The 72,089-nt window shown below is 40.0% G+C and overlaps 1 long non-coding RNA gene across 1 annotated transcript; it reads left to right on the top strand.

The window, feature by feature from the left end:
* The first annotated feature begins 60,219 nt into the window (after positions 1-60,219).
* LOC131905027 (uncharacterized) lies at positions 60,220-69,581 on the top strand. The gene is made up of 4 exons (XR_009377833.1): positions 60,220-60,430; positions 62,169-62,219; positions 66,874-67,044; positions 69,285-69,581. It is a non-coding gene; the product is annotated as an uncharacterized LOC131905027 (long non-coding RNA).
* Positions 69,582-72,089: the final 2,508 nt, after the last annotated feature.

Raw genomic sequence — 72,089 nt, 5'->3', positions numbered from 1 at the left:
GTTGATACCAAGGGAGGAGGGAAGACTTAGAGGAATTTCTGTTTCTTAGAGCAACCCCATGGAGTCAACTACTGATATCCAGCCCACCAACATAGTTGGTCCATCTGGGAAAGTAGCTTCCACAGTTGAGGTAAAGTTTATGTCCCAGCTAATATACACAGAAGAAACATTCTTTACTAGAGAGCTGGATTCCTTGAGACCTACCCTCAGAATTATTAACTATAAAAGAAATAAAGCAACATTGCTGTTCCCACAGGGATTCTTATTGATGGGAGACTATTTCAATGTGGACCTCCCAGGATGATAACCTGTGCCTAGACAATCATCTGGGAAGCTTCCCCAGTGGCTTTTCTCTTCCTCAGGAGTGCTATTATCTTTCCGCTGTTCTGCTTTACTCCTACGAAGCAGTTTACTTTTCAGCCTTGTCACTTTTGGAACTTAGGAAGAAGCATAACTGTCCATTCATTCCCATTTTCTGTCATATGCCAGTGGGAACTATATAAAGAGCATTCCAGAATCTTGCTACTATCAAGAACCTTTTGAGGATCTTGATGAGTTCATTGATTCTGTTTTCAACTTGTTAGTACTAGTTGAGAGCTTTCCACAGAAGCCTTTAAAAGGGCAGGATGCACCAACCTGGATTGGCTTGTCTCTTCCTGCTTTGAGCCCATGCAGATGCTGGGGAGTGGGTCTCCCCCTGTTTTTTTCCTCTTCACTTCATTGCTCCTATTCGCTGACTTCTAAAACAAGGCTGTGTTCTGGAAAAACCCCGGGGATTTTATATTTCAGCTAATAGTAATATATTTTCCCATAATTTATAGCTCTATAGACTATTTTCAGAGTCCTGTGGCATATTTGTGGTTCTGGAAACTCTGCCTAGATAAACGCTCTACAGAAAACAATCCCCTGAGTTGAATCTAGTTGCTCAAGCCTTTACTCTGGTTCAACTCCAACTGTTGGAGTTGGTTCCAAAGCAGATAAAAACTTCCATGACCAGATACTGAGAGGATTCAAGGTGTGCCTGCAACATGGAAGCCACTAGGAATAGGCATGCAGAGAGGGTGACTGTCTGGGATGATCATGGGGTGTGGGGGATTGAGCAGAAGGGACTGCTCCTGTCCTAGGTATTGAGCTACATACTGTGTGAATGTTCACTTCCCATCCTTCTTGCTGAAGCCCTGTGACATTTCCCTTAGGTACTCTACATCCACTGCATCCTCTCCCCTAGAGAGGTTGGCTTCTTGAGTGCTCTTCTTTGTCCCCTTCCTTGATAAGGTTCCCATCTTTCTGACTTTCTCCTAATTCCTTTGCTTAGCTCCTTTTCTTTCTGCTGCTCTTCATACTCTCTTCTTGCTGGGATGTGTATCTTCTGCTTTTCCCTACAGATCCCTTAGAAGTTGAAAGAAGGACATATCTTTACTGTGCCCAATGACTCTTATTTATTGTCACTGCCTCTAAGACAATCACACCTGTTCCTTGTTGTGTCTACATACTGAACCACTTTTCTAAGTCTATGGCCCCTAGAGTTCTTTTTGTAATTAAAAGTAGCCTAATATGAAGTAGAAGCTGGAGAAGGCAGACAACAGGGAAGAGGTTAAATCTCTTCGGCTGGTCTTGATAATAATGGAGTGAAGTCATAAAGATGGCCAAGCCTGCATTCTTTAGCACCACCTAAATAAAGTATGTAGAATTGTTGCCCAGCAACTCTCCGCCATCCAGGAACTGTTGCTTTAAATATTTTCCCCCTTTAAGTTGGCCTTAATATTATGAGAGGATTATTTTTTTTCCAATATAAAGATTTAGCATCAATATTGTAAGAGGAGAAGCAGCCAGATGTGATGAAGCCCTACTAGCTATTAGGACTTCTGCTGACAATTTAAGCATCAGAAGAATTTCAGCTTTGATTTTGTCATCCATGCCTAGATTTATGTAGCATTCTTTATCAGTCAGAGGACTATATTGTATGAGCTAATGATAATACTTTTATATAGAATATAAAGGTTAGACCTGAGACTTGATTTCTCAGAGTTGCCTCTTATGCCTAAGAACAGAGGACAGTACCCCAGATACTTAACTTTAGGGCTTCTTCCCATTTGTTGGCCATGTTTCTCTTCTGCAGATAAGCACATTCTATCTTCTCTCTTGGAGGCAAGAGGAATGATCCAGACTCATTTCTTAAAGACTCTTCTTCAGACTGAGATGTACATTTTACACAAACCTTCCCAAATTAAAGACAGTGGGGGTGGTGGGGAGAATCCCTTGGAACCAGAACCAGAATGAGTGGCCTTCACCAATGAATAGATTACCGGATGTCTAAGACATGGGAGGAATCACTTCTACAGCATCTTGTCACTAGAATCCTCTTCTTTTGCTCTCAACACTGGCATCTTTGTCTGTCCACCCCCATTAGAGAGCTGTTGCCTGGGATTTAGTTAAGGAGGACACACTCCAAGAACTTTACAGATCCTTATACTGAGAAGTACTGTGGGTTGGGGATGGAATTGTTTTAGTCTCACTATGGTTGGTTTGAACATTGGATGTGGAAAAGTTCCTGTTCTTTGGTGGCTGAAGTTGGTAAAAACTAGTTAGAAAGATCTCCACTCTCTTGTTTCCACTTAGGAACTGCCATGAGGAGTCTCACACAGCCCCTTCTATGGCATTAGCCTCCTATCATTCTGGTCATAGTTATGTCCCCATTTTTTTTCTGATCTAGCTGGTCTACCCTTGTTAGAATGGGTTCCAGAGCAAGCAAAACCTTCCCTGACTAGGTACTGAGAGGATCCAAGGCTTGTTTGCAGTATGGAAGGCCACTAAGAGCAGGCAGGAGAGCAGAGAGGGTAGGTTTCTGAGCTGATCAGCCAGTCTAGGCCTCCTTGGCCATGCAGGCCAGGTCACTGATTTTATATTTGCTCTCCATGCTTGCCTCTTACTTGTGAAGCCCAACTTCTTTTAGGGAAGTTTGACATGGAACCTTCCTCTTTTCAGGGAGAGAAATCTGCCATAGTCTCCAGGCTATGTGGCTTGACGTGTCGTACTTTGTACCACCAATCTTATCTGGGTTCAACTGACCCATGATGCACCAATGTCTTCTCTCTTTGGAATATGACTAGGAAGGATTTGCAGAGGCCATACCTGAGAAGCAACATTGCACTCAGGAAAAACAAATTTCCTTTTTTTTTTTTTTTTTAATGGCCTAGAGTTTTCCCTATATTCTTTCTCCTTAGGGATCCAGGACCAAAATTTACCATTTCTATTCTGAGTTGCTAAGGAAAGGAAAGACCAATTTGGGTTTTTAAATATAGCAGCTCAAATGTAGCAAATGCTTCCTGTTTACAGGGAACTATGTTGAGTTATGACTTGGAGATCTCCACACTGGTTTCTCTTCACTTTATAGGCTGTAGGAAGACCTTGCTATCATTCCTTTCCTTTCTTGCCCCTCTAGCATAAAGTAGGAGGCATCTTTTCACATAAGCATATGGTCACTATATTCCTCATCTTGATCTTCACCAGCTTTCTTTTTCATAATGTTTTATGTGGGCCAAGTATAAGATTCCCAAATCGGAGACATGAGGTTTCCAATCAGTCAGGGGAGGAGCTGGCTTTCTGCTTTCTTTTGACACATTTTTTTTAAGGAGTGTTTTTTATCGAGCTAGTAAAAACAAATTTCTAAAGAAAAGGACTCTCACTCTCTGAGGAGGTTCTGCCCACCTAACAGTTGCTTATCTTCTTTTTATCAATAACTTAATCCTTTTTCTTTAATATTGTTAAAAGTAAGAAGAAAAATACTTGTAGAAAAGGACATTTTTGGTTTATTTATGAAATGCTTCCTTATTGAGCTGATTTGAATATATTGTCTAGAGGCATAAATGAACTCTAGATATTTAGGATCCATGACAAATAAAAATTGTCAGCTGGATCTTAAGGGAGATGGACCTTTCCTACTTAGAACTGATCCAAACAGGAAATTCCACTGAACCTTCTGACTGCTATGTCTCCCTAGGATGCAAAAACAAGCATTCTAAAGAAATTGTAGAGGGTTCCTTGATGGTCTGGAAGGCCCCTCTTCTTGGTTTCAATGAGAGCAGCCTTCTTAGCTGTTGAGACAAGGGACAACCCATAGACTTGAGTAAGGATGTGCTTATCCTCATTTTCGTGATAGGAACTGCATATCATTTTACCTCTTTTTATGATAGGTGTACTGTGGATTTGGAATTGTTTTAATCACAGTATTGTTGGTCTGGCTATTTGGTATGGGGGAGGTTCTTCCCCCTTGGTGACTGGAGTGGGAAACTGTAAGTCATCAAATCTGCTACCTCATAGAATAACTATCTTATGAATTACCCTGAGAAGGCTCACAAAGAAATCACTGCACAGAACTGGCCTTCTTGGTCACGTTGAGGTCTTGATCTTGTCCTTCTTTCTGATCTATCTGTTCTGCCCTTGATGTTACAGAATAGGCAAAGGCTCTATTCTTCAGATACTAAGAGAGTTCCAGGTGTGTCTGAAACATGGAAGGCTGTGAGGACAGCTAGGCATGCAGAAGGGGGTCACTACCCTTGGGGACCCACCAGGCCTATCTTGTCTGTCTACCTGGGTCAGGTCAATGTCTTTTTCTTCCTTGTAGGGTCCACTGATTTTTAGGAAGGTTTAATGGAAACTTCCCTAGGGAGAAAAACCTATGGTAATTTCCTCGTAAAGTGGCTTGGTACAGTCTAGTTCATATCACTCTTCATCATCTGGATTCAACTGACCTATGACGTATTACTATATCTTTCTCCCCCAGAATATAACTAGAAAGGACTCAAAGAGACAGTACCTGAATAGCAGCAACAGTCAGAGAAATGAATTTTTCTTCGGTTGTAGATTTGAATTCTGGGTATATTTTGAATTCCATAGAGGGCCAAGATACTTTCTTCCACTCTCCTGGTTTTGGAGTCATGGAATGGTTAATCTCTGAATACCACTTGCATCCAGAAAAATTTCATGCTTTTTGAGTCTCTATCATGAGAAATGTAGGTAATTTCTGTTCATAGAATTTACTCCTGGTGATGTTACTCCCATACTTGAGAAATGTAGAGGTGGCACATTCTCATCTATACCCTATCTTAAGCCTTCAAAAGTGGGATCTTATGATCTCAAAGCCTGGAACACCACCCTCAGCAGGCCTGTCATTAATATTTTATAATTTCAGTAGTACCACAGCAGGACTCAGATGTGTCCTCCAATGTGCTTTATCCTGACCTTAACACTATCTCCCCCCCACTCTTATCTTATTCAACCATCAATTTTAGGTAAACTTGTTTTATTTGAATTCAGTCTTGTCTGGCCCTGGGAAGCGTGCCCCAACTGCCCCTCCATCATTTGCTTCTTCATTACCAACCATAGTTTGTTCTTTCTCCCATGCAATGAAAATCTCTGCTCTTTTCACTGGGACTCTTCCAGGCATTGTTTCCACATTGGAGTCTTCCGTGAGATTCCCCTCTCCCAAAAGAACACTGAGTGACCCTGTGAACACTTTACTTGAATCTCATATTCATCATCCTCTGAATTATTCCCATAAAAAAATAAAAACTTGTTTCAAACAGGAAACATGGAACTTTGCACTGAGCAGCACCACAGTGCCTATCATTGACTTGAATTCCCCAGTGTGTACTCCTTGATAAAGAGAAAGCATTACTTGGGTTCTCTACTCCTGTTCAGGGCATCTTATCACTGAAGACTGGTTTATGTTTATTTTTTTGCAAAATGAACGACTGAGCTTTGGACATTGTTTATCTCCCTGTTTGCTTTTTCAGCATCCATGGGAAGCAATTGACTCCTAGGAAGCAGAAGTTGCACATCAGTCTACAGCAGTGTGCTGACAGTCAAATCAGGCACAGGTTTCTGACATGTTCAGTGTTGCAAAAGAAATCTTCGAAGAGCAAGGACTGGATGCTTTGTCAGTTTTATATATCTGCAGGCATACTTGGAGTCTTTCTGAAGGGTCATCTTCCTTATGGGCCACAGCAAGTTTCTGTATGGCACTATCCATTCCACTGGGGATGCCAAAATATCCCAATTCACCTTTTCCTTGGAAAGCTTGATCCAGCCCTCTGGCGCAGCAGGGGGGCACCTCTTTTTGGCCACTGGTGGAGCTTATCCCACACCATCTTTTTTTCTGAGGCATTTCTTTTGGTAGGGCTCTTGGCAGCAGCATGAATGGCTCTTGGGGAGTCTCCTCATGTGAAGGTGCACGTGTCCCTGTAGTTGGTGTGTTCTTTCAGATGATATTTGATAATGACTCATTTCCAGTTGGGACGATTTGCACTCTTTGGGATGATATGCAAGTTTTGTCATCTCGATAGGAATAAACAAGAGGACACATTTAAACTCTTATTTGATTCTGAAACTTACCAGTGCTTATGTATTATTCCCTGTCCTCACCAGAGGGACCTGAGAACTGCGTGGCTTTAAAGGAACACATTTACTTCCTATGTTGTAGGTGGTTAAGTCCTTTATACCAATGAGAAATCTCTATAGAGAACACCCTGGGGTTCTGGGCCATTGCTGAATGTATACATGATTACCTTCCTGGTGCAGCTGAGATCTTTGGTTTTTTTCTCTCCACTGTTTCTTAGTTCCTTTAAGCCACATTCTGCATTAGAGTTTAAATACTCTTTCTCATTTGCTTAGCCTTGCCAGGATCTCAGAGTCACCTTGCTGTGTTCAGGGACCCCCATCCTTCCTGCCACCTTTCTTCAGTAACAGTGTTTTTACTTTTTTTGATCTGCATTGCACCAAACAATAACAATGTAAATATTTTAAGAGCAAACCTAACAAGCCTAGAAGATATTTTTGCATTTTTATTCCTTTTCTTGCCTCATTCATAAATGAATGCTGTATTTATGTAGTTTACGTATTTGAAAATAAATTTTGTTGCCCATTGTAGCTGGAATCAGTGGGGACTGAGCTAAGAATATATAAATATTGATGATCAGATCATGGGACTTCTCTGTTTATGTTTGCCAACAAGAGGCTTATTTTTAACAGGTGAAGTAGGGTTAAGTGACTCCCCTGTCAACTCTCTGCCTTCGTCCCTCAGTATGGCCACTCTGGTTTTCAGGCGGGTATAATCACAAAAGACAGAACAAACAATTGTCTTATGCTTTTTGAAACATTCTTCCCACACCCTGGAAGAATGAGTCTTCTAAGGGCTGAGGAGTCTTCTCATGAGCCCCATAAACCCTTTCTAGTAACACCCTTAGGGAAAATGTCACACATAGCATACTCCACAGTAGTCCAGATGACGGAGGCTAAGAAGCAAATGCAATCACACTTACTTTAAAGCATCTGATTCTGGCTGGGAGGTAAGCGTGCCAGTGGGAGAGCAAACAAGAAACTGTCCCACCATCAAAGACATAGAAGGTAGACTAGTAGACTTTAAATATTCAATATTAAATAATATTGAATAATAAAGGCAGGGTTTATAATGAGAGCTCCTGGGACACAGTTTGCTCCTTTTCAATTTCTTCTTGATGTTCATGGACCTAGCCATATCTCTCATCTCACTAGCACACTCCTGGATCATCTTGGGCAAAACCATGACTAGTTTTACATACTTTGTTCTCACTATCCTCTAGTCTGTTTCTTTTTCTTTCTTTCTTTCTTTTTTTTTGGGGGGGGGTTTTGAGACAGTGTTTCTCCATGTAGTTTTGGTGCCTGTCCTGGATCTCGCTCTCTAGACCAGACCTCGAACTCACAGAGAGCCACCTGGCTCTGCTGAGTCCTGGGATGAAAGGTGTGCACCACCGCTGCCCAGCTTGGTCTGTTTCTTAATATAGAGAAACAGTGTTTCATTTTGTTTTATATTTAAGCATATATGTACAAATATATATTATATATAATAAGCATATATATGATATATAAGCACACACACACACACACACACATATATATATATATATATATATATATATATATATATATATAGCATTCTAATAACAAGAAGATTAGGAAGTAGAGATAAAAAGGACAGAGACAATGGAGTCACTGTCACTGTTAATGTCTATGCAGATGCCCTTCTAAACTCTTTTCTCCTCAAAGAAGCTCCATATCCCCCTGAGTTTTGGTACATACATACTGTCTTGTAATAATGTGGTCACACTCACATGCCTAATATTCCTCTCTTTACAGAAAGTATTTAGGAACCATCACCTAAATACTGGGTATTCAATATCTTGCTCTGTCAATTGTCTATTCAATCTGAGCCACTTCCTATTTTGAGTAAAATCAAGTGTTATTTAATTCTGAAGAGTATGAGTCTAATCCTAGAGTGAAATTAATGCCTATCAATATGGTCACTGAATTTCATTAATTATGCATTATAAGCCTTTCTGGGATTTACTCAACATCTCACTGGCATGCCTTACCTTATGCCTTCACTAAATCTTACCTTGTTTTTAGTTCCCACCCTAAGTGATCAATCTTTTATGCCCCATCAAAACTATTTTTGTAAAATGCAAATATGTTCCATTACTTCTTTTCTTGAAATCTTTAATGAATTTCGTACTGCTGACAGGATAAACTCCTGGATGGCAAAATCTTTAATGAGGGAATCCCTGCATAATCCTCATATGTTATTCCGCCACTTCCCTTTCCATGAATTTTCCTTCTGTACTCATCACACAATGTCTCCATACTTTTATACTTTCTGTTTTCTTTCATTTTCAATTCTTTGCTTTTTTATCCTTGCCAAACTTCCAAGTGTCCCTCTGCTTCTGAGAATTCTAATTGATCCGTCACATATCTCCTGGGAAAGCTATTTTGGAGACGGTTCTTTTGGAAGTTGGAGAGACTTACAAAGTGATAGATACGTCAAGCAGGAGGCACTTGTAAAGTTACAGTTATCACTGCAAAATGGGGAAGGCATTTCACACAGAGCATGGACCCACACCACTGGGACAAGGATAGCCAATGACTACCACTCTTCCTCTTTTGTCAGGGTCAAGTCAAATTCTTCAGTAGATGTCATGGTTTCTTTTAAGAAAGCCATTTTTTTTTGTTCCAAAAATTATCTTAAGGGTCACACAGAGATGAGATACTATAATGGAACGAGGTATATTTAAAAAATAGGTAGGACAAAGGGAAAACGAAAGTAACTTGAAGCTATGGAATGATTATTGGCCTTCACATTGTCTGTCTTGCAGAGGAGAGCTACATATTTAGCTCTAAGCATTATTATTCTACTAGGAAAAGTAATTTTTACCATAGCTCTGTGATTAAGGAAAAATCCAGTCATTCAGGAGTCTCCTGAATCCCATGAGAAATTTTCCCTTTTCATTTTATTTAATATATAAATTGATTCAGACTTATTTGTAGCCACTGATCCCTTAATTCTTTGACATTGGTCCATAATACTGGTACCAACTCCTCTCGAAATCTTTCATACTAAAGACATCTAGATCAAAGGCAATGTTAAGCCCACACCAGGAATCAAGTCAACTACACTAAATCTTCAGTAAGTGGGATAGAATCTCTTGGTCCAATAGTCAGTCTATTTTAAGGGTTGGAAACAATCATTAGAGAGATTTCTGACATCCCCAGATACCTGAGGGTGTCACCATATGACAAAAGGTGGCTCAGTGTATTGTTAGCCAGCTTTGTCTTCTTAAACAATGAGGTTTCAATATCCACTGCAGACAGACATGGGGATCCATCCACGTACTGTCAGAATGTTCAAACTGTAGTAGGTAGTTATCTGGGTTTATCTTGAGACTAATTCTCTTGCTGTAGTAACTTTCCCTCCGTAACTAAAGCTCTCCATTGATTAAGGCAACACAAAGGATCCAACTTGGATCCAACTCAAGCTCTCCAGCTGATCCTGTGGATAGCTGGTCCTGCTCTGTAGTTCAACAGAAGGTTAGTGCCCCACATTGAGCACCAAATGTAACCGAATTGCTAAATGGTCTTATTAGTAAAAAACCTGGAGCCAGATAATGGGGTTAAAGCTGAAAGCTCAGAGGAATAGAGCAAGCCAGCCACAAGTTCTTACTGCTATGAAATCCTCAGCCTCAAGAGTGAGAGTTGCTGTTTCCTCATGCCTTATATGCCTTTCTGTGTCCTGCCATATTACTTCCTGGGATTAAAGGCATGTGTCCTTCACAAGCAAAGACATGAGATCTCAAGTGCTGAGATCACTACGCCTGACTCTGTTGCCAGTGTGGCCTTGAACTCACAGAGATCCAGATGAATCTTTGCCTCCTGAGTGATAGGGTTAAAAGTGTGTGCCACCACTGCCTGACCTCTATGTCTAGTTTAGTGGCTGGCTTTGTCCTCTGATCCCCAGGCAAGCTTTATTGAGATATACAAAATATCACCACAATAGTGAGCTTGAGGTTGTGAGGTTTACATCATGAGGGTTTTGAATCTCTTCTGTACTTGGAGACTGTTGGCCCTGGTACTGTCTCATGAGCTGATAACTACAACAGAAAGCAAGTCATAACTGAGTATCAGAATGGATATCTCCAATTAAATGAAGTTAGGTACCATAGCCGGCAAAGAGATAAAATCTTATTCTTCTTCTCTGCTTGACCAATCAAGTATTATTCCTTTGGCACTTTGACAGAGAAGAAACTGCCATAAAGTTTATCAAAGAGTACAAGAATACCAAACTGGATCCAATGTGGATCATTTCCTTCTCTAATTCTGACCTGTGGCTAATGTGCATCTAAGGGACCTAGCCAAAGTCTCTCAATAGAGTCAACTTTAGATGGCTCTTGAGGAGAGTTCGAGTCTGATCCCCTGAATGATCCATGGTTGAATCCATGTCTGCTTGAGATCTGGGTAGCTGATACAAGGATAGCTAGTTTGTTCCTCCAAGAGGTGCTTCTATTTGGCCTGTCCTCACAATATGTCTAGGCCTCTTCTCTAAGTACTGTCTGAAACTTGTATTAACATGACTATGCATCTGCTAGTTACAGGTACCTGGGCCTTAAAGGAAGAAAAGCTGGAACTATTTGTTTGTTTTTTTTTTTTTTTGTTTTTTGTTTTTTTTTTTTTGGTTTTTTACAGTCTTTTGAGTATTGATGGTTAAGTGGATATCTTGTGTTCTTTAATTTCTGAGGCTCAGAGTTTAGTTATTCTGGACCTGTATTCTGTCCTGCCTTAAAATTCTTTAAATGGTATTCCCCTACTGTTCTTTCCAACCTGAGTCCTCTTTACTAGGACATCATTTCTGTAATACTTTTTTTTAAGGAGGCATGAACTTCAGAGACAAATTTGGAGTGGATTTTATATGTTCAATAACCTATTGTATTCCAGTGACCAAAGATGGCAAGCATAATGGGGTGTATATGGAAATAAAGTGATATTGAAAGACACACACACACACACACACACACACACACACACACTCCTTTTATTTGCTAGTATCATTGTATAGTTTTTCCACAGCATGGACAAAGACAGAAAAAAGATCCAAAGGCAGTTTGGAGTTTGGGTCCATTTCTGGAACATTTCCTCTTGGGCATATGTGTATCTTTTATGATTATAAAAGACATCAAGTATCTCTGACATCCCAGACTCAGGATGTGAATCTACTGTACTTCAAGGTATATGGACTGATTCCCTCTGGTGGGTGACCTAGATATTGGTCAAACGACCTTACTGGAGTTTCCTGCTAGTGCTTCTCCCTTGCTTGCTCATTTTGGGGACCTGTGGGTAGGCATCTTGGGAGAGTTTTTTCTTATGTCTGATATCTTTATTTCCCGCCAGGAAGACAGGCCTTTCTAATTAGAGTGGTAACTATGGTTCTTATGAGAAGTCCTTGTTGAAGCTTTGCTTCTCTCCAGAGTAGGATTGTTCTTTCCATTTTCAGAACCAGGGGATGGTCTTAATGGAGATATTTCAATTCTGGCAGGATTGCTGTGGCTGTTGGATATTGGTGGGAGTATTTGGGGACTGGGATGGGAGGCTGGAGACAATCATCCCCTATTTCAAAGTATCTCCTGCTTAGGCAGATCTCTTTTGGCTCAAGCACGTAGCGGCGGCACTTACTGAAAACCTTCAGGATCTAGTTTCTTGGAAGTTGCTCTACTGGTCTTGATCCTTGCCCTTGGCCTTTGTCCTGGCCATCCCAAACTGTTCTCCTACACAGTGAAGCTATGACTCATCTTGTGTGTGCTTGGGGGACTGGACTATAAGTTGGAGGACAGAGGTCCTCAGGGACCTTTCATGTAGTTCATTCTTGGGGAGTTGACAATATTGGAAGCTCTGGCTCTGGGCTTCTCTCAGGCTACAGTATTGATTTATTAAGGGGGGGGGGTTCTCTGCTTGCCTATTTAATGGCTTGTACTCTTTATTCATCCATCAGTCTGTGATCTGTACATTGCTCCTGGGAAATCAGAGGGTCATTACCATAATCTCTTCAATAGCAGTCAGTTCTAATATAAACTCTCTGAAGCTCTGAATGTCCCTTTTCTATCTTGGCTCTGAGCTGTGGTCACCTTGCAGAGTCTTTTTTTTTTCTCCTTCCTTCAGGATCCCTGAGAAGAGAATAAAATCAATGCACATTGCTTCAGTGCTTTTTATACTTCAGGCTTTCTGAAGGGGACTTCCCAGGCACCTCTGGCAATTCCTTTTATGAAGTGATATGTCCATATTTGGAGAATGAGAGATATTGCCCTCCTTGTGTTGGTACCAACTTGCTGGTTTGAAGCTGTCTATGATCCTTTGCTAGAGTTAATCTTATAGAGTTAAGGCCTTCTGTCCCCATGTATCTGAGGAGAAGGATTCAGAATTTTCACTGGAGTTGTAATATACCTGGAATTTGGAATCTGCCTGATTTCCATCTCCAACCCTGGACTCAGCCTTTTTTATTTATCATTATTATTATTTTTTGACTCTCTTCTAAACATTCTCAGCTTATTCTTAGTACTCCCTATAGAAGAGACCTTTCTTTTTTGAATTTAAAATATAATAACATTATTTCCCCCCTTTCTTTCCTCTTTCCTACACACCCCTTGCTCTCTCAAATTCATGGGCTCTATTTAATTATCATTACATACATTATATATGCACATATGTTCAGTCCATATAATCTTACTTGTATGTATGTGATTTCAGGGCTGACCGTTTGGTATTGGATAATCAATCTGTGGACTCTTCCCTGGGGAAGAATGTTTCTCCTGTTCTCAGCAGTATGTAGTTCTTGGTCTAAGGTTGAGGTCTCATGCCAATTTCCCTTTCTATGTTAACATGCATATTGGTGTCATCATTGTTCAGGTCTTGTTTAGGCAGTCATGTTGTTGAACCTAAATTGAAGCCTTTCTGACATTTCTAGGAGACACAATCTTATAGCAAACTTCCTGTTCTTCCAGCTCCTACAATTTTTCATTAAGCCTAAAATTCAGGGGCGGTTTTGTAGATGTATCAGCTGCAGCTGAGCACCACACAGTCACTTGTCTTCATTTTCATCAGTTGTGGCTTTCTATCTGGCCTCGCTTTGTTATAGTTATTTCTTTGATGAGAGGTGAGACCTATACTTCTCTATGGGTAGAAGGATAAATATTTAGAATGTAGTTAGGAATTATTCTGGTTTAGTAAACTGGCAGTTATAGATTCTCCTCCAAGATCTTATGACTTCACTATCCTCGGATGATTAAGTTTCCAGTATCAGGCATGATTACACCCTCTTGAGTAGGGTGTAAGTCCAAATTCGAGAATTGCTGGTTACTGGCGAGATCTGCACACCACTACTGTACCCTTAAGATTATTGTGCCACAGTGGTCAATGTCTTAGTTAATGGCATCATAGCTGGGTCAGATTATTGACAGCATTCCTCTCTTGGAAGCTTGCATGGTACCTTCTGGTAAGCTAGTCACAAGGGAAGAGACTTTCTGGTCAGAATCAGCTCACTTCCTCACATGAAAGGGACCTTCAGGCTCTGTGGAAATTGCAGTGAACAATTTCCATCTGAGAGAACAGAGATCCCTCCAACAGAGATTCCTTCTATTTCTGGAACTCTGAATGAGGGCATTAAACCTTTGCCTCTTTTCTCTAAGTGAAAAAATTAACTCAGAAAACCCAACTGGCATTATAAAAAGCTGGTAGTATTCGATAGACTGCTTTTAGGCCCACGACAGAGACAAAGAGCTGTGGGCTTGATCTTCAGACCTGACCGGTCAGCTTAAGTGAGAAGTGCAATTTCCTGTTATTTGTCCAGAAATCTGGAGTGAGTACCCAGCTTCTGGGAAATCAGTTGGTAATTAACACAGTCTTTTCTGTATAAATCAGTTATCACAGTTCCTTCTAGACCCCGTAGTTTTAGACTCTTTGCATTTGTAAATGCATAGAACACACAGAAATGCCCCAGTCTTTATTTTTTATTTTTACCTTTTAAAAATCATACATGTATATAACATACTTTGATCATATTTTTCTCCCCACCACGTTTTCTCATTCCCATCTCAGAGAACTCCTTATTTTCCACCAGTTCCCCTTTTCTTTCATGTCCTTGTGACACTGTGTGTGTGTGTGTGTGTGTGTGGGGTGTGGGGTGTGGGGTGTCGTGTCCCTGTCCCACTGAACTTAATTATACTTGCTGCCATAAGCACAGATGTAGGACTATTCACATAGGTGGTACTTTTGTTTTAATCTATGTATGGGCAACTTACTAGTGACCACACAACTGAAAAACAAACAAAAACATTCTCTTCCTTCACCACCAATCATCAGCTGCCAGCAGCTCCTAAAGGAGGGGTGGAGCTTCAAGGATCTCTACCCATTCATGGCAAAAAATATTGATAGATCCAATCTTGTGCAGGTCTTATGCAAATAACAGCTGCTGTGAGTTAATGGGTGTGATTGTCATGCTATGTCCATTTTTCTTACTTTTTACTTAGATTTTTTCTGCTCCTCCTTCTGCTGATGTCCCCTGAGCCTAGGAGGATGAACAATTAACACTTATTCTCAGTGTGGACCTTTTGGACCTCTTATCAGTTTACGTGGTGACTGCTGTCCATTGCCAAAAGAGGCTTCTCTGACCAAGGTTAAGAGAAACACTAATCTATGGGCATAAGCATAAGTATTTCAAAGCAATTTAATGGGCATATTTACATTGAGCGAAACAACAGTTGTAGCTACTCTCTCTAGGCCTATGCCCTACCCAGTCATGGACTTTTGACCAGATGTATGATAACAGACATGAATTACCTTGTGTGAGGTAGAAGTCAAGTTCAACCAGAAAACATTTACCTTGCTACCTCCATGAGAGTCATGCCATTATTGCACCAGGGTTCATCTTGTATGGCAGTTTGGATGTGTAGTACATTGGGCCCACAGCTGGATAAAACTCATGCCTCCCCTATCCACAGCATCATGCATAACATTTTTCAGCATTGTGGGTGTAAAGGCTCTATTTTTGAGAGGTTGGAGATAATCCATAGATTTCTTTCTATGAAATAAAGGATAAGTTTTGTTGTACACATTGCTAGAAAACATTCAAACCAACTTCTTATCTACAGTTCCCCTTTCCATGTCATAATTTCTTTTTAATTCAAAGAAATGATAGCATTTGGTATCTAGTTAACTCACCTTGACTTTACTGGTTCCAGCCTAAGTAGCCAGAAGCTCTTGTCTCTGTTACAGATGTCATGCAGGTAGGAAGAGTGTATATGCAAACCACAAAAGAGAAAGGGATTAGAGTAGGGCCATTTGTGAATTCTGTTCTTCAGTTTGATCCTCTCCCAAAGATCAAGAGTCTAGTCACTCACTGTGGATGTCTTGCTCACTCTTACTTTTTTTGCATTGTGAAATCATATATCTTCCGAGGGAAACTCAGTGTAGTCACTTTTGTCTCCATTGGTTTTCTTACCATATTAGATAAATTTATCTTTACTACACAGATACCTCCTTAAAGATCTCTTCATGCTCAGGGATAAGGGTATCCTAGAATGATCTCCTGGGGCCTAGATGCTTTTGTCTTTAAGCTGATATGTTCTTTGTTTTTGATGTTCAGACACTGGATTAGCATTGAGTGAACAAAACCATCACAGAGGTGATGTTCTCTTCTCATCTAGGCATCTGAAAACCCCAGGAACCACTGTGGTCCCAGCCATCCCTGGCTGGTCCTGTTTCAAGAGGACCTTCACTTCATATTGTCCCAAACACTCCTTTTCTTCTCTTTAAATCAAAACTCCCCCATTTGTCTGTATTTATTGTGTTTTATTAGGTATTTGCATTTAGTTGTAAGGTTTTTTGTTATTTTTTGGAAGAACAATCTAAATTTCTTTTTTAATTTCTGAAATTATAATTTAATTGCAATATTTCTCCCTTTCCTCCTTTCAAACCCTCCTATATCACCCTCCTCACTCTCCTTCAAATTCATGGCCTTCTTTTTCACTGTTACTGTATGCATATATGTATATAAATACATATTCCTAAATATAATATGCTCAGTTGGTATAATTGTATGCATATTTTCAGGGCTGACCATCCAATATTTCTGCTCCAGTATTTTCATAGTTACCTATTGCTTTTGTACAGGATTGAGGCCTCATGGTCTTTACCCTGTCCACTTTGGCATACCCATTGGCGTCATCCTTGCTCAGCTCATGTTTGACCAGTTGTGCTGGTGTGACTTTATGGGTATAGCTTCTGACATTATTGGGAGACACATCTCACAGCAGACTCCCTGATCCTCTGGCTCCTACTTTCTGTCCCCTATCCTGCAATGTTCCCAGAGTCTTAGGTGTGGGTGTGTTTTATGGATGGACCGATTGAGACTGGGTTCCGCAATTCTGCAGATTGATTGGTTGTGGTCTCCATCTTTTGCCAAGAGAAGTTTCCTTGATGGGAAATACTCTTTACCACTTTCTTTGGTTTTTATATATAGTAAAAATAAATGTCAATGCGGAGAGCACTGCTGTCACTTGACCACATTCTCTAGACTAGGGTTACTACTGGGTGCCCTACTTTGGTTTCTGTTGCTGTGATGAATACCACGACCAAAGGCAACCTGAGGAGGAAAGGGCTTATTGAGTTTACACTCCCATTGCATGGCCTATCATTGAAGGAAGTCAGGGTAGGAACTTGGAAGCAATAACTGAAACAAAAGCCACGGAGGAATGGTGCTTACAGGCTTTCTCCACGTGGCTTGCCTAGCTTGCTTTATGTACCCAGGACCATCTGTTCAGGGATGGAACTGCCCACAGTGGGTTGGCCACCTCACTTACATCAGTATTTTATCAAGTGAATACCCTCAGGCTTGTCTAAAATCTGATGGGGGTACTGTCTTAGCTGAGGTTCCTTTCCTCTTTGTAGATAATGCTAGCTGTGTCTAATTGAAAAAAGAAAAGCTAACCAGAATACTGGGTCAGAAAGTAGTAGTGTTTTAATTAAAGGTTTTAAGATAGTGTCATTATTGTTTTCTACAGAGGTGAATCTGCCATTCCCATCTCATTTTTCAGGAGTCTTGCATGTTCTAGCCACTGAGGGGATCTGAATGGAGAGACTCCATGGGTAACCTAGAACAAGATAGTTGAAAAATAGTTTCTTTTCCAAACAAGCAAGTTCAGATTTATAAAGCACAGAATCAAGGTGAATGACTGTCGCTTGTGTGCCATTCTCTTGTTCTTTCTTTTGTCTCAGAAAGCATGTGTCCTTTTACTTCTGCATCCCAGAAATGCCTATTGTTTATCTTCTGTCAGTAGCTTAATAGGAAGTAATAGTCTTAATAATTCACTTCACAGAGGCAAGCATTCCTGCCTTTATTTCTTTACTAACTTCTTTCCTAAATAAATATTCAATGACTTGTTTCTACTTAAAGTTTGTAGATTATTATAATCTCTCTCTCTGTCTCTCTCTCTCTCATGTGTGTGTGTGTGTGTTTTAATCAAAACACTAATACTACTTTCTGACCCTGTATTCTGGTTAGCTTTTCTTTTTTCAATTAGACACAGCTAGCATTATCTACAAAGAGGAAAGGAAACTCAGCTAAGTTCTCTGTGGTGTGAGATAATCTGGTCAAGAATTAAAATCTGGGTCAATTTACAAAGGTGAGATTTGATATCAGAGCATGACAGTGTGAGGTAGTAAGAGGAGAGAGATAAGAGGGCCATTTGCAAAGACATAGAGCCTGTTGCTTAACTCAAAGCACAGTGGGGTCTTCAATGAAAAAAGAGGCATAGCCAACAGCAGCTAGAGATAATGTATGCAGAGGTCTTGAGAGATCTCAGGCACAGTCATAATAAAGACAAGGGTGGATGGAAAGTCCTTCTATTGTAGGCTATGTTTACTGTCCTTTACCTACATGCCTATTTATTTGTTTGGGGATATTGGAGATTGTACCTAGGGCCTTGTACATGCTAGCATTTTATAACTGAAGCACGTTCCCAGCCTGCAGATGTTCAGTTATATAAAAAGAGAGGAAGGAATAGAGACAAAAGGAAGGAAAAAGTTGGCTTATGTAAGAAGGTCCACCCATATTCCTGCTTCCCCAAAGACTGGACATAGAGTTGGTGTTTGAGAATCAATCACTTCCTTGATCTTTCCAGGCATTCTCCCTCCATGATCTAAAAAAATATCAAAGATGCCCATCCAATTATTCTGGAAACAAAGAGTAGGCCTAGGAAATAAACACAAAGATTAAAGAGGTAGTAAACAACAGGACACTACAGAGATTCCTCATGACTGTTTTACAAGAAGAGTTTCAAAATATTAGATGAGATCTTATTTAGCCAGGAAGCCTCTGTAGATCAGGCTCAGCAGAAGAGCCACAATCAGCTACTGGAATTTCTCAAAGTTGTTTTCAACATTAATAGCACCAAACCAGTCTACAGTCTCAAAGCTGGATGCTGAGAAGCCTTTTTCAATGATATCTAACAACTTAACTGAAGAAGTCCAGGCGTGGGAGTGTTTCCAGTTGAACTTTTAATTAGGATGTTATTGGTTGTAGTATTAAGGCAACTCCATGTAGTTAAAAGGGAGGTTTATTTTGTGGGGTAACTTACAAGTAAAGGGATAGGTTGCAGGGCCTCGGAAAGGTGTAACGTAGTCCAGCAGTGTTCTCTTGAAAACTCTGCTCGGTCTACCTCCAGCATCCAGGATCCAGGAATCAAGAGAGCCAGCACATCCGGATCTCGGGTCTTAAGGACTCCTGTCTTGGCCCTGCCTTGTAGGTGTAACAGTTACTGAAGCCTCAGTGGAAATAGTACTTCCAGGTCAAAGCTGGAACAGCTACCCACTACAGGATGTAGCTTAACCTCTTGTAGGGATAGCCACCAAATTGACCTGTTGCAATTCTTATTTTTGCTACAGTGAAGATATTTAGCTGCACTTATATACACATACAATTGTTGTGATAAAAGGCCAATAGTCCAGGATATTTTGAGTAGTGGGATGTAACAAATGAAAAAAGTTACTCCTATTTTTTGAAGGGAGATGACAGTGCCTCTTGACCAAAGAAGATAACCTGGGAACAATTGTCTATAGTTGATAACACAGGGTCTTTATGAATTCTTAGTGGAAGACAATATCTGAACAGTTAAGTGCCATCTTTATGCTATGTCCTTACTACCTGCAACATTTTAGTCTTTATGGTTGTCTAACATGGCATTTTTAGCCTTAATTTTGGGAAGATTCACCAATATGCACAAGTTCCACAGATGGTAGTTGTTGATATAGATTAATCCCAGGTAGTTGGAGTAATCTTTCTTTTCCCCAATCACTGCAATGTGAAGACATTTGTGATATTAAATAAGCAAGTAGGGCAAAGAAGAAGCTATACAGTGACAGGCAAAGTTCCGAACTAGAAATGTTGTGTTTGGAGGAAGATTATCATTCTTAGTATGCTGTGGGATGGTCTGTATGTCAAATCTGTTGCTCTGATTGGTCAATAAATAAAACACTGATTGGCCAGTGGCCAGGCAGGAAGTATAGGTGGGACTAACAGAGAGGAGAATTGAGAGAACAGGAAGATGGGAAGAGACACTTGTAGCTGCCGCCATGACAAGCAGCATATGAAGATGCCGGTAAGCCACGAGCCACGTGGCAAGGTATAGATTTATAGAAATGGATTAATTTAAGCTATAAGAACAGTTAACAAGAAGCCTGCCACGGCCATACAGTTTGTAAGCAATATAAGTCTCTGTGTTTACTTGGTTGGGTCTGAGAGGCTGTGGGACTGGCGGGTGACAGAGATTTGTCCTGACTGTGGGCCAGGCAGGAAAACTCTAGCTAAAACATTTTTCAGTTTATGGTAGGCTTGTGGATGAACAGAAAGAGTTCTCTGAGAATTTGGACTGTCCCTTACATGGCTGTAGCATTTGTGCTGCTGTTCTATTCTAAGGACTTGTGATGATGTAGTGCACTCATTAGTGATAACAACCACAGTAAATATGGGACTTCCATTCTAGGCATGGTACCAAGAACTTTATATGGACTGGATCTGTCTAGTGGTTTATAAGGCTGCTGCTATTACAGATGGGAAAATAAACTCAGAAAGGTGGAATGACTTTTCCAGTGATACTTGCCTAATGGGACAGAAGTAGTCCCGCTCCAACTGTCCCAAACTATGGTATCAGTCTCCAGTGCATTTTCCTTTATTTTGCTTCTAGCCTAAGACAAAAACAAGCAGTAGTTTATGCATCTGGCTGGCAGTAGGAAGAGCTGACAGTGGTAGGTGAACAGCAAACCTCTCTCAGAGCCTTTGGAAATCCTGAGAAGCCCAGACCGAGGAGTAACACTCAGATATAATACACTATTTTTATAGAACATATTGGTTGAAGAGAAATTTTCTCAAACACTTTGATTTGATGAGAGTAGTTTGTCCTCAAACTGATGAAGCTATCTTATCTGATAGTGAAATAATTAATGTGCAGCCACTTAAATTAAGAAGAAAAGGAAAACTGAAAGCATTGTAAGAAATTGAATTTATATTTGCAGAATAGATTCCTTCAGTGTATTTATCTTTACTGAGCCCAATGTCATTATAACCAAATTATCAGAGCACACTCATCTTTTATATAAATGGATTTTCTTACCTCATTAATGGAATAAAAGTTCCATCCAATAGACAAAATGCATAAACTCCACTTTTAGTGTGTCTTAGAAGGCTAATTATATTACAAAACCCCAACTGCTGGTGCATACTCAATAAGCCTCTGAATTCAACAGGCATTCATAAAGTTTTCAGCACTAGTTCTCTTCTAGGAGAGGTGGAGACTTCATGATAAAGGGTAGTATCCAGCTACTAAATATGATCATTATCATTATTTTGCATATTTCCTAATGCTGTGTATTTACAAAGTAATTATTTCTACATGTCCAGTCAGTGAATTCTAATGAGTTTGAAATTAGTTGGTCAGGCTAAACTTCAAATTCTTCAGATGAAGACTTTACCACGAGAAAAGATACTGAGAACAATCATTTCATCTCTTCTTATCTCAGACTGGTTTATTTTTCCAGGGCACAGGGTAGAAAACATAACCTATGGGGCTTTCTGTAGAGTACTAATGCAGAAATTGAGATTAACCCTGGTTCTGGGATAAGCTAAAGAAAGTTTAAAAGCAAGATCCCAAATAACCTGTGAAGTAATTTTACCATGTCTCAGAATGAGAATATTTCTGGGTAAAAAAAAATCCAACACTGACCAAGGTAAAATTCACCATATCTTGTACCTGATGGAAATCACTAGGCATGCAAAGAAGCTGAAAAATATAACCCATATGAAGAGAAAAGCCAATCAATTGAAACTGATTAGAATTAACAAAGATGATAGAGTCAACAGACAAAGAACTCGAAACAATTATTATAACCATATTCCATATGCTTAAGAAGACAGAGGCAAGATTGGATTTGACAAGTACGGATGTGGAACACATATAAGAGACCCCAAAGTAGATAGAAAGACAGCAATAGAGGTCAAAATTAAAATTACTTTTCAGGAATATTAATGATGGGTAGCAGGAAGCTAGACTTCCATATCCTGAAAATATTTTATATCTTGGTCTGAGTGGTTTCATATGGATGTGCTCATACATTGAAAATTTGTGTTCTTTGTATAAGTTAAATAGCAAAACACTTCTTCTGCTTGATGCTGCAGGTCCACCAATATGAATAAGGAGATATTTCATCCTTTGAAAGGATCAAAGTGGACTCATGTTCTCTTGAGTCTGTAATATAATTCTGATAGAAGACAGAGATTAGCTATCATGGAATAGTTAGACGTTAACTTCAACATAGTTTAGTTTCTCATTTTAGTTATATTAGTGCTGAGGTTAATGAAGACAGGACTCAGCTGCCCATTGGTTGCCATTATGACTTTAGTTTTTGCCCATGAAAGCAGATGATGGAGACACAAGGCAAAAGCAAAAGCAAGCAAGCAAGCAAACAAATAAAAACCTCAAACTCTCAAAACAAAAGCAAACCCTCAAACAAACAAAAACAGTGTGATGTTACTTAAAGTAGAAGATGTGATGTATTTTGCTGGGGAATCCCTCTAGCAGTGTACATTTTGGACATTTGATGGGAAAGCCATGGTAGTGGCCAATGATGGAAGATCTACAATTACCAGTTGATGGTTTCTAAATGTCTTCTGAGTGTCAGCCTTAGCCTGGGAATATTGGCCGTGGTCATCACTGAGGCTGCTCACTCTGCTTTGAACATTAGGAAACACTATGGATGTGCTTTGGAAGAGGAGGCCACTAGGTTGCCACTTCTGTAGGACAAAACTGTGTAAGATTTCTGCTTTACTTGTGCCTACCAAAAGTCATCTAGCTAGGCCACAACTTAGGGTTCCAGCAATGAAAATAAGTATTTCTTTAATTGTGTCCCCCACTGGTGACTCCCTGCCTCCTTTCTGTAGGTGCCATCTTTCTGAATTATTTTGAAAATTACTTTGGGTATCTCTAGGTGATCATGATTGAGATTTTTTTCTTGAATTTGCTATTCTGTGCCCATTTGCTTTTCTTCTGTCTGGTTGTCTGATAGTAATATCATAGAAGCTGTTGTGGGTGGGTTGATTTCAGTGATTATACTTAGTGACCTCCCTGACATTTGCCTTTGTGATGCTGTTAGCTGTTCCTACTCTTGCTTTGGGCATCTTGCCCATGTATCTTTCTCTAGTCAATGGGTCTTGTATATCCCTAGAATATTTTTGTTTCTTTACTTGCTCCTCTGCTTTTTGACCCAAGGACACAGGCAGAATAGTTTCTTGGGTTAGAACTCATGGGGGTCAGTTTAAACTATTACTGGAGACCTGAACCAAAGGTCTTGGCTTCAAAAGCATCTCAGCAGACGAGGTCCAGCCACTCACTGTTGTCATCCAATTGGCAGAGAGGCAAGTGGTGGTGGAAGACAATAAATTTACTCAGTGTGACCAACTTTGCCAAGGAGCAAGGGGTCTAGGTACCGTCTCTGTGATGACAGAGTGGACGAATTAGAGCAGGACAGCAGAAGTACATTTAGCCAACCAAGCAGACTTGGTCAAACTGTGTGGTGTTAACGAGATCTCAGTTCTGATTTTTGTGGGGTCTTCCCAGTGCTTGAGGGGAGCAGTTGGTTCCGGTGTTGGGCTGGTTGTCTGCAAGTCTCAATGTTTTTGGAATTTCACATAAGCTAGGGACAAGGGAAGGACAAGGGGAGGGAGAACAAGCTAATGAAAGAAAACAGAGTCAGGGCAATGGCTGTGCTTCCTCTGGGAAAGTGAATGGCAATGTCAAAGGAGCCCCTGCTATGGTGGCACTCTGGAGATGTCCTCAAAGAACTCCAGAACTCAGATTGGAAAGCTTAAGGCAATTCTTCCACCAACATACACTCTACTGACTAAGCAAATGCTGGTTGTTAGGAAACGTTGGATTGTGTGGGCTGTTGTTATTTTTTGTTTTACACAGCATTATGTAGCAGTAGATAATCTGTATACCTGCCTATGCTATAAAATCTTTGAATCCGTTTTAATGTGGACTCTATTTGTTCAGCATTCAGACTTTTAATCTTTCAGGGTTACTTGTTTGCTGCTCTACTAGAGCCCAAGGACATTCTTCTCATTCACATTTTGATGTCCTTTTGGTCATACAACATTGAAGTTGATTTCTTCATACACTCTTCTAATATACTACTAGTCCTTCTTTCATTTGCCTTTGGTGTCAATTTCATGCTAATTTTAAAATTTCAGGAACTTGGTTACATGTAGAATTTCTGTTTAATTCTCCCTCTGTAAGGTGTTTGTTTTAAGATAGGGTCTCACCGAGTCTCCTAAAGTGGCTTTCAACTCATGTCAGTTCTTTTGCCTTAGCATCCAAGTTTCTAGCCATGGGTTATGCCAAACTTTTCTTTTTAGGGGTGTTTTATGTCTGTTTCTGTCTCATGTCTTTTACAGATTTATTCTTTTGTTTATCTTTAAAAATATAAAACACAGGGCTAGTGAGCAGTTAAGAAAGTGCTTGTTGTACAAGCATGGGGGCCTGAATTCTCTCCCCAGCAGCCACGTCAGAGCCAAGCCCTGAGGCCCTCCACTTATAATCCCAGTGCTGGGGAGGCAACAGCACTAGGATCTCTGGGGCTTGCTAGTGAAATCAGCCAGCCCCAGGTTCAGGAAGAGACCCTATCTCAAAACACAGGCAGAAAGAAATTGAGGAAGACACTTGATGCCAACCTTTGGCTTCAATACACATGGTCACCCTGACGCATAGGCAGTATCCTGGCCCCCCCATACTTCCTTCTGTAATTCCTTATTCTTATTTAGGGGGTGGGGTAGGAGTTACTAGGATGTTGGGTGTTTTGATTCAGCATGAATTACTATCTATTTTGCAGTTTATTTGCAGTTTTCTCTCTTTCTTGGTACTGATGCTGCCCTTAACAGTTTGGCATTGTTGTTTTCAATGATTTTCCTTGCTGGCTAGCTTGGGGGGGCCCAGTTGACCAAATCTTATAATGATGGCTCAGAGGTCTTACTTTATTGAAACATTAAGAATGTTAGACTTGTAGTGTATTTATAGGTTCTTAGGATTTACCCACACATCCAGGGATTTTTCTAGAAGGCCTCGGGTGTATCACTATCAAGGTATACACGGCAGGGTTAGAAAAGGGGCCAAAGGAATAGGACAGATTTAAAGAGACCCATGCACAGACTTTCTTACGGCTTATTTCTTTCACAAGGAGATGCAGCTCCCATGTTTCTTTCCCCAGCAGTGAAATAATGCAAAAGCTATGATGAATATTTCTGCCAAGGGAAACCCACTAGTCACTCAGTGCCTGTCTGAGATTCCTAGAGGTGCTTTGAAAGTTGATGACATGAAGCAGAAGAAAGCCAGCCATACTTTTAGTCCTGGAGACCCAAAGAGTTCAGTTCAGCTGTTGACCAAGTGGTTACTTGTGAGGGGTTGGAGGAGGAGCTTTCCCAGGACAGCTTCTGGTGGCCAGCAATTTTGAATCTCCTTGTAGATAAATCACTCCACTCTCAGCCTCTCTCTGCCCAAGTCCTTCCTCTTTCTGACATTTTGTTTTACCTTTCCTGTACAATAATAACCATCATCCTTTAATTTAGAATTATTTCATCCCAAGATCCTTAATTACATCTGCAAAGATTTTTTTTAACCCAAATAAATCACACTGAAAGTTTTAGGAATTTAGGAGTTGAACATGGATTTTCAGGGGTCACTATTCAATTGATTGTGGCATCAGAGGTTTTTACTGGGGGATAGCCACATGAGCAGCCCTGTGGTTTTTTAATGTGCTAAAACACCATACTCCCAGAAGAAAAGACATTGTTCACTATAAATTACATTATTTAAATAAACAATGCAGGCATGTGAACTACCTGTACTAGTTAAGGACCTGAGTGCCACATACTGGATGCCATACAAGCACTCTGCTGTGTAAGTAAGCCCTAAGGAGAGCAGTTGAGAGCTCTTTTCTGTGCATTTTACTTCCTTCACCCTTATCCAAGGCATCTTTACAACAAAATTATTATTAGGATTCCATGGTACAGGGACTAATCTGTGGTATTGACCTCAATCATATACTCAAGGATTCTGGATTTAACCAGTTGAAATGAATACTGTTAACTGTGTAAAAATCTATCTCAGGTCAGGAGCTTCCAAAATGTCTTCCCTCAAGTTAGAACTTTTGGATGGAACCCTGAGTTCTGCATGCCCCTAGTCTCTGTATCCAGAGTACAGAGCCAGGCAAGCAGCACCACTAGAAATTTTCTCATTTGAGAATAAACCCATCTCCATGGGCAGCTCTCTAACTCCATACAAACCATCCAGTATCCATGACGTTCTTATGGCCCCACTGAAGGGTATGCTAAATCTTCAACAGTCCCAGAGTCTGATTTTTTTAGTCCATTGATCAGAGCAATCTCCTCTGATTTCAGTTGGGAATCATTAATGTTAAGGTTGAAGCAGCCCAAAGCAAGCACTATTAGGCTTCAGCTAAGGGCTAGAGATGAGCAACTAGGATCTTGAGTTCAGAACTTCAAAACATCAGTGGCTTTTTTTCTACTACAGTAGCAAAATCAAGACATAGTGGTGCTAGATAATTACATTGAAAGTCAAAAGTAAGAGGCTCTGCTAAGATCTCTCATGCTCTCTGTCTTTTGAAAAGCCCTGTTCTGAGATTCCAAATTGACCCACTCTATAATATGCTGGAATATCATCAACCTTTAAGGGTCAGGAATTTGATTTGAACAAGAACTCATTAGCAGAATGAAAAATGCTTTTCAAAACTACAAGAGTGTATTTCCATTCTTTATTTTTATGTGTTCTCCCTTTCTCACAGAAGTTCCAATAGGCTAAATCCATAACAAAGCATCAGCTACGAAGATTTGTTCTGTTTTCAATACCCAAAGTGCTAAATTTCAATTGACCCACCCATGCATAGCAGAGAATAAAGAGGTTTGTAACATGTTTTTTTTTCCCTTTGAAGCTTTTCTCTCTATAGCATTTTTGAAATTATGATCTTACAATCCATTTTTTTTATCAAGTGTATGTAAAATAGGCACAAAACACAAAGCTGTTTAATTTGCCATGGCATGTTTTCCTTCATCTTTAGCAGTGAATTCAGCATTTACAGGGTTAAGATTACAGCTGCTAGGAGATGTCTGCTGGGATGCAAAGAGGTGGACATGGTACAGTTAGGCAGGGGAAGAGCTTGGACTTTTGTTTGGAGTAGAGAGCAGTTAACCAGACCATTTTTATTGTCTTTGATCCATTTAAGGTTCACTTTTGGGAAGATTTGGGCCCCTTCTATTTGAAGAAGAGCTCAAAAGGCAAAAAACGTTACCTGGACATCTTCTTTGTCTTCATCTTAGCTAGCATGGCCCAAAGTAACCAGTGAATCTAAAGATTTGAAGTCCCTTGGGATTGAATTTAACAATTCCTGTGGAATTTGGAAATTCCACAAATACGTTCACCTTTAAAAACAGATAAAAGGTCAGCTGTCAGTTTGACCATGGATGGCTCCCTAACCATCCAAGCACTAGAATTCAGATCATGTTCCTTTCTTCTGTTTTTCCAGATGATTCCTTAGCCATAGGCAGTGAGTGGCATTTGTGCTAGTGAGTCCCAAAGCCATGGTGGTTTTAGGAATTGTGAAGGCCACACACATTCGGAGGTTGTGGGTCCACTCATGGGACTAACATGGAGTTTGAATCTCAGCTGAAGTTCATTTTAGAGAAATGATATGTGACTCAACCATCAGAGGAAACACAGGTAACTTCTAGAGAAGTACACATGCTCTTTCCCTTATGCGAGGGTCTTCAAACGAGGCTCACCTGTGTGCTTTAGTAGTGAAAACTGTGGAAGTTAATAGAAGACTTTTTTTTTGGTGGTAACCTATCATGTAGGCACCCACCTTTTTGATGATTCTGCATGAAACTGTCCCTTAGACACTGCTTGTCTTGTAAGCCCCAGGCTAGCTGACAGCAGAAAGAGGGCCTGACATAAGTGTCTGCATTTTGTGCCTGTCTCCTTTATTTTGGCTGAAGGCACAGAGGTAAGGTATTGTCCTTTCATTTCTTCTTGAGTCACCTTGGGTTCTTGGAACAACAGAACCTCACAGGACACATCCCCTCCCACAGATGAGGGCAATTGTCTATAAAGGGGGAGCTTTATGCACAATGTCCTGAGAACCTTGTCCCCTCAAAGAGCCAGGATTTCCACCAACCACTGTGTGAGATTGGAATTGAGATAATGACCAAGGAGACGGCATCTAAACCAAGACTGTATAACTATATATATATATATATATATATATATATATATATATATATATATATATATAATCATTCACTTTGACCCAATTCTTCATCTACTTAAGCCTAAAGTTCATACTATTATCTCTCAACGACAAATTTAGGGCCACTCAACCTCTGTCTCTGTTCCTCTTCCCAAAATGGCCACAATGAATAACACTTTTTTTTTTGTTTTCTACTATTACTGCTCCCCTGTCCCTTGTGTGTGTTTTTGTACAAATACATATGCACAGGTGCACATGTATGCGTGTGTGTAGGCTGAAGAATGACACTGGGTGTCTTCCTCAATCATTCGCCACCTCCTCCTATTTATTATTATTATTATCATTATTATTATTATTTGAAACAAGGTCTCTCACTGAACCTGGAGCTCACTGATTCAGCAAAAATTACTGGCCAGAAAGTCCAGGGATCTTCCTGTCACCTACCCAGCATTGGGATTACAGGTGCATACCATCTCACCCAGTTTTTTAACATGAGTGCTGGGGAACTGGTCTCCTCTCTCATTCTCTGCAGGTAGCCAAGCCTAGCTTGTTAGGCCTGCCAGGGCTCAAGTTTCTACCTTCAAATCTCTGATTACATGCCAGTACCTTCTCTGTGGCTTCTTGCCACGAGGAAGGGAGCAGATGTTAACTGCAGATCAATGGGTTTATAAAAATAGAACGATGAGTTTCTTTTATTAGCATAATTTGAGGGCCAAATTTCTAGGTGCCAGTCAAGGACCAACCTTGTGAACAGAACTTAATTAAATGAAAACTGAGGCTGGAATCATGGGGAATAAAGATTTACACTAAGAGACCATAAGTGGAGATATTTGTTCACTCAAAAGACCAACAGGGGCTGTATTTGTTTCATTTCTGCTACTGTGATAAAATTCTCTGACAAAAAGTAACTTAGAGGAGAAAGGGTTTATTTTATAATTTTAAGTTATATTCCATTGTTGCATGGAAGTCAAGCAGGAGTCAGTGACATCCAGAGTCAAGAGCAAAGAGAACTGAACACATGTCTGCCTCCTGCTCAATTGACTTTCTGGGAATGGTGCTGTCCACTTTTACGCTGAGTCTTCCCACATCAACTAGCATAATCAAAACAATCTTTTACAGAAATGTCCCTAGTCCAAGCAGGTCTTGACAATCACCCTCATTGAGATATTTTTTTTTTAAGTGATTCTAAATTGTGTCAAGTTGACAAAACTAATCACTAAATACAGGAAGGTAATGAATGGTCAGTCTTCCCATGCTAAGGGCTCTGGTATGTACTGAATTCTCACATTCACCTCATCTGGCTTAGCAGACTTTAGGACAGATGTTACAGGCTGGATGTAGTAGTTTTCCACTCAGCTAAGACTCAAAGAAAGATAGAGTTAAAGCAAGAGAAGGGCTGTATTTGATTTAACAGCCGTATTAATTTTAGACCTCTCAGTCCCTTCTCTTGATGTTTGAAAATTAATTTTAGGACAAGCCTGATGACTCAGTGGGTAAAGATGCTTGCTACTGACCCCAGAGACCTGAGCTTGATGCTTTCGACCACTATTGTGGAAGGAGAAGAACTGACTTCGTCAAGTTGTCATCTGAACTCCACATGCACACTGTGGCACATGTATACCTACACATGAAAACCGAGAATTAATAACTGCAACGAGAAAATTAGTTTTGTTGGGGAATAAGGCTGAAGTTGCATTCTTCTGTATAGTCTTTCTTTTGGCCAGAGGAAGAAAGCTGTTCCTGCCTGTCTGTGAAGAGGAGCTTTGAGGAAGGTACACAAGAACTGTGCTTTTCACTGTGAAAAAGCATTGAAAAAAATTTGAATTTTGACTTACGAGGGATGAAATGTATTTGAGGAAACAGGGCCCAAAGACCAGGACAAAGAACAAGATGGGGTCTAGAAAGGGAGTTAGCCCAGAAAATCAAGACCTACAGTTTGGCTTCCACTTGAATCAGTTTGAGCCCCAGTTTTCATAGTTTTCTAGATTGCCATTAACCTTTTTCATGATGATGTTGCGGGTTGTTAGTACTTGATCAGATTCCTGGACAGAAAGAACCACACAGCACAACCTAACATTGCAGTTTCCACCTTAGTTGGATACTAGTGAACCTAGGGCCTCTCTGTTTTGAAGAACCTCTTCCAGGCCAGAGAGTTTAGTTGTCTTTGTATCATATGCATGGGGAAGGCATGGTCTTTGTTCTATTGGCTTACATATAGAGGGAGTTCTTTTATTTTGTCAGAGTGGACTGTACCCCCAGTGCTAAGTTGCAAGCCAGTAAAACCTCCTAAAATAGGAGTACTGCAATTGGTTCAGCTCATTTGGTTTTAGTGGCAGGGTTAAGAATTTGTTCTTTGAAGATTTTCTGAAAGAGTTAGTTGAATAAATGCTTGGCAACGGATTAAATTAGATACTAGGTAAACTGGTGTGTAAAGTCTTTCACACATAGCAGGAAGATATGAATGCATCCCAGTTCCACAAAAGAAATAGAATTAAGAGAGTGGATGGAGACAAGGAGAGACTAGTAGAATTCCTATCAATATAGAGTGTGAAGTCAAGTTTTTTTTTTATTTTTTCTTTTTCTTTTTTGTTTTTTCGAGACAGGGTTTCTCAGTGTAGTTTTGATGCCTGTCCTGGATTTCACTCTGCAGACCAGGCTGGCCTCGAACTCACAGAGATCCACCTGGCTCTGTCTCCCGAGTGCTGGGATTAAAGGCATGTGCCACCACCACATAGCCAAGTTTCTTTTTTACATTCAAATCTTGTTGTTTTAGTAGAGGTTAAAGTACCACTTTGGAGGTAGCTGCCAATGGAAGGCTGTAAGTTAGTGCTAGGCCTGGTGTAGAAGAGGGATAAGAAGATCTGTTGAGATCTGTTCTCCAGTATGGGTTATCATCTTTTCATAGCTTTTTTTCTCTAGATTTAGTTGACTTTATTTTTTTTTAAGTTAGCATAAGAGCAAGATAGACCTTGAATTTGGAGAGAATATTACTTATCTGGTATAGGACTCAGAAAGCAGTTACAGTAGAAGATTGAATTATTGGATTTGTAAAGGTAGGTGAGGGTCTAAGGGAGCAGGGAGCAACTGAAGGTTCTATGAAACACTTAGAGAAGATGAGAGTCAGAAGTATTTATGCAGATACAAGCTGGTTGGGCTGATTTTAATCTGGAAAGAATTGATTCAGACATTAAGAATTTATTGAAGAAAATAATGCTTTGAACTTTTATACAAAAATCACTGGCATTGTCTATGGCTATTGTCTGAGTGTGAAAGATGGCGTTGATAGTGTCCTGATGCAAATTTTTTGTTTACTGAGGTGAGGATGAGTCCTTAGTTGGGAATTTAGGGGCACAAATTTAGCACCCTGTGAAACTAAAATCCTTTATTGAATGCTTAAGTGACCCTACAGATGGTTTGATAGTAGGGATTTGAGTATGGGAACAAACAGAAATCTCAGGACAGTGTATAAAAGTCAAAGGACAGACAAGATCAGTCTTAGTCTGAGCAGAAGGTATGATTCACATGGCTAGAAGTTCGCAGGCTTTCATATACTGATGGAAGATTAGGACCCTTAGAGCGGCAAAGAAGCCCAAACAAAGCATGCTTTGAAGTATAGTCTATCAAACCAAGTGATTTCTAAATACAAAGTAAGTTTCTGAGGGGAATAATCTTAGAAATCCTGTTGAAGGTATTTGTCCCAGTCTGGAGTTAGGATAATCTCATAAAGTGATCTATGGGCAAGCTACTTGGGCGTTTAGAGAGATGAACAAGCTGAATATCGTTTCTGATGTAATTTCCTCCTCTCTTATACATATGGAGATTTTAAATTTTTTGAGCGGAACTTGAAGTCATTGAAGCTGTAGGTTTGATGTCTATTGTATATGATCCACTCATGGACTGAGAACTTGATCTGGTAGATAATGTGGCAGGGGTGGGTTAGCTTGAGTCAAGAGAGATGGATCTAGAATGGGAGTTCTACATGCTTAGCTGTAGCTGGAGTGGTGAGAAAAAACTTGGAAGGGTCCCTTTTGTATTTGTCCTGGTAAGTCTTCAAGATAGACCTAACTCCCCCAGTTAAGGTTTAAGGTGGAGAATGATTAGGGTACTGATATTGGTCAGCATGGTTCCTGAGGTTTATTTTATTTTTATTTTTTTAAAAGCAATCTATAAAGACTTACTCAAAGGAGAAGGTTCAATAGGGTGAATGCCAGGGGGGAGGAGAAGAGGCATAGCCTCAAAATGTCAAAGTATATAGACATTGGCTGGGGCTCCACATCTTAGAAGAGTGGAAAGCAAGAGTTAGGGCTAGCTTTGCTGAAGCTCAAGCAATAATGTGGTGAGGTATTGTCTTGCAGTGGATTATGCTTATTCTACTTTTCCCAAAGATGGAAGGTAAAGGCTAAAGTGGTATCTAAAGGTGATATCTAAAACTTGTGAGACATGTTGAATTGTTTGAGGGACAAAGGCTGAACTGTTACCTCTTTGGTAGAAGTATAGACTCCATATCTGCAGACTAAGTCTCTAAAGGCACTTAAGTGCCATCCAACACCTTTTCTGTTTTCACTGGGAAGACTTCTGGCAAGCCTGAAAAGGTATTAATAAGTACACATGAGAAATGAAAAAGGAAAAGAGATTGGGGGTGTCTACAAGAGAGGTTCAGGGGATGCATTGTGGTAAGAAGACAAGGAGGTAAGGATTACCACTAAAATATACCTTATTAGAAATTATAATACTGCTGTCTAACACTCTATACATTAATTAAAGACAAAATGACCAAGCACTTGTATTTATACATAGGCATATGAGTGAAATCCATCTGTTCTCTTGACTCCTGAGTAGGAAAGGAAGTTGGTGGCCTGCAACATCTTTGAAGACTGATAGGATTGGTGAGATTTGGAAATTTCATTACCACCAATGGATAGGGAGACTTAAGGAGATTGTGGAGAGGCTTTCAACTGATGGACATGGAATTGTGTAGTCTGCTTGGGAATTTCCCTGATGTGATCAGCAGGAAGGATAATTTTTTCCTTGTGAAGAAAACTAGGGCCCCTCCTTCCCAGCTTCTTTCTCCTCTATTAGGTCCTCTTACATTGTTTGTCTATATTAACGGATAATCAGTGGAGTGTCAAGGGCCTCAGAGGCTGTAAGTAAGAAAAGGGCACCCTTCTTTGCTTCCTTATCTGATCCCTATTTCTGTGTTTTTAAGTGTTCCTTTTGGTGGCACTTTCAGTGGATAACTGCAACCTAGGTTGGAGCCTGGGCAATCTCTCTTAGCTGTAGAATAAGAGGTGTGTTTAATAGGTGAGCCTTTAGATTTTAAGAACATTCTTTTGTTCCAGATTGCTGAACATGAGTTCAGGGCAAGGTAAGCATATTTGGAGTCAGTATAAATGCTAAATCTTTTACCCTTTTCCAGGATAAGAGCTCTTAAGGAAAATCAGTTATGCCTTTTGGGCAGATGTATTCAGGGGTAAAGGTGAAATTTCTATAGTTTGGTCCATGGTTGTTACTGAATATCCTTTCTTATTCTATTTAGAATAAAACTGCTACAATCTATGAACCAAGGGTGTTCTGAATTTGGAAGTATGGAGTCTGTTAAGCCTATGTGGGCTTCCCCAGGATATTCTAAAACTGAGGTGCAGACATGCAATGGGTTCTTTTATGGGGAAGAGGTGTGGTATTTAATGTATTTTATGAGTGTGTAGAAGTGTGACTTTCATAATAGAAGGATCTGGTATTGAGTGAGTCATATAGGTACCTTTGATTTTACAGTAGGTATAGTTGATGAGCTCATACATAAGATGATGAGGTAAAAAGAAATAAGTTATCCATATGTGAGTTTGCCAGCTTGCCTGGGTCAGTAGGACAATGGCTGCCACTGTAGTAAGACATGAAGGCCATCCTTTAGCAGTGTTATCAAGATGTTCAGAAAAGAAATGTGTGTGTGTTAATAACCCCTTGATCTTGTGTGAAAAGGAAGCCTAAGTAATGGTTGGTTGAGTTGAGCCTTTTTTTTTGGAACAATTGTGTATCCCTGTTGGCCTAGGAAATTTAGGAGAGTGATGGTAACCTAAAGTGCCATTTGGAGGGAAGGACTATAAAGGAGAAAGCCATGTACATGCTGCATAAGGGTGCTATGAGGAAAGGAGAAGAAAGATGTTAAGCAAGGGTTCTCCTACAAATATGGCTTGTTTTAGAATCTTTGGAAAAGTGTGCTGTTTGGTGTGATGAGTGTCAGGGTTAAGACTAGGGGTGAAAGAAAATGACCCTGAGACTCAGGGAACAGAGGTATGGTAAAGAAAGCATAATTAAGGTCCAAGACAGTGAAATATGGAGTATTACATAGTGTAGTACTGAGAAGGGTATATGGGTTGGGGCAAAAGTATAGAGGGGTAACTGTCTCATTAATGATCTTTAGGTCTTGAGCTAGAAGGTATGCTCCATGTGGCCACTTGACATGGAAAATAGGAGTATTACACAGGGGAATTAAGGATGTTAGCCTCCAGGAACTTGGAACTAAGGGTTTGGAAATTCTTTGAGAATCTTGGGTTCAAAGGGGGTATTGAGGCTTGCATGGTAAAATAGAGTCTTTGAATCTGATGAAAACAGAATACAAGATGTTCTGATCAGTGTTGATGTGTCGCAGGTGGAGGGGGAGCCTGAGTGAATATTATTAAGGTGAATATTTTGGAGGGCAGAGAGAATGTTAGGTTCTGATGGACCATAGTTAGCAGGCTAAGGAAATGAGTTTGAGATGATTTAGGGTTCCAGTGTAGTCTGGTGTCTAGCTTGGAAATATCTCATTTAAACAAAGGAATTTGGCAGGAAGGCTGAAGGCCTGATTTCCTAGACCACATAGAACCAGGAGAGTGATCTTTGGGGTAAGAGAGGGTGTCATTGACTACACCTATTGAGGTAACAAGGAAGGACAGGTGCTTGAAATTTGGGCAGGACAGAATAAGCAACTCCAGTGTATAATAGAACAATAAGATACTGGCCAAGGAGAAAGCTACCCTGGGGTTAGCCAATTAGATGATACAAGATGGAGTTTGTTATGATCCTGTGATATGTCAGCTGGTTTCCTGTAGCAGGCCCAGAAAATTCATTGCTGGAGAGTGGTGGGTCCCTTTAACCACTAAGGTTGGGCACGGGTGAGTTCAACTTTTCTTTTAAGGGAAGGACTCTATTCTAACGTCTGATTTAAAGGCTGGGCAAGACATAGGAAGATGAGACCTTTAATTGGGCTGAGGGATTGTTATTCCAATGGCTAGGGTAAGTATACCTTAAACAGGAGCTAGGATGTGTTTGGTATTGAACAAAGGTTGATATTTGTCTATTAGGATAACTTTGAGGTTAGAGATCTCCAGAGATAGACCTGCTTTTTAGTCTAGGCCTTCCTATGGCCTCCTTTCTGTTTTTTTCCCTAATCCTGTACATCTCAGTTGTTAAACACTGAAGACAGGCACTGTGAGCTTGTTTTGCAGGAACTGTGGTTGTTTTCCTGTTTTTCATAATTTGCATCTGCTATCTGGTACTGACTGGGAGATGAAGTGCATTCCTAAGGATGAACTTTCCTTCAGGGGAGTCTGGATTAAGACTGGTATATTTTTGAAGGGCTTCTGAGGTTAATAGGAGAAATAGGTTTTCACTTGCTCCCCATCCAACTTCTCTAACATTACCAGAATTAATGAGTTTGGAAATAGTCCTTTTCATGTCTTCTACCAGGCAAGAAAGCATATGATCTTTCAGTCTGGTCTAGGACAGTAGGCTAGACAGTAGTTCTATCTTGGGTCTTCCTTTGGGATTGTGGTGTCACATAGTAGTATGGCTGTTGATGGTTTAGAGCATCCCTGTATAATGGTGGCTTAACCCAAATGTGTGATTACTCTTCTGCAGTGACAGAGGATGAAAGAAAGTTGTGTATTTCTGCGTTAGGTCATAAGAGTGTTAAGAACTCAAATGTTGTTGTAAATTATGACGATTAGTAGAGAAAGACCCTAATTCAGTTTCAATTTGAGCAAGATTAGACATGGACAAAGGCACATGACTGTGAACCATGTTCTCAGCTCCAACTACTTCTTGGAGGGCAGGTGGTTGACAGAGCTGGCTTGAAAAGGGCAGGCAAAGAAGGTATGAGCAGTGAGGCAGGGTAAAGTGCCATGAAGCTCTGGAGTAATGCCAGATAGAGACATAGAGGTTGTTCAGAATTGGAATGGGGAGAGGCTGCCTGGTCAGTGAGGTCAAAGTCAGAGGCAGAGTCTATGGGAACTAAAAGAGGAAAGCAAATAGGCTGGGAGAAAAGAAGGAATACGTGGTAAGTAAAGGGATGATCTGAATAATGAGAAAGTTAGAGGAAAACTTGAAAGTGGGGATCTTCAGACCATTTGCCAAGATGGCAGCAATGAAGATTGGGTTGGGGGAGGTTATTGTGATTAAGAGAGCCATTTTGAGGGCAAAATTTCTTACTGCCCAGTTTGTATGTACAGATCAGTTCATGTTACAATAGAAAATCAGGTATTTGGGCTGAATGTCTTGCTCCAATGAGAAAGCATTGAGGTTCCTTAGAAGTATCCCAAGGGAGAATCCTTTGAGGCACTGATAGCCTTGTCAGCACCTAGAGGGAGGAGAGAAAAGAACAGGAGGCACATCAGAGAGGATACCCTCCATGGCATCCTGAGGAGAGGAATTAGCCCTGGTTGGTGAGAACCAGAAAAGGACATCCTTACTCTGCCAGCATCTTCTTGAAAAAGGGAAAAGGGTACAAAGAGCCAATTCATAAAGACACCTTGAAAAGTGTCCCTGACAGGGCCAACCCATTCAATCCCATTGAAGCAGACCCAGTGACAGGACTTTTGGCATGTGAGAAATGAATAGGAGCAGCATATTTCACTGTCATGTCTTTCATGATAACAGAGTGTCATCCTCTCCAATTTTAGTTTAAGCTTATAGTGTTCCTGAAGCATGGTCATTGGTAGCCAGAAGATCTGGCAAAATTGGGTGGCATTTGGGATATGTAGAAAGAGGATTGAGAAGTAAGGTCAAGAATGTCATCAAAATATGTGACTAGACAAGATGCTACTGCTACCTCACCACAAGCTCAGATTGAGGAAGTTTTCAGAAGGGAGGACAAGTGGCCTCTCACTCTTCCTTGTGTGGGCAGCCATATATATTTTTTTTTTATAGTGCCTCAAGACTCACCAAAAGGTAGCCATGCTGGGGCTCATCAGTTGCAAATGGGAAGTAAGACTTCACAAAGGGTTGAAAGGGTGGCTCAGTTTAGGCCACGATGGGCAACAGCAGTCTGGAATTACATTCCAGAAGCCTTGGGATCCCACTGGAGAACATCTCCAGCTACAGATTTTCAGTTACTCGTGGTCTGATTGGTCAGTGACCATAAGCACAAGAGTGAAGAAAGGCCAAGGGAGTCAAGGAAAGGGCTCCCTGTGCAGCTTACAACAGTATTGGGTAGAAATTGAGGCCAGGGTCACAAGAAAGACTTACAGTGTATCTGAAGACAGACAGAGATAAAGACATACTGTTAGCTCTTCTTACCAGGGGCTAAGTTTTATATAGGGCTGACTTTGTATGAGAAGGAAAAAAGGTTGAAGTGAGTAGTCACTTCCAAGAAGTCCTCTGAAAAGTGGTTGCAGAACTAATTTCAAGAAGTTGTCAGCAGAGTGATTGAATCTCCGTCATTTGTCCCTTATCTGGCTCAGCAGACTCTGGGACAGATGTCACATGGTGGACAAAGTACTTTTCCACTTTGCTAAGACTCAGAAAGAGTTAAAAGAGAGATGCCACTTTTGAATTTATAGGATATGTTGTTCGGTCCTGTCAGAACATTCTAAGTTTGCAGCCTCGGATCTGCGGCATTATCTCTTTACAGTTGTTAAGGAAGAATGACTGTTGGTTCAGGTCACAAGTATGAAGTTGTATCTGCCTCATTGTCCTTTACCTTTCTTGGTTATCCAGCTGTGTTATACAGAACTTGGCCAAGTTCACCTGGAACGGCCTACCAAAACATTTCAGCCTCTTTTCACGACAAATAATTTCTACCCTGGCTTCTGACCAGCTTAAGTCCTTTGTAGCTCTGTGGTGGAATGGGAGATTTATTCTATCTCTTGCTGGCCCCTGAGAGACTTCAGAGTTGCTTATTATATACTGTTCTGCTCTATTAAGATATTACTGTGTTTTGTATTTTCCTTTTAAGAATGTTATCCATCATTGCTATTTGAATGAAGCATAGGAGGATGAGGAGGCTCAGAATGGAGACTTACAATGCTATGGTATCTTGAAGATGCTGTTTGTCCTTACCCCACATCATAGCATGTTTATTTAAGCTTAAAAAACTTTAAAAGATAATTGTCTTATTTTAAATGTTCATACATATGCTTGAGTGATATGTAGCATATGTGCAGTCACCACAGAGGTTAGAAAAGCACATTGAGTCCCCTAGAACTGGTGTTTAGGGCACTATGAGCTGTTGTGTGAGTGCTGGGAGCTGAACCTGGGTCTTTTGTATGTGCTTTTAACTACTGAGTCAGCTTCCCAGCTTCCATTCCTGGTTTTGATTAACATTCAGAGTTGAGTCCTTGGGGCTTGGCTGGCCTGGAGGATAATTTCATTAAAAGATTATACATTACTTAAAACTACCTTTTCCCTGTGTTTCTGGCCTGTTGTCCCTGTTACTCTTTAGGATGCATTATTCTCCTCGAAACTCACTGGTAAGCTTATTCACCAGTGTCTCTTTCTGAAGGGGAGTTGTTGTGATATAGTTGCTTCCTCTGGGTATAACATGACTATTGTCCATCCTGGAGTAGAGATTGCTCATGTGACTTACAGAATGTATTAATCTCTGTAATGGTGGCAATCAAATAAGCAAAATAATCCAGAGAGCTAGGTGTACAGTGATAGTAATGGGCCTGTGAGCATTCTAATAGCAGAGGGAGTTGGGGAGTCACTGGACTCTCAAATGTCTTAGTTAGTACTAGAGTGGGAGGAAGTGGGAGGCTTACTGAATAAGGGTATTACACTGACTCTCTTTTTATGAGGTCATGGCCGTATGCCGAGGTGAGATTTTCATGATGCATGAGCATTTCAGTTACCCGTACTCTTTTATGTAGCCTTTCATTCATACTCCCATAACCAACTCAATAAATAAACTTATTGGCCTGCCAAATTGGACTTCGGTGGAATCATTTATTCTATCATCATTTATTCTATCATCTTATCTAGGGTGACTAGGTGTCTGATTATATCTTTTTAGGAAAAGTATAAAACAGAATCCCTCATACAATCCCAATAGTATCTTGGTCTAGAATACAGAGCTCTCCTTGGTCTTTGTGATCACCATAGAAATAATTTATAGGGACATAGAATATAACATAGAATATAGAGTTTATTAGAAAGTAAATGTACTGTCAAGGGGTGAGAGTGGACAAAGGTCAAAGAGACCATTGTCCTTATATATTAGGCAGGTTTTTCCATATAATCTTAAAAGGCTTTCTAGAAGAAGCATCTTGTTCTGAGGGACTTGATTATTTGGATTATTTTTTAAATGAGGGAGAAATGGAGTCAAGAAACCCTCCTGATATATGGTAATCTTAGAAGGGTTAGGGTTTCTGTGGCCAGATTTAGAGTGTTATTAATGACTTTCAATGATGCTTAGAATGTCATATCTTCCTCTGGGACAGAACTATAACTCAGATCACACCCTTCTGTCCATTAATTTTCCATTCCAGTATTTTGCTTTAAGGATATTGACGATGAATGTAAGGTCCATCTCCCAATGTCCCTCAAGCCTGGTAACATCTAACTAGCTGCCTAACAATATTCAAAAGTAGAGTGATACTCTAAAACAATTTAAGGGATAGTGGATCAATATAGCTACTTATGGCTTACTTACTTAAGAGGACAACCCATGGGGCCCTGATCTATGGATATATGTTGTGGGATCACCTAAGCATTGGTTGACTATAATGAGAGGAAACAAAGAGGCTACAAAGACTGTAGAAGACTAATAGATTACAACAGGTATAAACAGTTTTACCTTGGAAATCTGGAATAGTAGTTCCAAAGCTGATAATCAAAGAGATGGCAATGTCTGATATCCTGCATCTGATTTTGTAGATTGTGTAGAACAAATGAGACATTAGCTGAATTATCAGGAATATCCAAACAGAAAGAGCTATGCACAATTAAGCAGGCCATAATGGCATGGTCCTGCCCATTATTGATTGAGATATTGTCTGAAGGGTTTGTCAAAGTGGTTCAATAAATTGTCAGGACTGTGTTAAATATCTCCCTGAAAGGTAAGTTTCTTCTCTGGCTAAAACCAAGGCTTCACCATTTCCCTTTCTCCATGGAGTTCCTGGGGAAAATTTTAATTCGTTTGGGTCCACTGTAATTGATAGTTAAGGACACAGGTGTCTGTTTAGAATATTTCATCTACTCATGGGTGACTATACCATTTGGAACTGCTCAGTGTATTTCTACCCTCATGATCTACTCAATATCACATAATCTTAATGGATGAAGGGTAGAGTGATCCATCTTGAATATCAAATATCATTGAAATACATTGAAGGATATATGATCTCTCTTTTCTACTGTAAGGGAGTTATCTGATTTAAATGGCCTTTTATGAGAGTTATATATCTATCCCAAGTTTGAAAAGGCTCATAATGGTTTCTATGATTATTTTCTCCAATTGTGAGGAGAGAAGATTAGCATGTCTCTTGTAGCACTGTATTTATCTTCTTTGAAAATTTCCCTATGTCCCTTCTGACTTTTAGTTGAGTTAATAGACCATATGAACTAAATTTAGCCTGATTAATGTATGGTTATAATTGATTCAAATCATCTCCTTGAAGAGGAGATGCTCATGATGGAATACTGTTGTACCTGGGCGTGAATAGTTTGTTCACAACCTCAACAGTGATCTTATTTACTATTTGGAGCATAGTCTTAAGCTCCTGTGAAGAGTGAGTTTTCCTTTGGGGTTTAGAAAGGCAGAAAGAAAAACCTTATCGGAACCAAAGACAGCCAATAAACTATAGCTTCTTTAAGGAGGGGGAAGCAAAGTCTTCATCTCCTTCTTTGAAAAGATGCACAAGGCCTTGTATGTATTGACTTTGCCAAGAATCTACAGGAGGTGTTTCCTCTGAAAGGCCTCCTATCTAATGATTCCAGGGAAATGATTAATCTGGCCAGCAATTCCTGAGGCCTTCATGGCTGTGGAAGACACAAGTATCAAAAATGGGCTTTTTCAAAGAGTGTTTACTTGTTGGCCCCAAGGGTCCCTCACTGTAAGTTTTATTTAGCACCCATTCTCCTAGTTGAAATGAGTTTTGTTTTCCCAATAGAATTAGTCTTTGTAACCCGCAGTTTTTGATAGCTGTCTCTAGTTTAGCCTAGAGAGCAAGTTGAAAGACCAACATTTGTACTTTAGTCACAACTCCCAATACAGAAAAACATGCCCATGAAGCACCTTGAATGGATGTAGGCCCAGCTGAATTGAACCGTATGAGTGCTAAAGAGGACTATCAATGACATTGCCCTCCAGGTGAGATGAGTTTCCTGGTAAACATTTTTAATGAATGACTTTGGGATCTGATTAGCATTGTCAAGCTTTCTGGAGGACTGAGATCTCCCAAGAAGAATGAAGACCTATCTGATTCCCAGAGATTTAGCTTTGGACTGAGTTATCTGGGAAGCTAATGAAGGAACATTATTTTGAAGAGACCTTGAGAAGCCAAATTGAATTATTTCCTTAAAGGGTGATTTAGATACTGCAGTATCCTTTTTAGATCAAATTGGGAAGGATGCTATCTATTCCATGAAAATATTGACAAATGCTAAAAAATAAACATTCATCTCCTTGACAAGGAGGCAGTATAAATCTATTTGCCAATCTTGACCCGAGTATTGTCTGTGCCTGTAGATCTGGAGCCCTACTTGAGGTTCAGAAAGGATAAAGAATTATTTAAATGTAAGAAAACCATGAAAGTAATCTGATTATAGCCATGGAGCCTATAATTTCCCTACCTGGTAGTCAGTAGCTCGCATGTGGGAATTAATAGCTCTGAATAGAGTGAATTATCTTTCTCTTCAGGAGAAGTCATCATGAGGTTATTTAGGTTAGATACTGAGGATATTTTGGGCTCTGATTTTTACCAATAAATCTCTGTTTAATGGAATGTACATTTAGGAATTACAAGGAAAACATTGACAAAACGTAAAATTTTCCATAGATAACATAAAGACAGACTAGAATGTTTGGTTATAGGAGGGCCATTGATTGGTGCCCATAACCTGACAGGGTTGGAGGATGGTTGACCAGAATATGAGACCCCTTAATCATGGAGAAAACTTAGAATCCTATCTGTGAAGTCTATATTTGTACAAGGATCCGTTCTATTGAGGGTGAGAGTTCATTCAGGGGACATTGGCTCTCTTATTCAAAGGGTGACATTTTGGGCTCTGGTCCAAGAATCTTTTGGTCTTTGGAGCAAGCTCTCCAGTGCCATGCTTTTTTTTTTCTTCAGTACTTGGGGCAAAGAGTCTTAGGAGACCATCTAATATTTGGGTAAACTTTCTTCTAGTGTCCTGTCTGTTGACAGAAATAGTATCTGTTTTCTGGTTCCTAGTGGGGGACCTTGAGTCATCCTACAAGGTAGAGGGAGTTTCTGCACACCTTCTGTTTTGTCTCTCTGTTCTTTGATCTCTTTAAGGTGTTTTTTGTTTTTTTTTTGTATAACATTCTAAAAATGCTCTAAAAAAGGTAGTTTTCATTAAGCCTCTGGTAAAGAGATGCTAGTTTGGCATGATTTATTCATTTTAATTTACTATTTAGTCCCTCTTAACACACTGATAACAGCATGTTAGCACAGTTCATACAACCTCTTAGGGGTTACAGTTCCATCTTAGGGAATCTATCAAGACTGCTTCAGAACCTGTGGGATATTTAGGATCTATTGTTTATAGGCAATTTATACATTATCTATCCCTTTGAATCACTCTAGTTCTTTCAGAATCACTTAGACTCTGTCCCATAGTAACATCAATATCCTTCCCAAATAGTTTATATTTTTGTAGAGTTGTCGAAAAAACTATATATTTATCAGATTAATCAGAGAAACTACCTAAATCCTGCTTGAATTGCTCAAAGCCTTGCATAGATAAAAGATATTCTACCCTAAAGAATCCAAATCCCTAAGAGCTTGGAGGGGATCCATCTGAGCAGCTGGATTTGAAGCATTATTAAGATTTTTGAATATAGGGCACAGAACTTATTTTTCCAGTAGGTGGTGATGTTGCCAAAGGTTTTAGTTTTTTTCAGGTTTATCAGGAGGAGGCTCTGTCAAAGGAACTTCTTCCAACTATCAAAGGAACCTCTTCCAACTGGGTTCCATCTCATGAGAGCCATGGTCTATAGACCTAATTTATCTTGTTTGGGTAAATCCTGTCTGAGGTCAAGCCAACTTCTTTCTTTTAAAGGTTTGGTGATCAATTATGAAGGGTATAATTGAGAGGCAAATCAATAGAAATTGAAGGATAGTTAACCATTTGGAGGAGAATGAACACTAGGAGCTTATGGAAAAGACAACCCTTCCCCCTAGGCCTGAGCATTTGAGGGGCCTCCTTTTGCTTTAAAGCCTGAGAGTTGTATAGACAGCATACTTTTTCTGACTCTTAAAATTTTTAGGTAGGTGGAAACCACATTCTACATGCATTATTTCAAATTTGCTTCTGGTCTCTGGTACAGATATGAATGCCCTTCTCAGGTACAGCTGAACTTTCTTCCTGAAAGGAACTGGAGATATTGAACTGGAGATGGAGTTGGATGTTGAGCAGGAATCGAAAAACTGCAAATCCAGGTTACAATGTGCTGTGCGATAATGCTCTTGTACACTGTAAAGATTTGTCACCCGAATTGGTTTAATAAGATGCTGATTGGCCAATAGCCAGGCAGGAAATATAGGCAGGGTGACCAGACTAGGAGAATTCTGGGAGGAGGAAGAACAGAGTCAGGAGTTGTCAGCAGAGGAAGCAAGATGAGAATGCCACACTGAGAAAAGGTACCAAGCCACATGGCTAAACATAGATAAGAATTATGGGTTAATTTAAGTGTAAGAGCTAGTTAGTAAGCCTGAGCTACTGGCTGAGCATTTATAAATAATAGTGAGCCTCCAAGTCAATTATGTGAGAAGTGGCTGCTGAGTATGTGGGAATGGGCAGGTGGAAGAGAAACTTCTGCCTAAAATGATGTATTGGAGGCTAGTGGCCATAGGATAATCTGTAATTTCCACTTCAGATGCCTCAAGAACAAAGAGACCCAGGCTGAGTGGGGTGATCAATTAAGTTCAATCTGATCTATATTGTAAGTTTCAGGCCAATCAGGGCTTCAGAGTGAGACCTTGTCTTAAACAAAACAAAACAAAACAAAAACACAACAAAGAGACCCACTACTTAGTGGTCTCAATCCAAAGTGAGAACTACTGTGACTTAAGCACATAGTGACAGGAGCATGGAATAAAGGTAAAACAGATGTTTCTGATACAGTAATGACTGTCCCACTAAAGTGGCCTTGGGTGTCCTCAAAGGAAGATAAGGATATTGGATTTCCCCAAATGAATACATTGTCTCTATGGAAAATAGCCACAGAATACACAGGAAAATTAGCTAAGGAAAATAAACACATGCATTCCTCCAGTGGAGTCTTTTACTAGAAACAAAAATAGCAAAACATATACTAGAATGACGCACATTCAGAACACACTACATGAGTGCAGCTGATATGCTGAAAACAGAATTCGGTAAGCTCAGAAGCGGTAAGTGATGGGTATACAAATGAGCAGGAATGAGTGGCCTGAGTATATACTTCTGGAATTAGGGAGGAGGGGGATATCCTGCATACTGTAAAGAAGCAGGGAATTCTATGGTCTTACCCTAAGAAGGTGTTCATGTCTTACCAGGATTAAGATGAAAAAAAAAGGTAGCATGTCACTGGGCTTTCAATCTGGGCTCTGCTTATCTCCTTTGTTCTTGAAATATCAGAAGTACTTAGATGAGAAACACAGAATACAGCATAGAAGATAGGTAATATTTATTGTAAAGCTCACTTTCAAGGGGTCAGTGCCCACAGTGGCCAAAGAGACCATGGTCCCAACCTACACCCTAGAAGTCTTTTACAGTACTTTTTGAAAGATTTCCAGAAAAATATCTTTTCCTGAAGGGCTATGTCATGATCAGGTGATTGACAGTCTTCTTTGGATTGTCTATTGAACAGAAGGGCACAATGGTGTCTTTTTTCTTGATTAGAAGTTCTCTGGCTATATGATAATCTTAGAAGGGTTAACAGAACCAGGTTAATAGTAACACATTAATAATTCAAGATACCGTGTTTTCCTGGTGTCAGAGGTACCAGCAAAGTCTTCATCTTCTAGTCTCTCTCTCATAGGATATTGACCATGTGGGAAGGGCTTGTCCCCAGTGTTCTCCATTCCTGCTCACAACTAGCTACTTAACAATATGACTCAAAATGAAACAATGAAACCAGATATTGGAAAGTTTTAGTTCCTAAAGTCTTTCTAGTCATTGTAAAGAAAGCTACATATATGGCAATTATTAATCCTGTTTCCCTATGTTAACCTAAATGGTTCTCATTACATGTATCGACAGCACATGGTGGGGCAACTCAGCATCTAGCCCCCAATTTTTTCTTGAGAGGTCACCTCTTTTCTGTTGTGCAAGCTGCCTTGAGGGAACAGTAGGTCCAGATATGTGTAGTTTGGTTGCAAAAGTCAAGGTTCTAGACATATTTTCCTCCTAATGCTTCCTGTTTGTTACCTCCCTGAATGAAGGCAAGGTGGTGGACTCTCAGCTCAGCTACAGAGTTGCCCTCTCTATCCAACTACTGAGTGCATTGGAACAAGGACAGAGGAAAAGACTGCCCCTTCCTGTAGCTGGCTCCACCAGCAGCTAACTAGTTCTTGCTAAAATGACATTAGAGTTAGGATCTGATGCTAAGAACCAAGTATGGTACTTCAGGCAAGATACAACTGGAATATGCTAGATTATATCTATGGATGAATCCATGATCTGCGTGTTTCATGAATATAGTTACCTTTTGCCTCTCACCTTTTAAATGAAACGACAGTGCAATATTGCTTCTTATCATTGTTATGAATCAAAACTGATTTTTGTTCTTTTTATGTGAAGAAATACAGTAGGTATGATAGAGTTGCTGGTTTTTAAAATCACAATTCAGAATTAGAATATTTAAAAATTACACACACAATTTATTTATTTATTTTTAATTTTTTTATTCATTTTACATACCAACTACAGATCCCCTTCTCATCCTTCCTGCCACTAACTACTGCCCCACCCCTGCTTCCTCCCATCCAGACCTACCCCTCATCCCATCCTACAAAAGGATAAATTCTCCCGTGGGGGGACAACTAAGACTGTCATTCAGTTGAGGCAGGACCAAGCCCCTCTCTGCTGCATCAAGGGTGAGCAAAATGTCTGACCATAGGTAACAGGATCCAGAAAACGAGCTCATGCATCAGGGATGGATCCTCATCACACTGCCAAGGTGCCTCAAACAGACCCAGCTACACATCTCTCTCCCGTACGCAGAGGGTCTAGTCCAGTCGCATGCAGGTTCCACAGCTGTTGGTCTAATGTTTGTGAGTTCTTATTAGCTTGGTTCAGTTGACACAGACACTTTAAAAGCGTGTTTCACACTGACAAGATGATCTGAACTTTGGTTCTGTCAACTTTATGTCATCTGGAATTTTACCTAGTTTGTCAGTCTTAGTCATCAAACTGATCTGGAGTTTTCCAGAGTGCTGTGAACGATACAATTCAGAGGCTGTTTTAATCTGGCATGCCTCATAGTTTTTTTTTTTTTTTTGAAACATAGGAACGTCATTCATGATCTTTGATCTTACATATTTTACTTGTTTATCACCAATATGTTAAGGAAGTAGTTTCTGCAGTTTTCTTCTAATTCTTCAGCTTAGTTATACTCACAGCCATCTACATGAGCACATCTCTGTGCTTTCAGGTGCAAACACACTATAAAGTTCAAAACTGTAACTCTACACTTACATTTGTATTGACTTAGGAACAATGTGATTATAAGGCAGTTTTCTTTAAATCTTCAAAAGTGAATACAAATTTGGAGGTTCTTACCTGGGGAAAACTATTTTTCCCACTCAGTATTCCTTAGTTGTCTACAGTCCTTTGTTTAGGGGTTGGGCCTTGAGTGTTTTCACCCTTCTATGTTAGCTCGTCTGTTGGTATCACCCTTCTTCAGGTCTTGTTTAGGCAGCCATGTTGATGAGATTTTGTGAGTGTATCTTCTCTAATATTTCTTTCTTTCTTTCTTTTTTTGGTTTTTTGAGACAGGATTTCTCTGTGTAGTTTTGATGTCTGTAGACCAGGCTGGCCTTGAACTCACAGAGATCTGCCTGGCTCTGCCTCCCGAGTGCCGGGATTAAAGGCATGTGTCACTGCCGCCTGGCTCTAATATTTCTCGAAGATAAAATCTCACAGCAAACTTCCTGTTCCTCTGGTTCGTACAATCTTTCTGCCTCCTTTTCTACTTTGATCCTTGTTATTCAATCCCAAATGGCCAGCACTAAAAATCATATACATACAAATTACATTATACAAACTGGGAAATTTGTATTTATATATTAATGATTAAAGAAAGAGAAACCATGAATTTGCAGTAGAGTTAGAGTGGTGCATGGGAAGAATTGAAGGGAGGAGTGGGGAAGGGGTAAATGATGTAGTTATATTTTAATTTTTTGAAAATATTTAAAAATGAAAAAAGTGAATCCAATTTATTTCTACCTCAAACTTCTGCTGGGAGGTGGCTTTCAGAATTACTAAAATCCCAAGGTAGTCACAAAATAAAAAACCTTTTCCTGTAGTACTTCATAATCTAAATGATAATTCAATAAACTTTAGAAAATTTCTTGAGATAGTTGATACATAGATACATATAGTAGTTTCCTATGCATAAGTCTCCACTGGAGTAGCTGCAGATGAAGAGGCTTTATGATTATGATGCTGTACAGGATTGGGTGTTGGGGACACTGGGAAGATAGATGCTTAGGTTCCAGAATGTCTGGCTCAGGTTCTGGAGAATGATGCTTAACGTGAAAGCTGCAGTCTCCGGATAGGGAAAGATAATTGGCTAATGTGAATGGCAGTTTTGACTAGAGATTTTTTCCATTTTCTAGGCACCAAAATATCTTGGATTCTGGATGTTTCAATCCTGGCTAAGAAATTTTCTTCATTTTGGCAAAATCTGTGCTGATCAAAATGTGAATCAAGTAGAGTGATGTGACCTTGCACAAGAGTTTGTGGACTATGCTATGTATTTGGCAGGAAATAAGGTGTTAGGGGGAAAAATCAAGATGAATTGCACACCTACTGTGCACAGATGACTACACAGAAAAATCTTGTGTGTGTGTGTGTGTGTGTGTGTGTGTGTGTGTGTGTGAGAGAGAGAGAGAGAGAGAGAGATATTAGTTCATATAATTGTTAGTTATGCAATTATTGAGGCTGAGTGATGTATCTGGAGGTGTAACTCACTGGCAGAGTGCATGATTAGATGCAAGACCCTCCAAATTCACTTCCTAGCAACCCCCAAAGAAAATTAGAACAAGAAGAGAAATCCCAGAGTCTAGAATGAGCAAACTGGATCCCAGGACAGCTGTGGGTGTAAGTTCCAGTCCACATGTGAAGGCCTAAGTTTTGGAGAGCCAGTAGTGTAAGTTTAAGACTAAAGCCAGAAAAGACCATTGTCCCAGCAAAATCATTCCTTTCCCTAATTGGTTTTTTTTTGTTGTTGTTGTTTTTGTTTTTTTTTCTAGTCGGGTCTTCATGTGATTGGACCAGGCTATGCATTAGAGAGGACATTTTTCTCTACTCAGTCTGAGTAGATACCAGTATTCTTTAGAAACACCTTCCCAAATACACAGAGAATAATGTCGGGCCGAAGATCTTAGCATCTTGTGACCAGAACAGAGTGATACACAGTTAATGAACAAAGGATAAAATTTAGTTATTTAGTACTTATTTACTCCTAGTAAATAATGTAGCAGGGATAAACTCACCTCTAGTCCCTTCTAAGCCTTTGTGAAGTATATATTTTTCTGTCCAGTATTTGGTAGTCTCTGGCCTTTTCCCCTACCTTGCCTCTTTAAATTAGACTGACCCTGAACCTTTCTATTATGACAATCACCAAACATTTTGTCTAAGTGTTGTGGGAACTCTGCCATTTGGCCCAATGACCAACTGGATGGAGCGTTTTGGCCTTATGGCATGGTCTTCTCTGAGGATACACGACAGCTTAAAAACTGCGGGGCAGGGGTCACTTGCTCTCTTGGGTGGTGGAAGCAGGAGCAAGTGGCGGAGAAGTGTGGCTTGTGGTTGGTTCCCATAACCCTTGGGCAGAATGACAGGACAATGACAGCTGGATCAGCAGCAGGTCTACTTTGTTCTGTGTCATGAGTGTACCTTATTGATTTCATTCCTTAATAAGTCTTACCTGGCCTCTTACCGCAGTGCCCCTCCTCATCATCTAAATCTCAGAACTTCCCTTTCACTTCTTGGTGACCCTTAAAAGTGTGAGGTCTTAGGTTTAAGAAGGATAACAAGACAGATTTTCTTTTTGGGGTAAGAAATTTATTAAGGGAGTTATTAGTGCCATACAAAAATAATATGGTGAGGGTGCTTGAGAGTTCAGTCCCATGAGGCAGAGTGTGTGTTGAGGTCCTTTCTTATAAGTGTCAGAGTTGGGGTGGGGAGGTCCCATTCAATGTAGTTAGTGAACAACCTATATAGTACATGCTTGAAGCAAGGTTGTCTCTGATTCCAGGGCAGTAGTGGTAAGGGGAAAGGTTTGACACTTTAGTTAATGTGGGTCACTTATTCCAATGTGCCACCTGCAGCCCCTGGTTTCTTAGAATGCTTGTTTAACATCTTTTAGGGAAGTGAAAATTACATACTCATAGACATCCATACTGTGGTAGATATCATTTATTTTAATACAGCTGTAAAGGTAGACAGATGAAAAACCTTTGCTGCAGGAGAGCACAGACTGAGCGGCCCCAGTCCAAACCTAACAAATGAGTCATAAGGTCAAACATGTCATTAGGCCAACTCTAATGGTTGTAGTGTATTCTGGGATCTCTAAGGTTGGACCAGATCAGATGATTTCATCTTAGTTTCAGCCCACATGGTAATAGAAAAACTAAGTGTTATATAGTAGATCACTTCAACGGGAAGTCCCCTGCAGTAGAAGAATGGAGGTGGCGCGCGGGGGTGGGTGGGTAGGTGGGTGGGTGGGGGAGACAGAGGACAGCAATATGTCCCTTTAACCAAATGAAATGAACTTGTCACTTCCATGGCAGCTGTCTGAATTATGCAGCGGAAGCATCTTGAAGAGTATGAGATTCATGTTTAGGTGATAGACTAGTGAGAGGAATTGTCCCATCTCCTTCCCCATGTCTTGTACAAAGCCTGGTGTGGTCTCAAAGCAGTATAGCCTCCACATGGGCTTTCTCTGGAACTTCTTTCTCTTCCTCTTGAAAGGCTCTAGAAAGCAATGGGTAAAACTATCAATAAAGAAGCCCAACTTAACGTAGATTCAAAATGGTTTTAGGAACGTAGGCCCATCTTTTCCTCTGTTGGTTTGAGTTACATTTCACAACCATGGAGACATTTTTTCAGAATAACAAATGAATTGTAATGTCCCACAGAGAACAGAAATTCTTTATCAAGTGCTGACATACCAAAGACCCCGCTGGAAGCTTGACTTGATAAGCCCAAGTCTGAACTTGAATTGTTCCTTGGATTGTGTGTGAAATAGTGATTCTCACTATTATTTTCAGGCAATGCTCAAATTAGAATTAGATTTTGTCTTATTCTCAATGAAGAGCATTTGCCTAACCTCTCTTTCTGAGATACTTTCAGTTGACACAACTATGCATGCATATGTGTGTGTTTGGATGTGAGCACACATACAGACCCTTTCCCGAGATAACACTAAGTATCCTCATTGTATAGGGTAGCTCTGACAACAAATATTAGTCAGTCCAAAGTGCCCAAAATGCTGAGACTGAGGGACTTCAGTTTGGATTTTAAACATGAGAGACTTGGTAGTATAACTGTTGGGAAGCACCTTGTTTTGTCTGATGCTGCCAAGACATTAAAGTCAGACCCATTTCTATCTAGTTTGTTCATTTTATTTTTGAATGTTTCCCCCTTTACATATGAATAGAGTTCTTTAACTTGGGAACCATAGACACAGTTTGAATTACTTGACCATTACTAGACTCATAGAAAGGATGAGTTATAAATAGATTTTCTAAACAATTTGCTTAGCCTATAACTGTGTTTATAAGTGCGACTATTTTAAATTGCTATTTTTCCTTATTGGAATCTGGTAGGAACTTTGGTTCATATGGACTCTCCTTTTATTATGTCCTTAATTATCATATTTATGTAGATGACAATGCCTCTGGGTGTATCATGAGGCCCATGTCCACTGGTAGTGTCAATATGCAGAACTTGTATAGGTTAACTACACTAATGAGATTTCATGGGTGCAACTTCTATATCGTATCTAGAAGGCAACATCATGCAGTAGGCATCCTGGTCTTCTGGCTCTTACAATCTTTCTGCTCCTCTTCTGCTATGTTCCCTGAGCCTTAGGTGTAAGGATTTTATTGTAGATGTATCCAATGGAACTGGGCATCTCATGGTCACTTATGTACGTATTGATGAACTGTGGACCTCTTGTAGCCTTCATCTGCTGCAAAACAGCTTTTTGTTTTAATGAGGGGTGAGAGATTCACCAATGTATGGGTATAAGAACTTGTATTTAGCATACAGTTAGAATGTATAGTATGGTAGTAGTCAGTTCTCCTCTTGGGTCTATAATCTTCCCAGCTAATGGTAGTTGGTTCAGTTCAGAGTACCAGGCATGAATTTCCTCCTATTGAGCAAGCCTCAAGTCCAATTAGACAGCTACTGTTTACCACCAAGATGTAAGTATCACTACTAAGATCTTTTATATTTGATGCTTGATAACCTCTACATCTCTGGACCTAGGGAAGGATGTTGATTCAGTGCTTGAAGACTAAGGCAGAAAGAAATTACCTATCAAAATATCACTTGTGTCTTAGTTACTGTTCTGCTGTGAAGAGACACCATGACCAAGACAGCTTATGGAAGAAAGCACCCAAATGGGAGCTTGTTTACAGTTTCAGGGGGCTTAATCTGTAACCATTAGGGCAGGGAGCACGGTGGCAGGCAGGCCAATATGGAACTGGAGCAGAAGCTGAGAGCTTACATCCTGGTCTGAAGGGAGGGGGCACAGAAAGTGAGACTGGACTTGATGTGGGCTTTTGAAACCTCAAAGCCCAGCCCCAGTGACACACCTCCTCCAGCAAGGCCAAGCCTCCTAATCCTTCCTAAACAGTCCACCAACTAGGAAGCACTCAAATGTGTGAGCCTATGGGGGCCATTCTCATTCAAATCACTCCAACTTTGAAAGCCTGTTTTTCTAAAGACATCTTTTTCTTGATCATCTCCCCCTCCCCATAGTTGTAAATTTCACCTTTATTCTAGAAACATTATATTTAATATGGCTACACTGACCTACCACTGTCCACCCAATAAAATAGCTTTTATTTCTTCTAAATATTTTAACTATGCCTTGACCCATCACAAGTGGTTTGACCACAAAGTATAGGGCTGGTTAAGTTCGTGAGAGACAGCATGATCAGTTATGACTGTGTAATGATAATTCGAATGGTTAAAATCAATTGCTCTCCTATTTATCCTTGGAGACCTGGACTGGAGAGAGGAGGCATTTGACAGGATACCCACAACCCCCACATCATCCCTTGGTGAGAGGGTGAGCTTTACTGAATTTAAAGGTCAGTGACACAAGTGTCCTGTTGCAGTTGAGGACCCACCTCTGAAATCAGCCCTGTAAGAATTTTCTCATTTAAAAAGACTTCCTTTGTGCAAAAGTTTCCTTTGGCACTAATCAGAAATTTAATTTATTCGGAGATAAGAAAAGGGAAGATCTTAACTACTGTGATGTGAGGGATCTGAAGAAATTAGGAGTGAGCAAGATAAATATCAGAGTGTCAGCACTACACACATTTCCTAATGGATAAGATCTATGCTTCTGTTATTTTAATTTTCTCTGCATGGAATCAGATAACCTACGTGACTTCAATAATGATGATGCAAAGTTGCCAGCTCTCTAGGTCTCAGGAATAAAGGCGTAAATGACTTTGAATTTTACTCAGCTCCAAAAGAAATAAAGGCATTCGTTCGTTCATTCATTCATTCATTCATTCATTCACTCACTCATTTATTTGTGAAATCTGTTACATAAATAGGTGCTGTGATGGCTTATGGATATGAAAAAACAAGAAAAAATTCAGAATGCATGGCAGAGTAATAAAAAAAATATGGCTATAGTGATAGAAGAACACCAGGGAGCAGCAGTAGATGAGGCTTTCCTAGTGATGTCTAGAACCTTTTACAGAGAAGGTGACTTGCTGGTACTTGGGGAATGAGAAGGATATTCTCAGCCAGATTAGATGGGAAAGGGCATTTAAGACAGAGAAAATGAATATGTAAAGAAGACTTAGGTATGGGAAATAACAGCATGCCTCCCAAGGATTATATGTATGACTTTCATCACTAGGATTATCACTGGATAAGTCTAGGAAAGCAAGTAGGAGCTAGATATGTGCCATGTCCAGGAATGTGGGCTTGATTTTGTAGATGACGTGTTCTAATGTGTACCTACTGAATTTAGAATCATCTTTTTGCTTTATGAAAATGACATCTAATAATCCCTGGTAAGGTAAATGCAAGGAAGATGTGATGTAATGGACTCAAAGGAAAGGAGAGAAACAGAAAAGAAAAACAAATTCTCTTATAAAAATAAAGACAGAGACTTTGCAGCTCTTACTAAAACTGCAAGCACTGTTTCAATCTAGCAACTTCTCCAAGCAATGGTAGTATTAGAACTATTGGATACTCAAATAAGGGGAGGTAAGTCAGTGAACACTTGAGAGAAGAGTGTTTGCACCCAAATCACTGAGATAATGATGGTTTGAACATGAGGTTAGAGATACTGCCACTACCAAGAAAGCAAAATAAAAGCTGTTTCTTTCTCTCTCTCTCTCTCTTTCTTTCTTTCTTTCTTTCTTTCTTTCTTTCTTTCTTTCTTTCTTTCTTTCTTTCTTTCCTTATTTGTTATTTATTTTACCATTCCTTCCCACAACATATAGACCTTGATAATGACCCTTGATAAGAACTGCTGTTGTAGGAGTCTGGCAGTCCCATAGAGAAGGTCCAGTATATTATTAGAGCAAAAATTTAGAGAATTGATGTGTGTGTGTGTGCCTGTACTAGTGTATGTGTGTGTTGTATGCCTGTGTGTGCTAGTGTACTTGCCTATGGATGTATGGGTATTCAGAGGTCAGCATCAAGCTTCTTCCTCTATTGCTATCCATCTTATATTTTTGAGACAGGATCTCTCATTGAACCAAAGACCACCATTCTAGCTAGATAGGCTGGCCATTAAGCCTTGGGGATTTGCCTGTTTCTGCTGTTCACTGCCAGGGTTATAGATGGATGTGATGCCATATCTGGCTTTACATGGTACTGGGGATCTGAACTCAGGTCCTTCTGCTTGAACAGCAGCATTTTACTCATCGAAACGTTTTCCAAGCCCCAAGGAGTAGATATTTTTAACAATTTCACTTTAGCTGTTTTACTCCCACCTAAGGTGACACAGATCAGTTTGAAGACAGAATCCTTCAGCCCATTATTCTTCCCATTAAAAAAAAAATTGAGGTCGGCTGGGTGGTGGCAGCATACCCTTTTAATCCCAACACTTGGGAAGCATTTGCAGGTAGGTCTCTAAGTTGGAGGCCAGCTTGGTCTACAGAGTGAGTTCCTGGACAGCCAGGGCTACTCAGTGAAACCCTCTCTTGAAAAACACCCAAAAAAGATCCCAGAAAAGTGAGTGAGCACCCAGGTGCTCCAACACACTGCAACAGGTCCACCTACTTCTTGCCTACTTATAATGTAGAGGAGCTCAACAAAACTGACTGGCTGGGTGACTTTGGGATCAGGGTAAAAGGGAAACTCAATGGCACAAAATGAAAGTAATTTTCTTTTGGGGGTGGGGTGGGGTAGGGGAAGCTAAGGAAGTCAGGCAGGAACTCAAGCAGGGCAGAGACCTGGAGGCAAGAGCTGATGCAGAGGCCATGGAGGGGTGCTGCTTATTGGCTTGCACCTCATGGCTTGCTCTCTTTCTCCCTCCCTCTCTCCCTTCCTCCCTTCCTTCGCTGCCTGTCCCTCCCTTCCTCACTCCTTCTTTCTTTTTTATTGAAAATAGATTCTTCTCTCATACAATACATCCTGACCACAGTTTCCCCTCCCTCCACTCCTCCTTGCTCCCCTCAACACCTCCTCTCTCCCAGATCCACTTCCTCTTCCTCTCCCTTCAGAAAAGAACAGGTCCCCAAGAGACAAGTACCAAACATGACAAAACAAAATACAATAAGACAAGGCCAAAGCCCTCACACTGGGGCTGGACAAGGCAACCCAAGGGAGGAAAAGATTCCCAAAAGCAGCCAAAAGAATCAAAGACAGACCCACTCCCAGTTAGGAGTCCAACCCAAAACACCAAGCTAACAGCTACAACATATACATGGAGGACCTGGTGTAGACTCATGCAGGCCCTATGCTTGCTACTGAAGTCTTTGTGAGCTCTGCTTGGTTGATTCAGTGGGCTGTACTCTCCTGGTGTCCTCCATCCTTTTGGACTCCCACAATCTTTCTGCCACCTCTTCCACAGGGTTCCTTGATCTCCAAGGGGAGGATATGGATGGAGACCTCCGAGATAGACTCTCTCTGCCTAATGTCTGGCTGTGGGTCTCTGCGTCGGCTCCCATCTGCTGCCAGGAGAAGCCTCTCTGTTGAAGACTGGACCAGGAACTGATCTATGAGTATAAAGAATATCATTAGGAAACATTACATTGATTGAAAAAATAAAACAGTTGTGTTTGTTTCTATCTAAGTTCTCTGGGCTACCCAGTCCCTGGTTCCTGTCCATCCAAGCAGTGTCAGGCATGGGCTTCCTCCCATGGCCATAAGAAGCAGTGTGAGACTGGCACATGGAGACACTTGGTCCTGTTCATTCTCAGTCCCAGGAAGCAGGTGGGTAGTCATCTGTGGTAGTTTTAATTGTGAACTTGGCATAATCTAAAGTCACCTGAAACATAGTCTTTTGGGGATGCCTGTGGGATATTATCTTGATTGTGTTAATTGAGTTGGGGACTCCCATTCACTGTGGGTGTCAGCATCCTTTGGAGGGGATTCTGGGCTGCATAAGTAGAGAAAGGGAGCAGAGTGGCAGAATGTATTCGTTGCTCTCTTCTGATGGTAGATGTAATATGATTAGGTATTTCAAGCTCCTCCTGCCTTGACTTCTCCACCATGATGGAGGTACCTTGAACTGTAAGCTAAGATAAACCCTTCCTTAAGCTCTTGTCAGGGTGTTTTATCACAGCGACAGAGAAAGAAGCTGTTCTTTCTCTGTTGGTGTAGCCTTCAGACACTGTTGGTGTAGCCTTCAGACACTGGCAGGCCTCCCATCCTGCTTCTTCTGAGCAGCTAGCGATACACCAATCATGTGAACCCTCTCAACTGTTCTACTATCGTACCTATGGAAACTGTTGGGTGTATCACACCTGTAGTTGGACATACCACACCTAGGACTCCTGGGAACATGTCTTGCCAAACAGAGCTGCATCCCAGTTGGCAGTCCAATTACAGATCCTGGCAATCTAGGCCACTGAAAAGGCCACAGGCATCACCAACATTAATTGTAGCTGAAGAAGCTACACAGACACTGAATTAACACACTTGTGTGGAGCCAAAGCCAACACAGTACATATATAGTCAACTCCCTAGGCTGTGTTGCTTATATAAAGTCTTTTACTATGAAAGCCACTCTATAAAACCAGTTGAGACAACCGACTTAACAGATTTAGTCCATCTTCAATTGCATTGATCACACAGGAGTCACTTGCTTATTTGTAGCTGTTCTCTCCCTTTACATTCCCCCCAGTCTTGTTAAACAGGAGAGGGTGCTTCACTGACTCAGGTATTGTCTGAGAAGCATGCGGCTCAAGTGAGCCATGTTCATTTAAAACACAGCTCAGTGGCTTCTGAGATATTTCGTGCAAATCTTTCTCACCCAGTGACGTTCAGAGGAGTCCTTGACTCCCAAGTCCTCAGCCCTCCATGCATTCTCAAATCCACTGTGCTGTTTGTGTTGGGATCATAACATGACATAAATCTCTTTTCAATTAAAAAGCTTATCCTGGATTTTTTCCATTTCCCAAATCCTTTTATTAATAACCTTCACTAAAAAGAGGCTGTAAGGACAAACAGCAGATACGTCACATTTCTCCAGAAGGAGGTGTGTTGAAAAGAGATGATGTTAACTGTGATGGAATTCTCTTCCATTCTTGTCTTCTCAAAAGGAAGAATTCTGCTGAGAGACAGTTGAAACAAGGGTTTACTTAGGATAGTGAGGCAGAACTCCAGAGACCAGGAGTGGGCCAACCCAGGGCAGGTGCTGCATTGTTGGATTTGCACCATGGATTTTTTTTTTTTTAAGACAAAGTCTCGTTATGTAGCCCTGGATAACTGGGAACTTGTCTTGTAGAGCAGGCAGGACTTGAACACCGATCCTTTGGCTTTTGTCCCTTGTTGTCATGGTTATAGGCATTGCCTCCATGCCAAGCTCTGTACTGTGGATTTAAGGAATTTCTTATGGTCCCTGCTATCTTATGATGTCATTATTAAGCTCCTCCCCTTGCAGTCCTGCCTTAGTTTTGTACCACACTTTTGCTCATGTGCCAGCCTGCCAATTTCGTTACCTCTCTCCATGAGTGCTTAAGTGGAACTGGGATGGAGGTGTGCAAAAACTGCCCTGTTAATGAAATGACAGTAATGATTTAATGAGCAGGACAGGTTTCCTCCTCACTGAACATGATTCAGGACAGGAAAGTCCAGGCAGTTTTCAGTTTTCTCCCCCCCCCCCCCCACTCTCTCGTCATCAGAATGGTCATTCACACACATGTGGCAGCTGGGAAAGTGCCCTGTTGCTGTTGCCTTGGTTTCTGATATAGCAGAGGGAGCCTAACTGTGGCTTCCAGATACCTATCCACAAAGGGACTTTTTAACCATCTGGAGGCACAGCTACCAAAATATAACTATGCTTTCCTTTGTTACCTCCGGCCGAAATCCTCGCCTAACCAGTTAGATCTAACTACAGAAGAGGTAGACCCAGGCAGAGTTTGCGTGAAGAGTGGGTATATGCTCCTTACCTCTGTCCCCACAAAGATCCTTCTTCCCTCCTGCTCACATCTACTTAGCTACCCACTCTGACAGATATGATGTAGTTAGACTAAGGTGAAACTCAAAACCGGTGCTCTATCTGGGGTGCACATAGCTGAAGTTCTGTTTTAGTGCAACGAGGAAGGAATGGATTGATTCTACAAAGCTAACAAATACCGAAACTTAGGAGCTGTTGATCTGCTCTGTACTAAAGCCATGAGCCAGCAGTTCTAATGTCAGAGTAAAACATTCTTACCTTTTGTGTGCTCATAAATGCACAGTTCTGGTCTTGGTCCCACATCGATTTTTTTTTAAAAAATTGTTCTTGTTACATTATGTGACCTCCCCTCTTGGATTCTGGGGTTTCTGCCACTTCACTCTGAATGAGTTTCGTCTGCTGGTTTCTCATTTGAATGAGTGAGCCTGGAAGGGACACCTTTCACATAGTGCGGAGTTTTCCCTGTAACAATGACTACAATGATGACAATGACAACAAAAACTATTGGTTTGTGATAGGAAGCGACACAGACGAGAGCCTTGCTGTCATTCACACTATGGAAGATCAATGGCACTTTGCAGTCAATTCACATACACAAGTGCTTTCTCTCCATTGGCTGCTGCTGAGCTCTATGGCAATTGTTTGCTTTAGCTATAATTGTACTCAATTCTTAGAAATAGAATAATCACTTTCTACAGGGCTTTGAGGCCATTTTGCCCTTAGAATGTTTCTTTGCCAAAAGAACATCCCCATAATCAATTTTTATGCACCCAGACACCAACCTGACTTGAATTGTTTAAACGATTATGTATACAGAGAATATAGCTGAGCCCTCAATTCTTTATTTCAACTTCTAGACCTTGAAAGATAAATATTGACTACATCAAGGACTTATTGTCATGATAAGTTTTATTCTCTAGAACAGGGATCACCTTGCAACACATATCACTAGCTTCAGTGAAAGTCTGCTGTGAACCTATGTTATTTTCATTTATAACCCAGTTTTCAGTTGGTGCCATAGCTATTTGTTGCACGCCCACAACTTACTCTATGGGGATTGGAAAGCTGAGACTTAAAATGTAGCATTGCTACTATAAGAGGCTTCTCCACCAAAAGATCAGGTGAGACTGAGATATCAGAAGAAAGAAATGAGAGGGAGGGAGGGAGGAAGAGGGGAGAGGAGAAAGACAGAGACAGACAGAGAGACAGAGATAGAGAGATACATACAGAGATAGAGAGACAGAGAAAGACACACACACAGATAGATAGATGATAGATAGATAGATAGATAGATAGATAGACAGACAGACAGACAGACAGATAGATAGATAGATAGATAGATAGAGCAGGGAGAGAGAGGTTGAAATTTCACTGGTGAGATAGGACTTAATCTATGTGCTTTTGAGCTGTATTTTGTATCACAGACATTATTTTTTGCCAAACACCCCTAAGAATTACTATAAATAAAAAGTGATAACTTTAGAAGGCAAAAATTATGTTTTCAATCCTTTACTAGATACTTCAACCCCTTTTAATAAAATCTTAATTCTCTAGTCCCTTCCTGAATATGTTCAGTGATGTGAGTATTTTTATATTAGATGTCTTGCTTTATTGCTTTTAGGTATTCCACTTAATTATTTAATGACATAATAGTACCCTCTAATTCTCACAGGTTCTTCTTTCCTTTGTTGGTGACAAAAATGAAGGCCAGGAAAAGAACTTCCTGTTTGCTTGAAGTCAAAGGTCATTGATATTTCATTGTTATCCCATGCATGTTCCTTATTCCTTAGATTACAAAGTGAAGACAGAAATTCTGGAGAGATGAACATTTCGAATTTAGGCTTCAGAGGCATTTTGAAGGAACGAACCTGTATCCAGTGTGTTCTTCTCCCAGCTCCTTCCTCTGTCCACATAGCAAAATGACAAATGGCAGGAAGTGGCTGTTTCTGTTTCTGTGTGTGGGTGTGCATGTGTGTGTGTGTATAAGGAGATTGCAGAAAGGAGGAGAAAAACCATAATCACTCCATTCTTTCTCATCTGTAAAGAGAAATTCATGCTGCTGCTGCTAACCTTCACCCGTCTTCACACCCTAAAAACATTGAGCAGCCAGATCAAATGTCTTTCGTTTGGATATTCAGCTGAGAGACAGCTGTCTCCAAGGGCAATGACCCATCATTCAGCCTGATTTTAGATCATACCTTCTCACCACCATGGTTCTCCATGGAAAAGTTTTAAAGAGGATTCCTCAAGTTTGAGGGAAGTGGACAGGACAGTGGTTGACCTTTTCTGGAGTGTAAGGAGTGACACTGGAATTGGAATCAGGGACCTGGGGGTCAACAAGACTGGTGCAGCAGCAAAAGGGGTAATGGATTCCTTCCTGTTTGACATCCCAAGCCATTGGGAAGAAATCTCAATTATATCAGCCTCATCAAGACTTTTAACACATGCTTTTCATTTTTCAGCTTCTCCCCTGGTCTATAAAATGAGTAGGTGGGATTGTGGTAGATTCTAAAGTTCTTTTCAGGTCTCTGTGGTCTGAAAATCTAAAGCTTGATATCAAATTTAAAGAGTTCAAATCAGATTCGAGCAGAGAGCAGAGGAAGAGAGACTGTTGTTATTAAGATTCTTTATAAAGTCCCTTTGAAATCATTTACCCTGAACTTGAAAGTGATTTACTTTCTCAAACACTAGCAAAGCTTTCAAACCAAAGGGCTTCACACCAGTATATAAGGTGGAGGGGACAGCATGTGACAGACTGAAGTGAATGCTTTATGTTTAGGTGGGTTTGAACACATCTAAGGCAACTATGACTTTGATAAAGCACGTCTTTTAGGGGGTGTTACAAAGATGAAAGCACAAATTTGTATAGCTTATGGAGCATTTTGCTGACTTAGGTATCGCCACAGAAGCAATACTCTTGAAAGGAACCATGCTCACTTAAAACAAAACCTACAGAAGCTACACAATTGAACCCCGAGGATATTACAACATTACTAGTGACCAGGAAGGCAAAACTAAAGAATCATTGATCCTCCAGTTTGATGAGTTTTTATTTTGTAATGATATCCTTTACCATTCTCTGAGCCCCTGATCTTCAATATATCCTCCAATTTCTCTCTTCACTGCCATTATTAAGCAATAAACAGTTTTGGTTAATCGAATGTTCTAGTCAATGGGGACCTGCCATATATATTGTACATAGAATGCCAATTAAGAAGAACCTTTTAAAATGAAAATACACACTGGTATTATGCTCATTCAGAAAAACTGAAGTGCTGCTAACAAAAGAGAAAATTGATTAGACAAAGTAATAGCTCTCTGAGCCCCACCCCTAATAAAAACTTCTACGACAACACAAAACAAAATATGTCTATCATAAGGGGGTTTGAATTGAGTATAGTAGTTGAAAGACTATCTTAAAGAATTAGATTTGAGAAGATGATGGTTTATGACAAATCTGCCTAGAAATTTTGCATTCCAGGTGTACATGGGACTCATGGAATCCCATGAATCGTGAAATGCCTACTGGCAGGTAAGTAACCAGGTAATTGCATTCATAGCTCATGAGTGGCAGTGGCGGTTACAGGAGTGAGTGGGATTTTTAAGCAACACTGTGTGAAGAGGAAACTGTACAAGTTCCAAGGACTTCCTATTAAGGAGACAAAGTAGGTTTGATTGGAGTATTGGGAGGAAAATCTGGAACATGGGTCTTTTAGGAGGAGAGAAAGTAATGAAGACCCCAGACAGCTCCTTTAAGACCCACAACTCCTGCAGGAGACACTTTCTTCTGGTCTTCTAATTTCTGTGGTCGTATATCCCCGGTATTGCACATCTTCTCCTCCATTTCTTTCTTGGTCTGTTCTTTGTCAGGAGACAGTATCGGAACTGAGTAAGATTTGGGCTTCTCCAAATCTGTCCTACTGTGGACTCGCACTTATCCTCTGGGCAACTGATCCTGAGTGGGTAGAAAGCTAAGCTCTGTTAGAGTATGAATATGAAATGTCCCCCAGAGGGTCATGTGTTCGTGGTTTCCTGCTGTCTGGGAAGACTGTGGAACTGTTAGGAGGTGGAACCTTCCTGGTAGAAGTGGGTCACAGGGGGTGGACCTTGAGATGTTAAGGCCTGAAGTTATTCTCTGCCTTCTACATGTGTGTCATGCCATCCTTGCACCAGAATATGATCTAAATATATACTATGAAACTCTCAAAGAACTAATAAAAATTGTAAAAAAAAAAAAAAAGGATGGGAAGAGAAGATAAAAATTATCTTGGGCTGGTGAGATGGATCAGCATAACTCGGCACTTGCTGCAAAGCTCAGTTTCTAGCATCCACGTGGTGGAAGGAAGGTGAGAACAGCCTTCAAAGAGCACACATATGCACACATCATTTTATTCTAAAGATTGCTCCAAAATGGAAATAAAAGACATGGGGAAAACCCAGAAAGCTTGAGCACATTGCAGAAGGCTTGAGTCAATTATAAAAAATACATGAAGTATGGTAAATATACCATTATGTTTATTATAACTAAAGAATATTGCTTCACACAAAGGATTTTGTGTGTGTGTGTGTGTGTGTGTTTGATCACATGTATGAGTGCGTGCATGTGTGTGTGTGCACGCGCGAGTGCGTGCACACATGTGCAAGCATGTGAACCCTGGGAGTTGACGCTGTGCAACTTCCTCAATAACTATCCACTTCATAGTGGAGCTCACTGACTTAGACTGTTGGCCAGCAAGCTTCAGGGAGCCTCTTGTCTCTCCTCCTTTCTCAGAGGTTGCGTTTCAGGTACTGGCCACCATGCCTGGTTTTCTACATGGGTGATGGGGATCCAAACTCAGGTCCTCACTCTTGTGTGGCAAGTACTTAATGATAAAACCATACCCGCAGCCCTTCATTAACACTTAATTTCTATTTGGTGCACAGAACAATTCTAGGCCTTGGAAAATTTATTTTCTCTAGCAGATTTTGTTACTAAGACACTGCCTCCAAGGCTAATCCCATCTCTCCTTGGCATATACTTTCATTAGAAGAAATTATTTATTAAGAGATCTTTAGAATACAGAAACATAACTCCTTACTCAGATTCCACTGGAGTATGTCTAATCACTTCACTGAGTATCTTTAATTGGATTTTTCATCACCATCTCATAGGCTGACATTGCCTTTCTCCTCTTGTTAAAATTTTAAATTGTAGTCCATTTCCTATGTCAAATATTGTTAGTGGTAGGCTATTGTTTTAGACTAGTCTCCTGCACAAGGTCTTTTAGACTAAGGGAAATCTGGAGTCACTTTTGCTAAATGCTTAGTATCCTTCCTAGTACATGAAAAAGGACCAGTTTTCCCAAGGAACAGGAGATTTTAATGTAATGCAGCAGGGAATCCTTTTTTTTAAAATTAACCCTAAAAAGAAATTAACTTCAAAATAACCAACACAGGGGCTGGAGAGATGGCTCAGTGAGAGATCCTGCCTCAAAATAATAAGGTAGAGAATGATGTACCAGGACATCCAATGTTCTGATCACTACAAGTCTGTGCACGCATGCGCGCGTACGTGTACACACACACACACACACACACACACACACACACACACCATCATGTGTTCTTATATCACATACACAGAAAACACACACACACACACACCTACTTGTGTTCTTATATCACATACACAGAAAACACACACACACACACACACACATACACACACACACTCTAAAATGAAACATAACAAAAAAAAGCAGGATAGACAATACATTATTTGTTCTATTTCTGATTTCTTTAGTCTACAAAGCAAGACTTCTCTGCTGAGTTCATTACATAAGACTTTTTAGTTTTTTTTTTTTTTGCTGTAATTTAATCTTTTCCTTCTGATGTCTGTATATCCCCATATCTATATATGGGGGTGTTTGTGCACATGTGTGCATGTGCACATGAAGGTCAGAGGTCAGTTTCCCATGTTAATCCTTAAACAGCACTCACCTTGATTTTTTTCCAATTTTATTTTTATAAAAGTAGATATTCTCAAAAAATTTAACTAAAAAAAGATTTCATACATGATTCCACACTTTTCTCTTTCCACTCCCACTCCTCTGCTGTCCCCAGCTCCTCCCTCTCAAATTCATGGCCTTTTCTTATTTAGTTATTGTCACATATACGAATAACTCATCTATAAATGTGTTTAGGGCTGAACACTTGGGACTGGATAGTGTATCGGAGGACTTATGCTTGGAAAAGGCTGATTTTAGACTAAGGGAAATCTGGAGTCACTTTTGCTAAATGCTTAGTATCCTGCCTAGTACATGAAAAGGACCAGTTTTCCTAAGGAACAGGAGATCAGTTGGTGTTTTCATTTTGTTTAGGTGACCATAATGTTCAGATTTCAAGGGTGCAGCTTCACTATCATATCTAGAAGACATTGTCTCATAGCGGATGTCTTTCTGTTGTGGCTCTTACAATCATCCCTCTTCTCTTCTGTGATATTCCTAGGGCCTTAGGTATAGTGGTTGCAGATGTAGTAATAGGGTTTGCTACCCCACATTCAGTTGTTCTCCACCTTTTGACTGGTTGTGAGCTTTTGGGATGGGTTCCTTGTGTTCTGAGATGGGATTCTCACTGATCTGGGGCTTGGAGATTGAGGAAGGCTGCATCGTCAGTGAACCTCAAGGATTGTCCTGTCTCTGACTCTCTAGCGCTGGGTAAGCAAGCACATGCCACCAGGTCTGGCTCAGGTTCTCATGCTTGTTTGTCAAACACTTACTGGCTGAGCCATCTCCTCACCCCCAACGACCTCATCTCTTGATGCCTACTCTTTCTGTATATGACATATTTCCAATTATACTGTACATCTCTGGAGGCATGTTTATCACCCTTCTCCTGTACCATCCATTTGAAGAAGTCTCTGATAAAAAGGAGAATGCATAACACATGTTGAATAATCAACACACTCATAAATTTGTTGATGAAGTACTTACATAATTGGCTTCTGTATGGCTTAATACACCATTGGCTTCATGTTGAATCTGGAGACATGGACATGAACATATACTGCTATTCTCATGAAGCTCATCTTTCTATAAACACTCTTTTTTTTTTTTTTTTTGAGACAGGGTTTCTCTGTGTAGCTTTGCGCCTTTCCTGGAACTCACTCTGTAGCCCAGGCTGGCCTCGAACTCACAGAGATCCACCTGCCTCTGTCTTCCGAATGCTGGGATTAAAGGCGTGTGCCACCACCACCGACCTATAATCACTCTTAATAAGTCAGCATTCAGTCTGTCTTTATACCTTTCATAGTTCTCTTTTCATAGTTTTTGGATGAAGAAGGAATAAAAAGATTATTCTTTATAGGGCTAAGTCAATTTGATTAAACAGAGACTTTATTTTATCTTCTTACTCTCTAGACTATGTGTTTGTGTTAGTGGCTATTTTTCTGGCCTAGGTTAATAATGTATGATTCTAATTGAAACAAATTTAATTCTAATTTAATTTAATTTAATTCTAGAATGAAAACAAATTTTCATTCTAAATGAACAAATTCTGAAAATTCAAAACATACAGCAAGGCAAGATTTGTCCTGGCTTCCTAGGTTTACTATAACAAATTACCAAAAAATAACAGAGGTTTCATCTCCAGGGGTCTGAGAGTAAAAATGAAGGTGTTATCAGGGACACACCTTCTTGAATAGCATATAGATGAATCTGCCTGTGGTTTCCAGCTCCTGGTGACTCCAGAGTTTCCTTGACTGTGACTGGGGTCCCTCGATCTATTTGTTCTTCTGTACTTACTATTTATATCATATTCTAAAACAACTATTAGAATTATCACTATATTCTAGGCATTGTGCAAAGCACAAATAAATACATGAGATACATATTTTAATTCCCTTCCCACTTTATAGTTTAGGAAAATGATTTCCAGAGAGTATAATTTTCATAAAGTAACATATCCTGTAAAACTCAGAGATAGTTTTCAGTTTCTGAATTTGTCTGATGTCAAAGTCTATGCTCAAAATCATTTACTGAATGCTACTCCTGAAATGTTTACATTTGATATCTTGCTTATCAAGCCTTTTGCATTGGCACAGTTCAGTGGTAGCTGAATATTTTTTCAGTCTTGGACACTAAGAAATAAAATATACAGCTTTTTGCCCATTTTGAGTTCATCTTGCATTTTATTGGTTTCTTCCACAGGCTATTCATCTAAAAATGCCAATTTGTTTTCATGTATATTCATCTGCATTGGAATTTGCTTGCCATTCCAAGTCTCTGCAAAATTCTCCTTGAGCCATCCTTGAAAATCTAAAGAAAACATACATCTGAGAGGCCCTTGTTAATATCTGCAGAATCATTGGCACTGTGTGGGTAAGTCTGGATGCGAAATCCCTGAGTGTGTTTTGAGAGTGATTATGCTTTTAAGCACAATATGTTTTGCAAAGGAAGATTATAAAAAAGTCAAGTAATTTATCACTACCAAATTTGGCAATTTCATTTTCTTCTGAACTCAGAACAAAGTGTAATAAGTTTTCCAACAGTTACTTTCCCCTGTAGTTTACATGCCTCCTCTATATAAACTTATATAAAACTCACATAATGATCATGTGAGTAAACTATATGAAGACTCAAAGCAATACTTTGAGTATCAGCCATCAATATTTCCAATTATCCAAATGCTTAGCAGAGTGGTCTATACGTATTTTGGGGGTAAATATAAACATGAATAGGTTATTTTTCCATCTGTCAATTTGAGAATAAAAGTCTTTGTTTTCATACAGATCTGTCACTGCTTTATGCTCTTCAGCTTTCTGTCACTGTGATAAAATACCTGAGAGGTTCTACTTCAGTTGAGGACAGGTTTATTTTGATTCAGTTTTGTAGGTTTCAGTCCATGGACTGTTGATCCCATTGCTTCTGGGCTAAGGACAAAGGAACACATCATGGAAGGTCCACAGTGCACTTCACCATGACTATGAAGCAAAGAAATAAAGGAAAAGAGACCATAGTTCTCCGATTATCTCCAAGGAACACACTAAACAACATTTTTCATTCCATTTGAACCACTTCCTCAAGTGCTGAGGATCAAGCCTTTACTATATAGGCCTTTGAGGTGGACATGTACAAACAATAACAATTTGAAAACACAATAGCAAATATCTTGGTTTAAAATGATTAGTATGTATAACTCAAGAGCTATAAAGCACATATCCAAATTTATGAATAGACAAAGAAGGGCTGGGGAAATGGCTCAGCTAGTAAAATGCTTGAGGCTATGCATTTGATTGCCAGAATCAATGTACAAAGGCTGAACATGTTGGTATGAACTTGGAATCCTTGCACTGGGGAGAGAGGGACAGTATCTTAGTCAGCATTCTATTGCTGTGAAGAGATGCCATGACCACAGCAACTCTTATGAAAGAAAACATTTGCTTGGAGATAGCTTACAGGTTCAGAGGTTTAGTCTATTATCAGCATGGTGGGAAACATGGTAGCATGTAGGTAGAAATGGTGCTGGAGGAGCTGAGAGTTCTACATCTGCATTGGCAGGCAGCAGGAAGAAAGAAAGAGACACTGGGTCTGGCTTGAGCCTTTGAAAACAGAAAACACCAACCCCAGTGACAGACCTACTCCAACAAGGCCACACCTCCTAATATCCTTGTCAAATAGCCCTACTCCCTAAAGACCAAGTACTCAAATCTATGAGCTTATGGGGACCATTCCTAGCGAAACCACCATAGATAACATATTTTTAGTGAGGATATGAAGAAACTGAAACATTTATATGCTGATGGTGGAAATGTGAAATGTTATGGCAGATTTGAGGAACAGTTTGGTGTTTCCTCAAATATTAGTTCCATGAACAAACAGTCATACTAGCATTGTTTACAATATCCCAAGCCAATCAAATGTTCAGCAGCCAAGGAATGAACGAACAAAGTATGGCATATCCACACAGTCGTGTATTGCTTAGCCATAATGAAGTACTGGCTATACTGATGTACCTTGGAGACTTATGGTACATTGTATGTCTCCACAACAGCCAGACACAAACAACTATTATCTTACTCAATTTTGTTCTCCAACAATGTCTCAAAGAGATGATTCAATGGAAGTAGAAAGCACATTAATAGTTCTATGGACTAGGAAGGAGGGGAATGGGGAATAGCTGCTTAATGAGTACTAGATTCCCTTCTGGGACGATGAAATGATTTAGAATGAGATTATGGTGATAGGCTAATACTGTATATGCTAAATGCCATGAAATTATCCACCTTAAGTTTCCTGTACTGTGTATATTGCAGTTGAAGATCACAATGTTACAGTATATACAGAGATGATAAAATGATGACTGAGGTAAAGAAAATCAACTTGTCTGTCATCTGAAAGTTCCTCACGTTGCCTTTCTGTGGCATCATTAACTAAAATTATTCATTTAGGAAAAGTCCAGAGTACAGTAAGACATTAGCAGCTAGCTGTAGTTTTCATGTTTATATACATCTCTAGTCCTGTCTGTTTGTATTTCTGCTGCTTTGTATCATTTGACCTACATCTCCTTGCCCTTCTCACCATCTTATTCTCTTTCTCTATGTATTGGTTATTTCTTTTAGATTGCATGAATTGTGCATGTTGAACTGGTGAACTTTTTCTCAATAAAAAAATTCTGGAAAGGAACTCATTCAGATGAAGAGACATTTAAGACAAAGGAGACAGGAACATGAGGAATGGATGAAAAAGCCTTGGACTCAATAACAGACCTATTAATTACAGGATAAGCAGGAAAAATAAATTTCTTTATACAGTCTAACTTCATTGGGTCTTTAAATACAAAAATTTGTTAAATTTGGGAGTCTTTGGTTGGAGGAAGGATGTACAATGTACTGGAAAACTTCAAACAAAAAAAACTATTTGAGGGGATCTGTTTTTTTCTGTGAATAATTAAACACTCTATTTTATACTGAGCATTGTGACTGATGTCACCCATAAGCTTTTCTTTTTTGTTCAGTGTTTTTCTCCTCTTAATAATTTCATAATCTTATTCACACACATTCACAAGTGAGAATTAAAGTGACACTGATTCAAATGTTTGGCTGGAAGATGGGACACATCCCAATCTAATTTACCCATCCGGAGGACACTAAGGAGCAACATCAGAGGACAGGCTTAAAGTAATGGTAAACACTTCAGGTTTCAGAGATTCCTTTCATTTTATTGCTTTATATTTCTGTTTTATCCAGAGTGAATTTTAGAATAGCAGCTGAAAATAAAATATGATGATGACAGCAATGATGACAATGGTGATGATGATGGTGATGGTGATGGTGATGATGATGATGATGATGATGTCTGTGCTGGTGCCACAGAGCAGAGGATAACTTTGAGTTGGTTCTCTTCTTTCGTCTTCACATGGTTCCGGGGACCCAACACAGGTTACCTCACTCTGTGGCAATTGCCTTTACTCACTGAGCCGTTCTACTGCCCCTGTTTATTTCCTCTCTCCCAACTTTTTAGTCTCATGAATGCTTGTCTTATGGCTTTTGCTGAACGTAGCTACTATGCATGGTCTGAAGAGCAGGAGGTTTTGTTTTTCCTCAATGATATTTCTAATACTGTCTATTTTTCAAAGTAGCGAATCAGGTGATAAGTGGCCCTGTAAAAATGCATGATGTTGGAAAGCAAGGCTGGGGACCCAGTGGTCACAGGACTGGTCTTTTTTTGTGCCTAGAGGTGAGCTGGATTTGACATACCATTGGAATGCCCCACAACAACATAACGATGTGGAAACACTGGTCCATGATACCTGACGGCTCAGGGCTCTCCGTTCTTTTGCCACCTGCCTCACAACATTGAAACTAAAAGGCTAGTGCATGGCTTTCGGGAGCCCTCGTTCCCCGAGTTGGCCACTTGTTAGTGCTTCTTCTCATGGCTTCTACTGTGCTGACCCTGGGTCTAGCTGGTGTTATGGCTATCGCAAGTCACCCTCAAATTGCTCTAGAGCAGTGAACAGGTAACATGGTGGTCTTCCATCTTAGCTACATCAATTCCCAAATAAGGAAATATCTTGCGCCTTATGTTCTACGCCAGATACATGGCATTTAGGGTCTCAAGATTTGATATTTAATCAGATTAGAGAGCTTGGTAAATCCTCTATCATTTAACAACCTCTCCAATAAAAATAACTGTATTGAAATTTGATTATTTCCTGCTGAGCCAAGTGGACTTTCCATTTTTTCCTTATGATAAAGTCAAGGAAGGAGAGAAATTTGAGAGACTTTAAAAATCTTTAACCTCCCTGTCACAAGACAAAGATTCAAAGACAATGTCTCTTATCAGCTTTACAAAAAAAATCCTTTCACTTCTTTTTGATTCATGACTTCCTATTCAAAGTAGCCCTCAGATATTAATTAAAATTTCAGACTTGACAGATGACCTCAATGGTTTTTCTTTGTAATTGGTTATTTTCTAAGAAATGTTTAATTCGATGCCATCAGCTAAAATTCTGAGCAGAGAAAATGATAATTAAGCAAACAATATTTGGAATCCATTTTCATAATTTCCCTTTTTGTTCATTATATTTTCTTCATCATGATAATTGGATTGGTGCATTACTAGTCAAAGATAAATATGGCTTCAAAGGCTCCCATCTTACTGTGATATGGAAGTGTCTTTCCCATATCCATACCTGCACCTGAGGCAGTAGGAAGGATGAGCAGCTGTGGGCAGAGGTTAAAACATTTAAAGAGGAAGGAGGTGCTTATGTATGTTGGATAATAGAATGGTTTGGCTTCAAGATCTATCCAAATTTCAGACCTCTGGATTTAGGGGAGCAAGGCCATGAAGATACCAATTTTCTGTTTTCAAGTAACCTTGGTTTACAACTCTGTTTTTGATAGAATAAAAGAGGGCACAAACAAACCCAAACATCACCTTTTCCTTTTCTTCTATCCTTTTATAGGTGAGAAGTATGTCACTTCATTGATTATTTTATATCATTAAATACTTCAAGAAAATTAATTTATCTTTATGAAAATACAGAACAAAAAAGTGAGTTCTATTTTATTCTTCTATACATTCTGAAGACTACTTCGTTTTTGACGCAGTCCTACTGTGTAGTCCAGACTAGCCTAGAATATACTCCGTAACTAAGCTGGCCTCAGAGTTTCTGAGATCCTCCTGCTCAAGGCTCCCAAATGCTGGGATTGCAGACATCTGACTTAGTGAAGATTTTAACTGATGGCTAAGGTGCAGAAAAATTGTCTAATATCCATTATTGGTATATTTATTACACTGTTTTTAAATTGGAAATAATGCTTTCCAGCTAATAGGCTAAATTTTCTAGTCTCTTTTTATAGTTGAGTCTGACCATACCACCAATTTTGATTAAATAGTATACTTGAAATTGTTGTGTGTGGAGG

This window comes from Peromyscus eremicus, chromosome 2 (assembly GCF_949786415.1).
Source record: "Peromyscus eremicus chromosome 2, PerEre_H2_v1, whole genome shotgun sequence".
NCBI classification, from domain to species: domain Eukaryota; kingdom Metazoa; phylum Chordata; class Mammalia; order Rodentia; family Cricetidae; genus Peromyscus; species Peromyscus eremicus.
The sequence above is the reverse complement of the archived record's forward strand: the minus strand, read 5'-3'. Positions and strand labels throughout refer to the sequence as shown.